At 37.6% G+C, this 72,089-nt stretch overlaps 1 protein-coding gene across 1 annotated transcript; it reads right to left on the bottom strand.

The window, feature by feature from the left end:
* Window positions 1-2,396: 2,396 nt before the first annotated feature.
* On the bottom strand, window positions 2,397-30,035 carry C15H11orf58 (chromosome 15 C11orf58 homolog). Its single transcript, XM_069554310.1, has 5 exons — window positions 29,660-30,035; window positions 21,095-21,178; window positions 7,185-7,245; window positions 5,556-5,665; window positions 2,397-4,837 (listed from the first exon to the last, which is right to left on the bottom strand). The coding sequence occupies exons 1-5, from the start codon at window positions 29,720-29,722 to the stop codon at window positions 4,610-4,612; spliced, it is 546 nt and encodes a 181-aa protein (XP_069410411.1). The 5' UTR covers window positions 29,723-30,035; the 3' UTR covers window positions 2,397-4,609.
* Window positions 30,036-72,089: the final 42,054 nt, after the last annotated feature.

A 72,089-nucleotide genomic window follows, 5' to 3' on the forward strand; every position in this document is an offset into this window, starting at 1 on the left:
TTTTTCTATGCTAAGAAGCAGTGTCTGTCTCTGACATTAGCAGTGATGAAACTCAAAAACCTTCATGGAATTTGACATAAGTCACCTTTTGTTTCAAGGACATAGGGCAAAAGACATGGAGGATTTTCCTGGTCACAAGGTTAAATATTTAAGGTTATAGACTGCATTGCGCTAGTCCTCAATGGCAAATTCTGAGTGACTTAGGCACCCACATGCTGATATGCAGGGCCTTCTAACATGTAGCCCCCAAGGCAGGAGCCTATCTTACCTGGGCCTAAAGGTAGGCAAAGCCCGTGCCAGTTCTTTCTCATTGTTTAGTTACCTGCAAATATTTACTCAGCACCTACTCTGTGCCAGGCACTATTCTAGCTTCTGGAAGGACAGCAGTAAATGAATCAGTCCCTGCTCTAATGAAGCGTACATTCTGGTGAAGGGGAGACAGTACATATATATCACTGCTGTCCTCTCAGGAGCTAGAATAGTGCCTGGCACAGAGTAGGTGCTGAGTAAATATCTGCAGGTAACTAAACAATGAAAAAGAACTGGCACAGGCTTTGCATGAGGATATTAAAATAGAGGAAAAAGGGTCAAGAGAAATAAATGACATGTGAAGAACACTGACCAGAAAAACATTTCCTCAAGAAACAGTTGAAAGCTATGATCAAAGATTTCATGACAACCTTAATATCTTATGATCTCTATAAACTGATACATCAGAAATACAAGAGGATATGAGGAAACAGAAGAAACATGAACTGGCAGAATTCAAGGAAAAAAGTACACAATCATAAAATGAATATAAAATTGGAATGATGAGTACACAGTGCTCAAATCACAATAAGGAGAAAAGAGGGATAAAAATAAAAATGACATGGGGACAGGAAATGAAATATGCACATGTAATTGGAGTTTCTAAAGGAGAAAACTTCTATTTTTATAGATGAAAGCATTGAGAAACCTTGCTCACATGGAGTCACTTAATAGATTTCAGAAACATCATTCTGATGTTATTCAGTCACTAAATGTCTGACTCTTTGCAACTCGACTGCAGTACACCAGGCTCCCCTGTCCTCCACTATCTTCCGGGATTTGCTCAAATTCATGTCCAGAGTCAATGTTATCTAACCATCTCATCCTCTGCTACCCCCTTCTCCTTTTGCCTTCAATCTTTCCCAGCATCAGGATCTTTTCCAATGGGTCAGTTCTTTGCATCAAGTGGCCAAAAAATGTTGTTTAGGAAAGAATCATTGATTTCATTGATCAAAGCAGTTTTCAGTGCAGTTGCGGTGTTAAATAAAGTTGGGTAGAAAGTTGGAGTGGATTGGGGGGAAGGGAATAGCAGTGAAGCAAACAGTAACAGCAGTAAGTTATTAAAACTATTGAAAATGTGGCTTCCCTGGTGGCTCAGTGGTCAAGAATCTGCCTACCAATGCGAGAGAAATGGGTTTGATCTCTGGGTTGGGAAGGTCCCCCAGAGAAGGAAATGGCAACCCACTACAGTATCCTTGCTTAGGAAATCCCATGGACCAGAGGAGCCTGGCTGGCTACAGTTCATGGGGCTGCAAGAGTCACACTCAACTTGGCAGCTGAACAACAATGCATTTTACCTGTTTTAACTAATTCTCATAATAACCATGCAAGGTGGTTGCTATTGATAATCTCATTTTACTGATGAAAGGGTGGAAGGAGACTCAGATCTAGTTATGCCCAAGGTCACTGAGTTCATCACTAAGTTGGTAGAGCTGGGATGACCTAGAAGAGTGGAGCACTTCGCCATGGTTGTCAAATTAGGCTGAAGTTCAGGGAATTTCTGCCTGATAAAACCTATTATTTAACGTAGGCTAGTATGTAAGGACATAAGAGTGAAGGAGGAAAGAGAGGGTCACAAGTTTGAAAATACGGGTTTTCAACAGTTAAGAATGGGAGAAGGGTTGACAAGAGAAAACAGTAAGGATAATATGCAGTGTTGTTAATCAACATTTAGAAATACTGGTTTGTTCAGTTGGTGGGCTTTCTCCAGAAATAATAGGAAACTGGATAATCCAGGGCTGTATTTCTAGGAATGTTATGACATTTAGGGAAGGTTATTTGGGTTACTGACAACAGGGACACTGAAGTGATCACATAAAAAAATCTAGACAGGGCTGATGAAACAGGTGACAACAGTGAAATGATCTGATTTGAATATACATAAAGGAACAGAGCAGTTACGGTCAGAGATAAGATTTCTACATTTGTCATTTTGGAGATAAAGTTGTTTTTGGATACTGAAAGTATCCAAGATGTGGTTATTGTGGAGACAAAGCAATGGAACCACAGCCCTGCAGTGTTCACTGATGCCAACTGGGCAGCTGAAATTTACTACCTCAAAATTTACTCAAAAAATATGACCCACCTTTCTGCTCTCAAACCATTGTTTAATCAGAATAACAATCACATCAGACTTTTTTCTATACCTTGAATTCTTCCAGGTTTAAAAAATTACAGATATGAGAAGACTTTTACCTATTAATACACACAGGAATCTGTGTTCCTGGAAACCTTTACAATAGAAAGATCACTGGAACATCAGTATAATCAACACCTGGGAGAAGTATATTTCAGGTAAGAAAGTACAATAGTAGGAAAAAGTTGCCACTCAACTTTCACCTCACTAGCATATTTCATTGCGCAAAAGCAAATTGTTTTCCCTCCTGGTACTTTAGTAGGGTATCAAAATGGCATTGTATCTGTCTTCCTTTAATCCCCCTCCCCCGCAATTTAATAAAGAAAAAAAAAACCCAATGTTCATGCTTAAAAGACAGCCATGATATTTAATGTGGTGCTGGGCCACTGGGCCACATGGTCCAACAGACCTAAATTTATTCCGACCCTGAATTTTGTTAAATGTCCAATAATAAATGAACTGGAGTAAGAATTTCTTGAAGATGAAGAAAAAAGGTCCTCCAGTATAGTTATTTTAGAACAAGGCTCTTCTATTTATATAAGAATCAAGGCTTATTAATAACCCAGCATATTTAAATAAATTGATGAAAAATACTTTTTAAAATATAACACTGTTAAACATAAATCAGTTTTCACTTCTTAAATTAGTTGTAATAAGCAACCCTACAGGCTAGTTATCTGAAAATCAATGGTCAAACTGAAATCTGAACAAAGCCAAACTTGTTTAAACCAAATGCTATTTGTTAAACATACATTCTGTTTACTACCCACTGACTCAGTATTTTACTATATAGGGTAACACCTATTATAAAACAATGTGAGAAATAAGAAAAAAAATGTTGGGGGTGTGAAATCTAAAAAAAATTTCAGGATGGACTGCATAATCCAAAAATCACCTGTTCTAGTTGCTACATTCCTCGAACACATTCTACACTTCAAAATGACACAGGGACTAAAAAAAAAATAATCCAACACATTAACATACTTAAGCTTCTAGATGTATAACAGTTCAGCAAACAAATAGTTTTAACTCAAGCCTTTGAACACATCACTTAGAAACATTAAGATTTTGAACCCAATTACTCAAACATCATTGACTAGCCCATAATGCAGTTTGTGTTAACCTGCTGTACAAATTAACCACATAATAGTAGTCAGATACTAATCTTACTCCAACAGAAGTAGTGATAAAATCAAAGCAATACTCCTTTTTGTAAGATAATCAGGATAACAGCACTGGGATAAAATGAAGAGAATTTGGTTTCAGATTCTTGTTCAATAAGCCTGTTCCTCATTTTTAGATAATGAGGATAAAGGTATTACAACCAAATATGGGAAGCTGCTTTCTCTTTATTTAAGCATTAGGAAGGAAATTAACTTTGGTCACATATTACCTTTAAAAAAAAAAAGTTCCATTTTACATATTCCTAAATAGATAGGACCAAATGATCAGAGAAAAATTTTCTTCTGTAAAAATTGGCCAATTTTATATTAAAAGAAAAATCTAACATACAATATCATTCAAATTATATAAAGACTACTTGGGATCATAACATTCCAAATACATGACAACTGCAACCCCAGCCTAACAGGTGTGAAAAGTATTTGCTCTCATGTTGCTTTGGTCCAAAAGAGTAGAGCTGAATCAGTAAGAGTAAACTAAGTTCCAAATATTTTGCCAGCATTAATTTAGATTGTTATTGGCAGCAGAAATATCCATGATGAATAGTTCTACTATGAGAAAGTATAATAAAAGAATATTTCCCATGAACACATCACAGTACCAGATAAAAATTTATAAAAGAAAAACATGAAGAAACAAAAAAAGATAAACAGCTACCACACAAAAAATACTGTTTCCCCCATAACTGTATCTGAAGGGGTAAAAAGGTGATATTAGAGATTGTTGATGATGCTAACATGAAAAGAAGTTGAGTATTGTATTTATTTCTTATTTTATACAACTCTTACTCTTTACAAAAATGGTTATAATCATGCCCATAAAAGTGTAACCCATGGCATCTGAAAGCAAACACTCTTTGTAATTATTTAAAAGGGCCTTTTTAAAAATTATAATACAAAGGTCTGTGCTCTATAAGCAGTCCTCCACTGTGCATTATAACAATAAGGCTTACTTTTAATACAAAGACTAAGTGTTTGGGAGTTATGAGCCACTAGATTTAACAAACATCATCTTATAGTTGCTTTTTGCATCTTTTTTGTTTTTGGACTCCTCCACTTCATCAGGGTGCTCAGCAGCTTGGAGCTCTTCAGTAGATTCTTCCTTCTCTGACTCTGAATCACTTTCAGAGTCATCTGGACTTTCAGGATCAGGTGAATCATCATCATCGTCATCTCCAGCCACATCACCTTCTCCATCATGATCATCTACCTACAAATATCAACCAACAGCCTATTAAAATTATCCAGTACAAAAACTGGAAAAGACCCTCATTTTTGTCTCACTCTCTAGCCATTAAAGCAGCAGTTTAAGAACAGAGGCTGCCTAGGGAAGAGCTGAGGGCTCAGGCGTCTCCAGCTGTTTCGTAAACTGGTACTTGAGGAGGATTTTTGCTTAAGAAAGGGCTCTGAAACCACCACCTTTCCTTCCCTCCCTAGTTTGAAATTAACACTGTCTTCCTGATGGAAACAATACTTTTTTTAAGAATAAGGCAAGTTAACCACTGATTCACGGGAATGCTGAAAACAGTTACCAATGTTTTGCATATTACATTATTTTGGAGTAATGAACCAGTAGTTATATGGAACGAGGTGACATAGGAAACAACTGAGATAACTAATGAGTATTTACATGAAATACTTCATCTAACTTGTGAGTACGTTGTTCATGCCTACTTAAAATGTGCCCTAATGATTCTCCAAGCAGAATGTACATTAAGCTAGTATCAAAAAACTCTAGTATTTCAAAAACTCTCAATCTCTCTTCTCATTAACTACAAAGACTTAGTTTGGCATATAAAAATATTTTAAGTAACTATATAAAGAGAGGTTTCTACTTAGGATTCTTGGTTGCTAGAGTAATTTAACAGAAATAAGTGATATCAAATTAGAAGTATCTTTCCACTTAATGAAAATATGTTAATTACTACCTCACTGAAGCCAAGTCCACAATGTCGTCGATATCTTCCTGATAATTTACTGTCCATACTTTGTTGATATTGAGACTCCAGTTCTTCATTAATTTTCTTGTCTTCTTCCCCTGTATGTCCAGTGTACTTTGATTATGTTTCAGTCAAATTAATAAAAATATTTGATTACACAAAAAACCCATAATACAGATGCTATTATATTTAGGGCTGATTTCTCTGAGTAATTTTACAGTGAATTTTGTGAATGGGTTTATATACCATATGTAATTACCTAACAGACAAAGTAACTTACTTCTTTAGTAGCTACTCGAACTAGAAGCTGTTTTATTAAAAATGAAAAATTTTTCCATGTAATAATTTAAAGCAGATAAGGAATTCTCAGAATTGCCTGAAGTTTAGATACTGTAAATATTAATTGCTAAGAACTTTGGGTATCATGTTTTAGTTAATATAGTCTCATAATGGTTCTCCCGAAAGTGAAAGTTTCCTCCTAGTCATAGAAAAACACCTCCAACAAACAACAGCTTCTGTCTTTGAACACAAATAATGAAAAGGCACATAATTCTGTTCAGAAAATGGCTAAATAAAATGACCTTGGAATTGGCTCTCTGTATGCCTTTCTTTGCATATCACTTTACTGAACCGATACAGCAGGTGACATTTGACATATACTTTTAACATATACTCTGTTGCATGTAAGTTATGAAGTGGAATACTAAACAACCATCTATAAACTTACCACCCAAGGACTAAAATATTACCAATACCATTGGAGCTTTCTGTACGTGGCATTTTAATTTGTAAATACAAGAAAATAACTTCATATTTTAAAAGAATAAGTGCAACAGTTAAATACATTTCCATTCTGCCAAAGTTCAGACTCTTTAGCCTTCTGTAGCAATGCAGATTAATTTGAAGTAATTGTTCAACACCAGAAAAATAAAATGCCTATTAATTTCTAAAATATGCTACATAATCTAGGTCAGTATAAAGTTAATTTAAATGATGTAAGTAAAGGTTTTCTTAAATGTATATGGGGTATTGTGCCCTGTTATTAATAATGTCCAAGATCAGGGTTAATATTAAATGAAAAATTTTCAGCAGACTGAATCCAAATTCTAATTCATTTTCAGTTTTTAAATCCCCCCCCCAAATTAAAAGAATTCATTTCTTCAGGTTTTCCAATGAGTTTTGCTCTGAGATCTTTGAAGAGCATAAACTTAGTGAATAAACTAAAAACCAGTATAATATGCCAACTATTAACACTGTATAGTAAATAGTATACAAAATATATGTAAACTCTAGAAACTAGAGTTGGCAAGATGAGGCATAAAACTTCACTACAATTAAAATACTACATGTTGTAAATTAGTAGAAATGGAAACAGAAGCAAGTCAGTTTCTTGGTTAGAATATCGTATTAATGTAAACTCTTTCAAATCCTTCATCAGAGTATATACTGTTACATAATGTATGGAACATGTTTACATACACAACATCTATTTCCAACATGTTAATCATCAGAACTAATCAACAATTATACACAGAAGTTAGAATATCCCAAAATATATGCAAGTATTTCACATTCCAAATTTAGCACCTCCACTTTAATTATATTTTACCTTCTTACCTGTGCGGAAGTGAGATGTGGATTTGTGATCTCCTATAACAAGACGACCAGTATGTTCTTTCTGTAAGAAGGAAATGTATTAGAATTTGAAACCACAGATTTAACCTAATTATTGCCTATGTGCCTGATGCTGAATTTACATTCTTGCATGGATAGGGATGGAGAGGGGAAACAAAATCAATAAGTAAATTATAGTTATGTCTGAAGGCAGTGTCATTACAATAAACCAAGCAGAGGATGGGTATAGAAAGTATGTTGATTTTAAACAAGACAGACAGATAACTAGAAAATTGGATCAATTTAAACATTTTCTTTTCTAAAATGTTTATGTCTCAGGTATATATCCTGAAGAGAAAGCAAATCAGATTATTTAGCTAAATAAAGATAATGAACAAAATGACAGAAATCTAAAATATAAAAAATAAGAATCATTACTACTTAGCAACAGACCACAAACAGCTAGCTCGTTACTTCTGGCTACAAAAAACACTCTTTCACACTATGAAAAAGCACAGAATTTAAAACAATCTAGTTCAAAGTTACCAACTAATTAGCTTATATAATTAGTCTCAATTTATCAGCTCCAATCCATTCTTTATGGTTCATACTTAGTTTTGAAACCAAACAGGAGCCTGTGGGGCTCCTGGGCACAGAAACCTTTCTGTGTCCATTTCTTGCTTGTAGGGAAGAGACTCCAGCCTCCATGACCTTCCTTGAGTTCCAAAGGGCAGATTCAAATAGACTAAACAGAGAAGGGAGGGGATGCAGAGTGGCGTGAGGAGCAGTCAAGAAACAATAGTGTAGCCTTTGGGTAGGGTCTCAGTTCCACCTCAAGAAATACAAATAACAGAATCTCTGAGTTCTTTACAGAACTAAACCCCATAAACAAATGTAAGATGTTAGCATTCCTCATTCCAGATTAAAGGAACCAGAGAAGCTCTCCAAGAGACCACCTGAGGCCAGGTTAAAGGAATCACAGAAACTCACATCACCTGAGGCCAGATTACATCCTGAACACCAACTATAACCCCTACAACAAGGTGATGGCAGCAAGCATACACTGAGGAAAGATGCGGCAATTACCCATACTAAAAACAGCCCTCACACCAAAAATATTAGACTCATGGCCTATACAGGGATATTTCCACAAAAAAACAACCCTTTAAGCCCATAAAAAAAACCTGTTTCTCCTAAAATTATAGAGAAATATAAGTAAAATGAAGAAACCAGAAACCGTTCCCAATTAAAACAAGAGAAATCCCCTGGACGTGCAATGAAACCTCTCTCCAGTATGCTAGACCCCGAGTTCAAAAAGATGATAAAAATAATAAAGGAGTTAAAAAAGGCTATCAACAAAAATGCAGATCATTATAACTAGAAACTGTAAAGAGAAGCCAATTAAAATTAGAAAACACCTGCTGAGACAAAACCTGGGCTAAAGGCAATAAACGGCGAGCTAAACAATGCAGAAGAATAAATAAATGATCTGGAAGACAGAATAATGGAAATCACCCAATCAGAACAGCAGACAAAATGACAAGTGGAAAAAAAAAAAGGAAAGCAATATATGAGATCTGTGGTATAAAACAGAGCAAGTCAGTCTACACGTAACAGAGATCCCAGAAGAAACAGAAGAGGGGGCTGAAAATGCATTTGAAGAAATTATAGCTGAGAACTCTCCAAACCAAAAGGAAACAGATATCCAGGTACAAGAAATGCAAGACAGTCCCACACAAGATGAACCCAACAGACCTATACCGTGACATTATAATTAAAATGGCCAGAGTTAAAGTGAGAATTCTGAAGGCAGCAAGTAGGAGTTCCTGGCAGCCCAGTGGATAGGATTCCATACTTCTACTGCAGGGGGGCAGGGTTTGATTCCTGGTCAGAGAACTAGGATCCCACAAGCTGTGTGGCACAGTCAAAAAAGGCAATCAAAAGAGTTACTTATAAGGAAAAACTCATAAGTCTATCAGCTGACTTCTCTACAGAAATGCTGCAGGACAGAAGGGAGTGGCAAGATAAATGCAAAGTCCTAAAAATCCTACAACCTAGGATACTCTCCACAGCAAGATTATCATTTAGAAGAGAAAGAATTTCGCAGACAAGCAAAAACTAAAAGAATACAGCAATACAAAACCTATTCTAAAAGAAATATTTAAAGGGCTTCTCTAAATAGAAATGCAGCAAAAACCTATAGGAAAGAGAAAATCACAATCAGAAAATGAGTCACTTAAGTAAGCCAGTACCATAGTTTTCTAAAAAAATTTTGTGAAAGCAATGATAATTAACATGAATACCAAAAGGCTTATTTAACAGGAAGATGTAAAAGAAGACAGACATCAAAATCATAAAATATGGGGGAGAGAAGTTAGAAAATGTAGACTCTTACTAGAATGTGCTTGAACCTATGACTACCAGTCCAAAGCAATGAGATATAACAATGGGTTAAAACCATTTAAAAATAGGAAAGACTAACAATACCCATATTTATATCCTTAACTCTGTCCTAGGCAACAAGTTGAGGCTGCTTCAAACTGGCAGTGTTCACAGTATTTTCTTTAAAACTCATGCCGAGGGTACAATCAATGTAACCTAGTACATTTCTTTCTTCATATGCGATTTGGTGTGTAACCTGGCAGAAAGCATTTTCACATTTCTTAAGTATGAAAATGTTTAAACCCATAAATATTAAGGTACTTGTCCAAACTGTTTTAGTTTTTTCACTAATAAATCTGATATATGTAATTTTTGCTATAAGAAATTTTATTAAAAAAACCTTGAAAAACAGGGTAACTACAAAACAAAAACATAACAACAAATTCACATAAACCAAAAAAAAGAGAACTCAAACGTAACACCAACTGTCAAAGCACAACAGGACAAACAAAAAGAAAGGAACAAAGAGAAATACATTCTCAACTGGAAAAGAAGGTTTGAAATGGCAACAAATATCTATCGACAACTACCTTACAAATACAAATAATACAAATGAATACTAAATGATACAATCAAGAGTGCAGAATGGATTAAATCAAGAGGCTACCTACCATAATGCTGCCTACAAGAGACTCTCTTCAGGGTGAAGGACACACAGATTTGAAACTGAGAGGATGGAAAAGATATTTCATGGAAATAGAAATGACAAGAAAGTGGGGGTAGCAATACCCATATCAGAAAAAACAGACTTTAAGACAAAGCCCATAAAGACAAAGGATACTATAAAATAATAACAGGATCAATACAAGAAAAGGCTATTACAGTTGTTAACATATACATACCCAACATAGGAGCACATAAATGAATAAAAATAAAATACTAACAGACATAGGGAAGAATTGATGGGACTACAATAGGAGACTTTAACATCAGTGGACAGATCTTACACAAAATCAAGGCAGCAACAGATCCTAAACAACACAACAGAACAGTTAAGACACAATTGATACTTATAGGCCATAACATCCAAAAACTCAGAATACACATTCTTTCCAAGTGAACATGGAACATTCTTTGGGGTAGACAACATACTAGGAAACAGAATAAGTCGTAACTAATTTACGAGGATAAAAATTATTTCAAGGGTCTTTTCTGACCACAATGGCATGAAACTAGAAATCAATGACAGAAAGAGAAACGAGAAAAAAAAAACAATTATATGGGGACTAAACAACATGGTATTAAAAAAATCAAGGTGTCAATGATGAGATCAAAGAGAAACTTTAAAATATCTTAAGGCAGATGAAAGCATGGCCATACAGAATCTGTGGGATGCAGCAAAAGCAGTCCTAAGTAAGAAGCTGATAGCAATACAGGCCTTCCTCAAAAAGATAAATCTCAAACAAACAAGTTAACCTACCACATAAAATACTTAGAAAAACAAAACCCAAAGTCAGAAGAAGAGGGTAAATAATCGAAGACGAAACAGGGCTTCCCTGGTCCCTCAGATGATAAAGAATCTGCCTGCAATGCAATAAGAGAGAGTGAAGTCACTCAGTCATGTCCGACTCTTTGTGACCCTGTGGACTGTAGGAGCCTACTATGCTCCTCTGTCCATGGGATTTTCCAGGCAAGAGTACTGGAGTGGGTTGCCATTTCCTTCTCTAGAGCATCTTTCTGACCCAGGGATTGAACCCAGGTTTCCCGCATTGTAGGCAGACGCTTTACCTTCTGAGCCACCAGGGAAGTCCTTGCAATAAGACCCAGGTTCAATCCTTGGACTAGGAAGGTCCCCTGGAGAAGGGAATGGTTACCCACTCCAGTTTTCTTGCCTAGAGAATTCCATGGGCAGAGCAGCCTGGTGGGCTACAGTCCATGGGGTTGCAAAGAGACAGACATGACTGAGACTAACAATTTCACTTTTTCACTTTCAAAGAGAAAATAGAGGCTTTTTAAACATTGGGGGGGGGGGGGGGGTGGATGGAAATCAACCAAGAGCCAGGTTTTTTTGAAAGGGTAAACAGAATCAACAAACCTCTGGCCAGGCTCACCAAGAAGAAAAAAGACAACCCAAATAAAATAAGAAATGAAGCAGTAGAAGTAACAACTAATATTGCAGAAATACCAAAAAACCTTGAGAATACTATCAACAATTATATACCAACAAACCTGACAACCTAGAAAAAATGGACAAGTTTTTAGAAACATACATCAAAATTGAATCAAGGAGAAACATAATAAAAATTTCAAAGACTGGACATTGGAAGTGAAATAGAATCTGTAACTTTAAAAACTCACTACAAACAAAAATCCAGGAACTGATGGCTTCTGAGGAATTCTAATAAACATCAAAGAACTTATTCCACTCCTTCTCAAACTCTTCCAAAAGACTAAAGAGGAGGGAAATTTTCAAAGTCATTCCATGAAGCCACCATCACCCTGATACCAAAACCAGACAAAGATAACACACCAACAGAAAATTACTGGCCAATATTACTGATGAACAGATGCAAAAACCCTCAACAAAATACTAGCAAACTGAATACAATAATACACTAAAAAGATCATGCAACATGATCAAACAGGATTTATCCCAACAATGCATGGATTTTTCAATACCTGCAAATCAATCGGTGTGATATGCCACATTAATTGAAGAATAAAAAAACTACACGATCCTCTTGTGAATGAAAGATGTGGCCTGCCACATCAATAAATAAAGGATATTTTGGCCATCAAATTAGCAGCCACCCCCAATTGTGCGCCCTGAGGGGATTTGGGATGGAGAAAACCAGGATACTGGCCCTAGGTATCTCAGGTGTATATCAGAGGAATGATTTCAGTAAGTCCAAACTCTTATATCTTCCCATTAAATCTTCCCTGAAAAGCATTAAATTCATTAATTTGACATGTCTGGTTTTCCTTAGTTTCTTTAACGAACAGTAATCTTTTGATGTTTCATTTATAGTTTTTGTTGCAAAAATGTCTATATATCCCTTTACCTCTTTGGAGCAGTAATTCAGAGCAATATGAGAGGCCGACTTAAGTCCACAGAAAATCTGCCAAATAAAACATAATTTTCAACTTTTAGGTTGTGTATTTTTTCCAGTGGACAGTTTTGGTGACCAGGAAGGGACACAGAGAAGATGCCTCCCTTTTGTCTGAACGCTATGAGGAACTGAGGCCTTGATACTGACAGAGGCCTGTTGTGCTCATCTGTCTCCTCAGAGAGCGCAGACAAATTTGGATGAGTCTCTCCTGGTTCCTGATGATGAGTTATATTTGGTGGTGTCTAACAGGTGCCTGGCTCCCCAGCTGAAAGAGAGTGGCTCCCCCTAGTTTAAAGGTACTCTAAGGGAGCCCAGATGAAAGACCCTGAGAGAAAGTGACCCCTACCTGAAAGACACTGGGAAACTCAATGGGAAGACATTGGGATTTCCTCAACTGAAAACATACTAAGCAGTCTTGGCTGAATGGCTGGGTTAAGAAGCTGACCTGATTGATGTTTTCCTCAAATTGGCTACCTTAGTAAGAATCTGTTGGGATAAAAGTGCAGTAGTAAATTTGAGAGAAATTCAACTTTAAGATAGGAAACAGACTCACTCAGAGAAATGAGGAGTGTCAGAAAGCCAACCTCCGACTAATACTCCAGCCAGATTCATGTACATACAGAACTTATACCCGAAAGTAAACTAAGGAGTCTTGCCCTGAAAACAACTAAATGGAACTCGTTTTTGTATATGCACTTAAGTTAGAAAAAGTCAGCTTGAAAAAAACCAGAATTTTGATGTTCAAATACAAAAGCCCTTCTAGGGGGATTTTCATTCATTTTTTCTTCTGTGTCTTTGAGATATAAATGTTTTACCTGATCTTCGCCTTTTCTTTGGGGGTGTGTGTTTTGAGCACTTGGTCTCTGTCATCCAAAATGTACACATATGGTGTACATTTAGCAGCCAGTCAAATAGACTGAGATTCTGAGCAGCTTTTGTCTGAATTTACCAACTCACAGGGGCTTTTTGCATTCTAAACCTTTACTGCATCAGCTTGTTTAGTGAAGGCCGTTACTTTCTTACTTTCTATGGACTTCCCTGGTGGCTCAGAAGGTAAAGCATCTGTCTACAATGCGAGAGACCTGGGTTTGATCCCTGGGTTGGGAAGATTCCCTGGAGAAGGAAATGGCAACCCATTCCAGTACTCTTGCCTTGAAAATCCCGTGGACAGAGGAGCCTGGTAAGAGTCAGGCACAACTGAGTGACTTCACTTTACTTTCTTAGACTTATTTCTGAGAATAAACTTTCTGGATCTGTTTAGGTGGCATCATTCACACTCTCTTGTGGAGAACTCTCTTGTGTTATTGGTTTAAGTCACTACTATTAAGATACATCTCACTAACAACCAGATGATTGATCCTTTAAATTAGAGAAACTTCTAAATATCTAAATTTTTAGAGGGCTCTTATTATAAACAGGATTCCCTGGTGGCTCAGTGCTAAAGAATCCACCTGCCAATGCAGGAGATGTGGGTTTGATCCCTGGGTTGGAAAGATCCGCTGAAGAAGGAAATGCCAATCCATCCCTGTATTCTTGCCTGGGAAATCGTGTGGACCAAAGAGCTTGGCGGGCTACAGTCCATGGGGTTGCAAAAGAGCCAGACATGACTCAGTGACTAAACAACATTATAAATACGTGTTTTCTTGATACCTATGGGGAAAAAGATTAAAAGATGGGGAAAAAACAGTATATAATGGTTAACTCTAAGAACACCCTCAGTTTGACAAACCCAAAAAACTAGTTTGGGAAATCTTATTTTGGTTTCTGCTTCCCTTTAATGGATCTTATGGATGCTGATAAAAGCAGTAGAATAATTAATATTAATTAGGTTGATTAACAGAAAAAAACCAAAGGGAAAGTCTAGAGACTATTTCCCAACAACGTAAAAATTTTAAAGGAACTTATCCCAAATGGATAAAGAAATGTTTAGATAAATGATTATTTTAAACTGGGATAAATATGCCAAAGGGATTAAAACAAAAGATTCTCAAACATTACCTAAGGTTCAATGTGTCAAAGGGATCCTCGCCTCAAAGTACTGGTCCCCAACAATAAAAGACCTCAAGCAGGCCTGCTCTATTTACCTGTTATATATATATATATATACATATATATATATGTATGTATGTATTTAAAGGGTGGAAGAAAATTGCACTGAGATCCTGATCAACAATTACTTGGGGAGATGGGCAATTTATCAGCTTCAAAGATTGAGAAAAGGGCCTGAGTCACTTGGCTCAACCCCTCACTGAGGACCCCAGAGACTTTTATACAAAACAGATAAAATGGTTGGAGGACAAAAGAAAGGAAAGTTTCTAGGAATCCCTGTAAAACCAAGACTTTCTGACTGAGTCCTAATAAAACTAGAGTCAAAGGTGTTAAAGTTGACAGAATTGAGTTTATAAAAATTGTATTTATCTTCACCTAAGAATCTACAGAATGCTACGTAAAAGACAGTTCATAATCGCTTATTTCTTAGTATTCACTAGAAAAAGTTTTTAAGAGTTAAGAATCCTAATTTAATACAAAATTAAAGTTACTACAAATAATAAAGAAAAACAGTCCAGTATGTTAGAAAAGTAAGATGTGTTAAGAACAAAAGAGGGTCTGATTAGATTTGCATTTTGATAAGAGAAAAGAAAGTAACTCTTTCCTAGAAGTGGTTAGTTGTAGATGAGAAAATAGACAAAATAATATAGAAAGTGACGGAAGGTTTGTGGAAAAGGAACTCTGAGAAAAGAATTTTGTACATGGTCAGGACTGACTAAAATTAGATTGAATTACATAAATGAATTTTGCTGTTAAAAGCAGGCTGGTACATGACTGGATTTGTTTCTTCTCTCTGTTGAAAGAATAAAGTTTTTTTTAGAAAACTGCTTTTGACAACAGATTATATGAGTTTCTTTGCCTTTAGGTGATCTACATTGCTTTGCAATCTTTTGTCACTGTGTTTAAGTACTGTTTCAGAATGATCTATGTATGATCCTATTTGATCAAGTGTTGACAGTATGGACAGACTTCCCAAACATCAAACTCTAAAGTTCTCCTGACCTCCTACTAACTCTGGGATGCTTCAGAGGGACCAAGACACCTCAGCAAGCAATGTCAAACTAATTAGGTTTATCAGGTATGTTAAATTACTTGAAAAGCATTGTCATGTAATTAGAGATGAACCTTATGTTATATTATATGGATGCCATTAATAGATATTCCAAAATTTACATGAAATTACTAAAAATCTGAGATGCCCTGGTACAATGTTATCACTATAATTCTACTTATTGTCTTAAAATGTTTTATGTTCACAGAAATACCCAAGTTCCTTGTCAACTACATTGTAGTCAGTTCTTTAACCATGCCATTTTAAGTCCTGTCATTTATGAACAACCATTGTTTTACTCTAATGATTTTATAAAATGAAGATCTTCAAGAAGATTCATAAAAAGAACTTTTTTAAAAAATGTAAGTTTCTGGTAACTTTTAGATGATATCACTGAAATATGTTAAGAAATGACAAAACTCTCATGTAAAACCTGATGACTTCATCCAGATCAACAGGCATTACATGGGACTGAATGAAATAATAAATATATAACTATGACTTTTGGGGGGAAAATACTAGCTTTTCGTCTTTGTTTTCCAGAAAAACTTTTCCTTATCATTCCATGATCTACAAGTTGATCAAGTATTCTTTATAAACAAAAATAAAACATTAATTGTTTATACTCTGTCTTTCCCTGCCATACTATGACCTTATTAATGTTACCAACTATATTAATTATCCTGTCTAGTTTATAAGATTATCTATTGCATTACCCAACGTGTAACTAGGTCTCCAAAAAATTAATGATGGTGAAGTTATTAATGTTACTAACTATATTAATTATCTTGTCTAGTTTATAAGGTTGTCTCTTGCATTACCCAATGTGTAACCAGGTCTCCAAAAAACTAATGATGGCAAAGGTCTTAAGACAGTTAATCTCACACTCACGCACGAGACTCCCTAACACTGTTGGACAAAATTGGTCACAAAGGGCCTCTCAAATGTTGGTTGAATTTAAGAGGAAAGAAGAACTATGAATGAAAAATGTAGCCATGTCAGTAAACAAAGGGCACTGTAGCCATCAAGCTAGTAGCCACTGCATTCACTACTTTGCTCCTGGTAGAGATTCAGAATGTAGAAAAGCAGGATACTGGCCCTAAACACTTAAGATGCCTATCAAAAGAATGATTTCAATGAGTCTAGACTCTTGTACTTTCCCACATGAAGTGTTAAATTCACTAACTTAACATATTGGATTTTCCCTAGTTAACAGTAATCTTTTGATGTTCCAACTTATCTGGTTTTAGGCTCCTCCCTTACCTCTTTGGAGCAGTTGCTCAGAGCAATCTGAGAGGCTGCCTTCTGGGTTTAAGTACTCAGAAAATCTGCTGAATAAAATAATTTTCAACTGTTATGTTGTGCATTTTTTCAACTGACAATCTCAGTAGATGAAGAAAAACTTTTGCTAAAACTCAACATACATTTATGATAAAAACTCTTCAGAAAGTGGGCACAGAGGGAATCTGCCTCAACATAATAAAGGCCATATACGACAAACCTACAGCTAACATGACACTCAAAGGTGAAAACTTGAAATCATTCCCCCTAAGATCAGGAACAAGACAAGGATACCCACTTTTACCACTTTTATTCAGCATAGTATTGGGAATCCTAGCCACAGCAATCAGACAATAAAAAGAAATAAAAGGAATCCAAATTAGAAAGGAAGAAGTAAAACTGTCACTGTTTGCAGATAACATGATACCATATACAGGAAATCCTAAAGACACCAGCAGAAAACTACTAGAGTTCATCAATGAACTGGGTCAAGTTGCAGACTACAAAATTAATACATAGAAATTGGCTGCATTTCTATACATTAACAATGAACTATCAGAAAGAGAAATTAAGGAAACAATTCCACTTACCATCACATCAGAAAGAATAAAATACCAAGGAATAAACCTACCTAAACAAGCAAAAGAACTGTATTGAGAAGCCTAAAAGATGCTAACAGAAGAAACTGAAGACAACAGAAACAGACGGAAAGTATTCTTAAATTGGAAGAATCCATACTGTTAGTGACCATACTTCCCAAAGCCATCTATCAATTTAATGCAATCCCTATCAAATCACCAATGGCATTTTTCAAAGAACTAGAACAAATAATTTTAAAATTTCTGTGGCCCCAAAGAGCCAAAACAATTTTGAGGAAGAATAGTCAGAGGAATCACACCCTCATTTCAGACTATTCTACAAAGTTACAGTAATCAAAACTGTATGGAACTGGCACAAAAACATACATAGATCGATGGAACAGGATCAAAAGCCCAGAAATAATCCCATATACTTATAGTCAATTAATCTATGATAAAAGAGGCAAGAATATACAACAGAGAAACAGTCTCTTCAATAAGTGGTGCTTGGAAAACTGGACAGCTACATGTATATGAATGAAATTAGAACATTCTCTAACACTGTATTCAAATATAAACTTGAACAGGATTAAAGATACAAGTAAATTGCAGCACTATTTATTTCACTTGTCTCTTAGAGTAATGGAAATAAAACAAAAATAAACAAATGGGACCTAAAAAAACTTGAACTTAAAAGCTTTTGCACAATAAAGGAAACCATAAGCAAAATGAAAAAACAATCTATGGAATGGGAAAAAATGTTTACAAATGATGACACCACCAACACATTAATTTCCAAAATGTACAAATAGCTCCTATAGGTCAATATCAAAAGAAAATCCTCACCCAATCAAAATATAGGCAGAAGATCTAAACAGACCTTTTTCCAAGACATACAGATGGCCAAAAGACACATGAAACAATGCTCAACATCATGAATTATTACAGAAACTCCAATCAAAACTACAAGGGGGTATCACCTCACACTGGTCACAAAGGTCATCATCAAAAGATCTATAGACAATAAATGCTGGAGGGGATGAAGAGAAAAAGGATCCCTCCTATGGTGTTGGTAGGAATGTAAATGGAGAACAGTATGGAAGTTCCTTAAAAAACTAGAAATAGTTACCATATGATTCATAAATCCCATTCCTGGGCATATATACAAAGACAACTACCTCAAAAAGATATAAACACTCCAACGTTCATAGCAGCAGCATTTACAAAGCCAAGTCATGGAAGCAACCTAAATGTCCATCATTTAGGTAAATGGATAAAGAAGATGCAGTGTGTATACATACATACATATATAATGGAATTATATATATATATATACACAATAGAATACTGCTCAGCAATAAAAGAAAGAATGAATAATGCCATTTGCAGCAACATGGATGGATCTAGATATTATAATAAATGAAACCAGACAAAAACAAATATTATATCACATGTAAAATCTAAAAAAATATACGATGAACTTATTTACAAAACAGAAACCAGACTTACAGACATAGAAAACAAACTTACAGTTACCAAAGGGCAAGACGGGTGGGAGGGATAAATTTGGAATTTTAGACACAAAATCTTATATACAAAATAGACAAACAGTAAGGTCCTACTATACATATATACAGCACAGGGAACTATACTCAGGATCTTATAATAAACTATAATGAAAAAGAATCTGAAAAACAGATATAGATGCATAACTGAATCACTCTGCTGTATATTTGAAACTAATACAAAACTGTAAATCAATTATACTTCAATTAAAAAAAAAGAATACCAAATGAAAAAAATATTGTTCACCAAAATTAGTGGCTCTGTGATAAAGAGTTTGCGCGCCCTTTCAAGAGACTTGGGTTCAATCCCTAGGTCAGGAAGATCCCCTGGAAAAGGGAATGGAAACCCACTCCAGTATTCTTGCCTGCAAAATCCCATGGACAGAGGAGCCTGGAGGGCTACAGTCCATGAGGTTGCAAAAGAGTCAGACACGACTTAGCAACTCAACAATAACAGCAAAACTGTTCATTAAAATTTGACTCTGCAAAGCAATCTTAACCAATCAAGTGTGAAGATATACAGTAGCTAACAAATCATCCTATTGTGAAATCATGCCACATTCTCCATACCCAGACGATACTCCTGAAAAGCTTCAAGCATTAATGCTTATTGCCCTAGATATTATTAGCACAAAAGCAAATCAACAATTAAGTAGATTGCTCCTTTAGATTGCAGAAAATATGTAACAAGATTTGAATATATACAATGACATTGAGTTATTCTAAGATGATAGCACCCTCTGACTAAAAGATCAGTTATAATCTTTGCTATCAAAGAATTTAATGTATGCTATACCCATTTATCAGTACCCAATTTTTTTTTTTTAATTGTTCAATCTGTCCTCCACCTTACTCGCTCCCTCCTGTTTTACTGAGATATAACTGACCACTGGTGATTAACTTCCATATATTTTATGTTAGGATGTTATTTCAAGGTACTTAAATTTAATTCTACTAGATTAAGTATACTTCCTAAACTATTACTTCATATATCCTTAGAAAATCTATTTACATGAAGCAAGAGAAACTTCAGACTACTTTCTATGACAAATAACAAATTATTGGAAATAATGTAGTATTATACAATGCTTCCTTTGTATAGGTCCTAACATCTTACATGATCTTTCCATATGCCCAACTCCACTATTCTAGTCTGGCTAACTCTTAATCCTCTCAGATTCAGATCAATTCTGTTTCTGGGAAGCTTTCTTGTGCTGCTAAACAAGAGTTAGCTTCCCTTGTCTGCTGATTTTGCAGCATGTGCATAGCTCTTCCATAGTAATTATAATTCTATATTGTCATTATCTGGTATCCTCCAGCACATGATGACTCCAAACATGTGTCACTAATCTGTGTGATCTCACCCTGCTCCTCCAGGACCTAGGACAGTGCTTGAAATGTATTAAGACAGTCAACAGTCATTGGTAAAATGCATGAATGCATTCTCATATGAATAAAAAAAACAAAGGCAGAGGACAGAATTCAAGTTTTTGATAAAGGCTATTCCCCTGGCCACTACGTAAAGAGCTGGACAAACTATAAAATATGAAAGATTATTCTTTGTAAGATCTACCAAATGGTCTGCCCAAAAGTATCAAATTATTAGGCTAATAGATGGCAAATCACAACTTTTGCCTTTTCTTTCTTCCATAGGAGTCTGCTCAAACCAATTTTTTCCCTCTATATAGTTTCTAAACACTATCACCCAGTGGCACAGAGAATCTTAGAAGCAGCTCAATTAGGTCAGTTATAGCTACAAAAAACTAAAGTAATCAGGCAGACCTTAAAATGTAAAGTAAAATGGAATTTGACTGTATTCATTCTTTGTCACTTAACATACACAAAAAGGGCATTATTTTCACAGAAAAGATAAAAATGTATTCTGTCTGATGCTTACCTTTCCTGCTCCCATAAGTCTCAAGAACTTTTGTTTTCTTTCTTCATTACCTAAGTCTGCTGCCTCCCAATTGCTAGATCCAAGCTGGAAAAGAAATAGACCAGTTAATCTTTTCTGTATAATAATAAATATTAAGAAAACTTAGAAAGAGTCTACTAGTAAATCTCAAGTTTCTTCCTCCCTCCCACTCCCATCAGTTTTCACTATAAACTAGACTCATTCTTGATTAGGAAGTTAACCATATGTATTATATTTGATTTAAAAAAATACTTATTTTCTGTTAGCATAAGGCAAACTCCTTTAGTCTTTTTGAAACCAGAGATCTGGGTTTCAAAAGTTTACACCTCTAAGAATTACCTTGAGGGCTGGTTAAAACACAGACTGCTGGGCTGTACCTCAGGAATTTCATATTTAGTACATCTAGGGTGGAGCTCAAGGATTTACTGCACTTCCAACAAATTCTTAAGAGATGGTGATGTTGACCACACTGTGAGAGCTACTTAGAGCCTTACAGGGCCCAAGGGTATCTAATACTTTGAACCTAGAAGGCTGCCACAGCTGTTAACTGAAGTTAAAAACTGGCTATAGTAATATTCTAAAGAACAGTATAACTTCAGAGTCAACTGGACCCATTTTTAGTTTCTTTTTTGAACAGTTTCTGTTACTTCTAAGGACTAGTATGTTAGGACTTTTATTCTTTCTTTAAGGTCTTCCAAAGAACAAAGAGAATATTTACTATTTTTTTTTTTAAAAAAGAATAGAGCAAAACTCATCCTATCTTGTAATTATCAAATGGGTCTAGTGAACCTTTTTATAAATCTAGCAAGTATTATGGAATCCAAGCAATATTTTTCCCTACAACTTGAAACAAATGTAAGAATTATTTCATTATAATTCATTAATCATTCCCAATTATGCTAAAAATGACTAAAATAATAAGAAAAGTTATCCCATTGTGTTGTCGAAAGAATTGCATCATCTTTCAAGAAGACATCACCTCTCTGTTGTATGCTTTAGCTTTCTTTGGACACAGTTGAAAATTTTTACATTTCTACCCATAATGGCAACTGAGTAAAAAAACCTAGACAGACAGGAGGTATTTCACAACTATTACATGAATTAGAAGATGAATTGGAGAAGACAACGGCAACCCACTCCAGTACTCTTGCCTGGAAAATCCCATGGATGGAGGAGCCTGGTAGGTTGCAGTCCATGGGGTCGCTAAGAGTCGGACATGACTGAGCAACTTCACTTTCACAGATTGGAGAAGGAAATGGCAACCTACTCCAGTGTTCTTGCCTGGAGAATCCCAGGGATGGGGGAGCCTGGTGGGCTGCCATCTATGAGGTCGCACAGAGTCAGACATGACTGAAGCGACATAGCAGCAGCAGATGAATGCAAAATGACAAGTAGGGTACACACTCTAACAATAATGGCAAACTTAACTGCAAAAATCTAAAACTATGAGTTTTTGGATGATGAAATACTAGATTTCCCCAACCCAGAAGTCAATGAGAGAGATAATTTTTCTCCAATGTGGAAGTCAATGCGAGACAAAGAAAAAAGACAAAAAAAGAAATGATACTTTCATCTAGAAAGCCATTCAACAGGCTTCATTTTGCATTACTGCAACAACAGCCTGGACCACCCCATTTTTTCTAGAGAGATATGTAACAATTTCCTCTTTTATGATATTTGTACACCAAAACTTATTTCATATAGTTTTTAAGTGGACAAATATTAAGGGCTGGTGACTAGAAGGAATACAGAAATGAAAGCATTCACTGAATTGATCCCTTCAGTTGACTTTATAATCTGAAAATGAAAATGCTGTGTAATTATAGAGCAAAGAAGCCAACCCCCCTTTCTACACAAAACTATGAGAAATGAAAGCGTTTCAAAAAAATTCTTCAGGTATCATATTTTGATGATGCAAATGCAAGAATAAACATAAAGCTAAGATCTATTATAAATAGATCTGAAATATGAAATTACGTTTCAGTTTCACACACGACAACTGATAAGCAGTTAGCTATATTCAGTTCAGTTGCTCAGTTGTGCCCGACTCTTTGCAACCCTATGAATCACAGCACACCAGGCCTCCCTGTCCATCACCAACTCCTGGAGTTCACTCAAACTAATGTCCATCAAGTCAGTGATGCCATCCAGCCATCTCGTCCTCTGTCATCCCCTTCTCCTCCTGCCCCCAATCCCTCCCAGCATCAGGGTCTTTTCCAGTGAGTCAACTCTTCGCATGAGGTGGCCAAAGTACTGGAGTTTCAGCTTCAGCAGCAGTCCTTCCAATGAACACCCAGGACTGAACTCCTTTAGGATGGACTGGTTGGGTCTCCTTGCAGTCCAAGGGACTTTCAAGAAGTCTTCTCCAACACCACCCTTCAAAAGCATCAATTCTTCAGTGCTCAGCTTTCTTCACAGTTCAACTCTCACATCCATACATGACCACTGGAAAAACCATAGCCTTGAATAGACAGACCTTAGCTGGCAAAGTAATATCTCTGCTTTTTAATATGCTATCTAGGTTGGTCATAACTTCCTTCCAAGGAGTAAGCGTCCTTTAATTTCATGGCTGCAATCACCATCTGCAGTGATTTTGGAGCCCCCCATAATAAACTCTGACACTGTTTCCACTGTTTCCCCATCTAATTCCCAGGAAGTGATGGGACCAGATGCCATGATCTTCGTTTTCTGAATGTTGAGCTTTAAGCCAACTTTTCCACTCTCCTCTTTCACTTTCATCAAGAGGCTCTTTAGTTCCTCTTCATTTTCTGCCATAAGGGTGGTGTCATCTGCATATCTGAGGTTTTGATATTTCTCCCAGCAATCTTGATTCCAGCTTGTGCTTCTTCCAGCCCAGCGTTTCTCATGATGTACTCTGCATATAAGTTAAATAAGCAGGGTGACAATATACAGCCTTGATGTACTCCTTTTCCTATTTGGAACCAGTCTGTTGTTCCATGTCCAGTTCTAACTATTGCTTCTTGACCTGCATATAGGTTTCTCAAGAGGCAGATCAGGTGGTCTGGTATTCCCATCTCTTTCAGAATTTTCCACAGTTTATTGTGATCCACACAGTCAAAGGCTTTGGCATAGTCAATAAAGCAGAAATAGATGTTTTTCTGAAACTCTTGCTTTTTCCATGATCCAGCGGATGTTGGCAATTTGATCTCTGGTTCCTCTGCCTTTTCTACAACCAGCTTGAACATCTGGAAGTTCATGGTTCACATACTGCTGAAGCCTGGCTTGGAGAATTTTGAGCATTACTTTACTAGCATGTGAGATGAATGCAATTGAGCGGTAGTTTGAACATTCTTTGGCATTGCTTTTCTTTGGGATTGGAATCAAAACTGACCTTTTCCAGTCCTGTGGCCACTGCTGTTTTCCAAATTTGCTGGCATATTGAGTGCAGCACTTTCACAGCATCATCTTTCAGGATCTGAAATAGCTCAACTGGAATTCCATCATCTCCACTAGCTTTGTTCTTAGTGATGCTTTCTAACACCCACTTGACTTCACATTTCAGGATGTCTGGCTCTAGGTGAGTGATCACATCATCATGATTATCTAGGTCGTGAAGCTCCTTTTTGTACAGTTCTTCTGTATATTCTTGCCACCTCCTCTTAATATCTTCTGCTTCTGTTAGGTCCATAGCATTTCTGTCCTTTATCGAGTCCATCTTTGCATGAAATGTTCCCTTGGTATCTCTAATTTTCTTGAAGAGATCTCTAGTCTTTCCCATTCTGTTGTTTTCCTCTATTTCTTTGCATTGATCACTGAGGAAGGCTTTCTTATCTCTCCTTGCTATTCTTTGGAACTCTGCATCAGAGGGCACACACACTGAACCATAATCACAGAAAACTAGCCAATCTAATCACACGGACCAAAGCCTTGTCTAATTCAATGAATCTAAGCCATGTCCTGTGGGGCCACCCAAGACAGGAGGGTCATGGTGGAGAGGTCTGACAGAATGTGGTCCACTGGAGAAGGGAATGGCATACCACTTCAGTATTCTTCTCTTGAGAACCCCATGAACAGTATGAAAAGGCAAAATGATAGGATACTGAAAGAGGAACTCCCCGGGTCAGTAGATGCCCAATATGCTACTGGAGATCAGTGGAGAAATAACTCCAGAAAGAATGAAGGGATGGAGCCAAAGCAAAAACAATACCCAGCTGTGGATGTGACTGGTGATAGAAGCAAGGTCTGACACTGTAAAGAGCAATATTGCATAGGAACCTAGAATGTCAGGTCCATGAATCAAGGCAAAGTGGAAGTGGTCAAACAGGAGATGGCAAGAGTGAACATCGACATTCTAGGAATCAGTGAACTAAAATAAACTAAAATGGGTGAATTTAACTCAGATGACCATTATATCTACTACTGTGGCAGTAATCCCTTAGAAGAAATGAAGCAGCCATCATGGTCAACAAGAGAGTCCAAAATGCAGTACTTGGATGCAATCTCAAAAACATCAGAATGATCTCTGTTCATCTCCAAGGCAAACCATTCAATATCACGGTAATCCAACCTATGCCCAAACCAGTAACGCTGAAAAGCTGAAGTTGAACGGTTCTAAGAAGACCTACAAGACCTCTTAGAACTAATATCCCCCAAAGATGTCCTTTTCATTATAGGGGACTGGAATGCAAAAGTAGGAAGTCAAGAAACACCTGGAGTAACAGGCAAATTTGGCTTTGGAGTACAGAATGAAGCAGGGCAAAGGCTAAGAGAGTTTTGCCAAGAGAACGCACTGGTCATGGCAAACACCCTCTTCCAACAACACAAGAGAAGACTCTACACGTGGACATCACCAGATGGTCAACACCGAAATCAGACTGATTATATTCTCTGCAGCCAAAGATGGAGAAGCTCTATACAGTCAGCAAAAAACAAGACCGGGAGCTGACTGTGGCTCAGATCATGAACTCCTTATTGCCAAATTCAGACTTAAATTGAAGAAAGTGGGGAAAACCACTAGGCAATTCAGGTATGACCTAAATCAAATACCTTATTATTATACAGTCGAAGTGAGAAATAGATTTAAGGGACTAGATCTGATAGAATGCCTGATGAACTATGGACGGAGGTTTGTGACACTGTACAGGAGACAGGGATCAAGACCATCCCCATGGAAAATAAATGCAAAAAAGCAAAATGGCTGTCTGGGGAGGCCTTACAAATAGCTGTGAAAAGAGAAGTGAAAAGCAAAAGCTATATTCAGAGAATGCTAAATATTTTGGGTATGCACTGTGTAGATACATATATGGTGAAAAAAATCAAGAAAATTTGGTTTGTTATGGTTAAGTTCTAGAATTTAAGTTATTAGAATTTCTAATAAAATTACTTTTACAATCTTTTCTTCTGAAAATTATTCATAAAAGACCACTAGAATAATGCATATGTAAAACAATGATGGTCATCCTTCCTGGGCATATAAGAGTTGAAATATTTGTCCCATATTGGACACCCACTTATGGTTCTTCTCAATTCCTTTTGGTGGCATGCTCTTCTGATTCTGGCCATCTAAGTTCCCAATCTTTAATTCTTCCCACCTGACATCTCATATGTTTTTATAGACTAGTTAGTTCTTAACTATTTCTGGCTCAATATAGTTAAGAAAAAGAAACCCAAAACAAAAAAGCAAAGTATTAGTGAAGCTTAAGTTCTGATTCTCACTAAACAATTGTTCCTTGGACCTGATATTTAACTTTTAAGTTTTAATTCTCCATCTGCCCTAAGAGTCTTTTCTGAAAAGCTGTCTTAAGAATACCAACACCTTTCCCAGGCCTGGCCAAGGGGCATCGCGCAGAGGTGGCGGCGGCGCACCGAGGCAGCGACCGTGCTGCTCCCGGGGTCCGCAGCCCGGCCCCGCGCTCCCGCGGGCCAAAGAAACTTTGGGAGCAGTGGAAAATTAAAAAAAAAAAAAAAGAATACCAACACCTAAGAATTGCATAGTGTTTCACAACTTACAAATCACTTTTTATTTACATTCTCTCAAGAGTCCATTTAATAAATAAGGACACTGAGGCAAAGAGGCTAAATGACTTGCTTCCATCCTCTGCTCTTTCCACATAATACTCTGTACATGATCAAATGAGACAGGATACACACAAGTAGTTTATGAACTACAGTCAAATATATAGAATTTAAAATAATTGTCTAAAAAAGCAAAACTTCCCCAAATTTCCTATTAAAAGAGCAAATATCTTCAATGCCTTACATAAACAACCCTATCATCTATAATTTATAATTCTAATTAAAAAAAATTATGAAGTCCTTCCAGTTCTTCTTTCCAGGTCTTCCCATATAGTAGAAAGTACCTTGCTCAAGTGCTGTACTCTGAAAAGCACATGGGTGCCCATACATTCTTAGAGATTCTCCACCAGTTACTAAAGAAAACGTCCGTATTCATCCTACTTCCTAAAAGACAGCTTTCATTTCTCCACTCCAATCAAACCAACGAAACTATTTTTAAGTTGGTTTCATCCTTAATACACTTATTATAGAACTGCAGTCAATTTACCTCCTCTTCAGTACACACTGTAGTAACTCTTAGAATTTATTTCTACAATTGTCAGCATTTTCCTAGAGTTGGATTCCATGATTTGTTACCCCCAATAAACATGAGGTGAGTGGACAAAGAAAACTGATAATCTTTTAGGTGCAGAGGCACATTAGAAACTGCTGACCACTTACATTTGATTTTCTAAACAGACATGTATTTTAAAAATTTAAGTATGTATTATTCTTAAAATATTAAAAACACAAGCACTTAAAGATAACTCCCAATTACCAACAAAAATTAAAATATTAAAGAAACTGACTCAAAAATCACTGTCAAAGGACAAGTTACTACGGTATTGCACTAAAATATGGAATTCAGTTCAATCGCTCAGTCGCCTCCGACTCTTTGCGACCCCATGAACTGCAGCACGCATTAGCAACATTCATAGATACTGTGTTAAGGTCCGAGGACCTAATTTTGAACTGCAACTGTAACCATCTCTGTTAAAAGGAATGCTTATAGGATTGGAAAAGGTCTTAAAGGTCATGTAGTTTAACCTGACCTCATCAAAAACTGTAGAGATTTAATTATTTAATCATTTCAACTTTGTTAAATTACCTAATAGCGCCAAGAGTTTTCTGTCAAAATAAAAGATTATTTCTTTGATTCTAGCAAAACAGGTGCCTGACATTCTAGCAATCAAATCACAGTTAAATACCAGGAGGAAAACAGCGTAATGGTTTTTAAAACGGCACCCAGGTCACTCAAAAAGCCTAGATAAATTCCTGATTAAGTACTGGCTTACCATATTAACATGAAAATATCTCAAAGCCAGTTATAGGGAGGAACAGCGGGCACGAATAAATCTCACTATATAACTATTCATCCTTAAATCTTTACTGATTACTTATCTTTCTGCAGAGCTAAAATTAATTTCCGTAAAGAGCCTTACTATTCTGGACCTAATTCCACCATTTACCTAATGAGGGATGGGTCTTAACGTCATCTCATTTATTACAACTGACGCACCAACAGAGTTCAATGAGTCTTTTATGCTTCGAAAAGTAAAATATTACCAAAGGCACTGAACCGCACTTTAGAAAACAAAGACCTCTACACATTCAGAAATTGACAGCGCTTTAAATAATCGAAAGTAAACTAGTTATCCTCCCTTCATCATCCTTATCAATAACCTCTCCACCTTCCCCCGCTCCCCAATTTCCCCGTCTACGTTTCCATGGCATTCATCCATTGTATGAAGGACCTAGTTTTACGTTTACTGGTTACTGCAGTGTCCATGACACCGCGCTAGGAGCTAGTACAAATACACAAAAGGCCCAGCATAAACACCATAGTTATTCATCTTTGAATTCCCAACATCTGGCACAGCAGTGAATATTTAATGGTTTACTTCAAGGAATGAATGGCCTGCTATTTAAACTGACAACTGTTGGGGGGAGGGAGAAGAGAAGTACTTGACATCAAAACTGGATTCTACATCTCAACGTCTCAGGCCTCAGTACTGTGCGCCACTTCTCCCGGTACAGTTTTTCCGTTCAATACTTTGGTTTACTCTTAATAATACAGTTAATTTTAACTGTTACCATTACGTTGCAAAAATAATCCCGGCCAGAATAATCTGTCCAAATCTGCACGAACATCTCGACTATCACAGCAGGATTTTAAGCCTAAAACCAGCAGGATCTTGCCATTTCCTAGTAGAAGCACCCATAAAGAAGCTTCAACAGCCCCCAAATGGGTAAACACGCACACCTGACTAAGCTCTTTCACTTCTCGACCATCCAGAATTTCCTTCCTCGATTCCCCTTCCTAGGCAGGTCTCTGGCTCTTAGCGGGTAGAACTCTACAAACAGTTCAAGCCTAATTAAGAAAAGAGTATATTTCCCTTTCTTCTGGGCCCTCCCCGCGGCCCTCCCCATTCAGGTCACCTCAAGCGCTTCCTCCGTCTTCATCCACCCTTCCCCGCCTATCCCAATCTTTGGTAGGCCTCAACCCTCCACCACTCCGCCATTGTTATTTACATCGTCGTCTGGGGAGGCTGAACGCTTCACCCCGTGCGGATGGGACTCCCTGGCAGCACTCATCGTTGCGGACACCACAACGGGAAAGGTCGAACCCACTCGCCCGTTCTCCTCAGCCGCGACGCCAGCAGCCTGCAGCCTGCCACCGGCCCAAGCAGCAGCGCCACTCCACAAGGCAGAGTCCCTTCGGGCCTTGTCCGCCACAGTCGTCACTGCCGCGGGCGCTCGCTACCTTGGCGCACTCTGGGAGTTGTAGTTTCCTGGTTCACAACATACCGCCTGAACAAAGGAGATGGATGGGTGACTAAAACTACAACTCTCAGGAAGCCCAGCGGCGCCGCCAGCGCTGTGTGGCGGGAGTGCCCTTCGAGGCTCCGCCTTCCTCGGCTAGTGGAGGTAGCTTTCCCGCGGATTGGTATGGCGGTGAGCGGCGTAGTGAAGATTCGTTGCTACAGAGAGACCTAGCCTTGGTTTTGGCATTTTACTGTGGGACGCTGCCCCCTTTACAAATTCATTCGTTACAGTTAAGCACCTGGGTTTAAATGTAATGTTTCAGGGTTTATAGAACCTCACGAGTAGCCTCACCCCAAAACAAAAACCTTTCAGGGAAAAAATATGGCTCCTACCATTTCCCCTGTGGTGTTCTCTATCGCTCGTAGACAATTTCTAAACCGGCGGGGCTGCTTTTAGAAAATTCTAGATAAACATTTTCCCGCTTTCTCATTCTCACTGGAATGAGTTCAGTATTGGTGTTAAATGCCAGTTAATTGGCCAGTATTGAAACTAGGGTCCACCTGAGGAAAATCTGTAAGCTTTTAACGCTGCTTTATGTGAAGCAGGAGTGACCCTCTCCAACCTCGCTTCTGGTATGTAGGTTTTGTACTTTGAGGGCCTTCAGAAAGTGAAGTCCATCTCTGCAAGAAAGCCCTGTAGCTTTTCCTTTTAAGAAATAATTTACTTTAAAAAAAAAATTGAGGTGAAATTCACACTATATAGAATCAACCATTTTAGAGTGTTCAGTTGCCTGCCTGTGTGCTAAGTCGCTTCAGTGGTGTCTGACTCTCTGTAGTGGACTGTACCCCTCCAGGCTCCTCAGTCCATGGAATTCTCCAGGCAAGAATGCTGGAGTGGGTTGCCATTTCCTTCTCCAGGAGATCTTCCTGACTTAGAGATCAAACCTGCGCCTCCTGCATTGCAGGCGGATTCTTTACTGCAGAGCCAACAGGGAAGCCTAAAGTATACAATTAAGTATCATGTAATACATAAACAATGTTGTGCAACCGTCACCTCTACCTAGTTCTAAGACATTTGTATCACCGCAAAATGATTAAGCACCTCAATATCCATTAAGAAGCCCTTCCCTCTTCTTCCTCTCCCACCAACTGCTAGTTGAGTAAGAAAGAAAGCACTGAATCTAAAGTATTAATTGGGTATTGGAGTTTATTTTTTAAAATTTATTTTAATTGGAGGCTAATTACAATATTGTATTGGTTTTGCCATACATCAACATGAATCCACCACGGGTGTACACATGTTCCCCATCCTGGACCCCCCTCCCAATTCCCTCCTCATACCATCCCTCTGGGTCATCCCAGTGCACCAGCCCTGAGCATCCTGTATCATGCATCAAACCTGGACTGGTGATTCGTTTCACATATGATATTATATATGTTTCAATGCCATTCTCCCAAATCATCTCACCCTCGCCCTCTCCCATAGAGTCCAAAAGACTATTCTATACATCTGTATCTCTTTTGCTGTCTCGCATGCAGGGTTATCATTACCATCTTTCTAAATTCCATACATATGTGTTAGTATACTGTATTGGTATTTTTCTTTCTGGCTTATTTCACTCTGTATAATAGGCTCCAGTTTCATCCAACTCATTAGAACTGATTCAAATGTATTCTTTTTAATGGCAGAGTAAAATTCTGAAAGAGATGGGCATACCAGACAACCTGACCTGCCTCTTGAGAAACTTATATGCAGGTCAGGAAGCAACAGTTAGAACTGGACATGGAACAACAGACTGGTTCCAAATAGGAAAAGGAGTACGTCAAGGCTGTATATTGTCACCCTGCTTATTTAACTTATATGCAGAGTACATCATGAGAAACACTGGGCTGGAAGAAGCACAAGCTGGAATCAAGATTGCTGGGAGAAATATCAAAACCTCAGATATGCAGATGACACCACCCTTATGGCAGAAAATGAAGAGGAACTAAAGAGCCTCTTGATGAAAGTGAAAGAGGAGAGTGGAAAAGTTGGCTTAAAGCTCAACATTCAGAAAACGAAGATCATGGCATCTGGTCCCATCACTTCCTGGGAATTAGATGGGGAAACAGTGGAAACAGTGTCAGAGTTTATTATGGGGGGCTCCAAAATCACTGCAGATGGTGATTGCAGCCATGAAATTAAAAGACACTTACTCCTTGGAAGGAAAGTTATGACCAACCTAGATAGCATATTGAAAAGCAGAGACATTACTTTGCCAACAAAGGTCTGTCTATTCAAGGCTATGGTTTTTCCAGTGGTCATGTATGGATGTCAGTTGGACTGTGAGAAAGCTGAGTGCCGAAGAATTGATGCTTTTGAAGTGTGGTGTTGAAGACTCTTGAGAGTCCCTTGGACTGCAAGGAGATCCAACCAGTCCATCCTAAAGGAGATCAGTCCTGAGTATTTTTTGGAAGGACTGATGCTAAAGCTGAAACTCCAGTACTTTGTCCACCTCATGCGAAGAGTTGACTCATTGGAAAAGACTCTGATGCTGGGAGGGATTGGGGGCAGGAGGAGAAGGGGATGACAGAGGACGAGATGGCTGGATGGCATCACTGACTTGATGGACATTAGTTTGAGTGAACTCCGGGGGTTGGTGATGGACAGGGAGGCCTGGCATGCTGCAATTCATGGGGTCGCAAAGAGTCAAACACGACTGAGCGACTGAACTGAACTGAATACTCCATTGTGTATATGTACCACAGCTTTCTTATCCATTCGTCTGCTGATGGGCATCTAGGTTGCTTCCGTGTCCTGGCTATTATAAACAGTGCTGAGATGAACATTGGGGTACACGTGTACCTTTCAATTCTGTTTTCCTCAGTGTGTATGCCCAGCAGTGTGATTGCTGGGTCATATGGCAGTTCTATTTCCAGTTTTTTAAGGAATCTCCACACTGTTCTCCATAGTGGCTGTACTAGTTTGCATCCTCATCAACAGTGTAAGAGGATTCCCTTTTCTCCGCACCCTCTCCAGCATTTATTGCTTGTAGACTTTTGGATAGCAGTCATTCTGATTGGTGTGAAATGGTACCTCATTGTGGTTTTGATTTGCATTTCTCTGATAATGAGTGATGTTGAGCAATTTTCATGTGTTCATTAGCCATCTGTATGTCTTCTTTGGAGAAATGTCTGTTTAGTTCTTTGGCCCATATTTTGGGTCATTTATTTTTCTGGAGTTGAGCTGCAGGAGTTGCTTGTATATTTTTGAGATTAATTCTTTGTCAGTTGCTTCATTTGCTATTATTTTCTCCCATTCTGAAGGCTGTCTTTTCACCTTGCTTATAGTTTTCTTTGTTGTGCAGAAGCTTTAAATTTTAATTAGATCCCATTAGTTTATTTTTGCTTTTATTTACAATATTCTGGGAGGTGGGTCATAGAGGATACTGCTGTGATTTATGTCAGAGAGTGTTTTGCCTATGTTCTCCTCTAGGAGTTTTGTAGTTTCTGGTCTTACGTTTAGATCTTTAATCCATTTTGAGTTTATTTTTGTGTATGGTCTTAGAAAGTGTTCTAGTTTCATTGTTTTACAAGTGGTTGACCAGTTTTCCCAGCACCACTTGTTAGACTGTCTTTAATCCATTGTATATTCTTGCCTCCTTTATCGAAGATAAGGTGTCCATAGGTGTATGGATTTACCTCTGGGCTTTCTATTTTGTTCCACTGGTCTATGTTTCTGTCTTTGTGCCAGTACCATACTGTCTTGATGACTGTGGCCTTGTAGTAGAGCCTGAAGTCAGGCAGCTTGATTCCTCCAGTTCCATTCTTCTTTCTCAAGATTGCTTTGGCTATTGAGGTTTTTTGTATTTCCATACAAATTGTGAAATTATTTGTTCTAGCTCTGTGAAAAATACTGTTGGTAGCTTGATAAGGATTGCATTGAATCTATAGATTGCTTTGGGTAGTATACTCATTTCCACTATATTGATTCTTCCAATCCATGAACACGGTATAATTCTCCATCTATTAGGGTCCTCTTTGATTTCTTTCACCAGTGTTTTATAGTTTTCTATATATAGGTCTTTTGTTTCTTTAGGTAGATATATTCCTAAGTATTTTATTCTTTTCTTTGCAATGGTGAATGGAATTGTTTCCTTAATTTCTCTATTTTCTCATTATTAGTGTATAGAAATGCAAGGGATTTCTCTGTGTTGATTTTATATCCTGTAAATTTACTGTATTCATTGATTAGCTTTAGTAACTTTCTGGTGGAATCTTTAGGGTTTTCTACATAGATGATCATGTCATCTGCAAACACTGAGAGTTTCCTTCTGTTTTTCCAATTTGGATTCTTTTTATTTCTTTTTCTGCTCTGATTGCTGTGGCCAAAACTTCCAAAACTATATTGAATCGTCGTGGTGAAAGTGGGAACCCTTGTCTTGTTCCTGACTTTAGGGAAAATGCTTTCAATTTTTCACCATTGAGGATAATGTTTGCTGTGTGTTGGTCATATATAGCTTTTATTATGTGTAGGTATGTTCCTTCTATTCCCACTTTCTGGAGAGTTTTTTTTTTTTTTTAATTATAAATGGATGTTCAATATTGTCGAAGGCTTTCTCTGCATCTATTGAGATAATCATATGGCTTTTATTTTCCAATTTGTTAATGAGGTGTATTACATTGATTGATTTGCAGATATTGAAGAATCCTTGCATCCCTGGGATAAAGCCCACTTGGTCATGATATATGATCTTTTTAATGTGTTGTTGGAATCTGATTGCTAGAATTTTTTTTAAGGGTTTTTGCATCTATGTTCACCAGTGATATTGGCCTGCAGTTTTCTTTTTTGTGGCATCGTTGTCAGGTTTTGTTATTAGGGCGATTGTGGCCTCATAGAATGAGTTTGGAAGTTTACCTTCCTCTGAAATTTTCTGAAAGAGTATGACTAGAATAGGTGTTAGCTCATCTCTAATTTTTTGGTAGAATTCAACCGTGAAGCTCTCTGGACCTGGGCTTTTGTTCGCTGGAAGATTTCTGATTACTGTTTCAATTTCTGTGTTTGTGATGGGTCTGGTAAGATTTTCTATTTCTTCCTGGATCAGTTTTGGAAAGTTGTACTTTTCTTAGAATTTGTCCATTTGTTCCAAGTTGTCCATTTTATTGGCATATAATTGCTGATAGTAGTCTCTTATGAGCCTTTGTATTTCTGTGTTGTCTGTTGTGATCTTTCCATTTTCATTTCTAATTTTATTGATTTGATTTTTCTCCCCTTGTTTCTTGATGAGTCTGGCTAATGGTTTGTCAATTTTATTTATCCTCTCAAAGAACCAGCTTTTGGCTTTGTTGGTTTTGCTATGGTCTCTTTCGTTTCTTTTGAATTTATTTCTGCCCTAATTTTTAAGATTTCTTTCCTTCTACTAACCCTGGGGTTCTTCATTTCTTCCTTTTCTAGTTGCTTTAGGTGTAGAGTTAGGTTATTTATTTGACTTTTTTTCTTGTTTCTTGAGGTATGCATATATTGCTATGAACCTTCCCCTTAGCACTGCTTTTACAGTGTCCCACAGGTTTTGGGTTGTTGTGTTTTCATTTTCATTCATTTCTATGCATATTTTGATTTCTTTTTTGATTTCTTCTGTGATTTGTTGGTTATTCAGCAGCGTGTTGTTCAGCCTCCATATATTGGAATTTTTAATAGTTTTTCTCCTGTAATTGAGGTCTAGTCTAACTGTATTGTGGTCAGAAAAGATGCTTGGAATGATTTCAATTTTTTTGAATTTACCAAGGCTAGATTTATGGCCCAGGATGTGATCTATCCTGGAGAAGGTTCAATGTGCGCTTGAGAAAAAGGTGAAATTCATTGTTTTACAGATATCAATTAGGTCTAACTGGTCTATTATATCATTTAGAGTTTGTGTTTCCTTGTTAATTTTCTGTTTAGTTGATCTATCCATAGGTGTGAGTGGGGCATTAAAGTCTCCCACTATTATTGTGTTATTGTTAATTTCCCCTTTCATACTTGTTAGCATTTGTCTTACATATTGCAGTGCTCCTATGCTGGGTGCATATATATTTATAATTGTTATATCTTCTTCTTAGATTGATCATTTGATCATTATGTAGTGTCCTTCTTTGTCTCCTTTCACAGCCTTTGCTTTAAAGTCTATTTTATCTGATATGAGTATTGCTACTCCTGCTTTCTTTTGGTCTCTATTTGCGTGGAATATCTTTTCCTAGCCCTTCACTTTCAGTCTGTACGTGTCCCTTGTTTTGAGGTGGGTCTCTTGCACACAACATATATAGGGGTCTTGTTTTTGTATCCATTCAGCCAGTCTTTGTCTTTTGGTTGCGGCAGTCAACCCATTTACGTTTAAGGTTATTATTGATAAGTATGATCCCGTTGCCATTTACTTTATTGTTTTGGGTTCGAGTTTATACGCCTTTTTTGTGTTTTCTGTCTAGAGAAGATCCTTTAGCATTTGTTGGAGAGCTGGTTTGGTGGTGCTGAATTCTCTCAGCTTTTGCTTGTCTGTAAAGCTTTTGATTTCTCCTTCATATTTGAATGAGATCCTTGCTTGGTACAGTAATCTGGGTACAGTTCCACCATCCAGAACACACAAAGAGATTCAGAGTTGGGTAGAGAAGAGAAGGAGGAGGGAGGAGACAGAGGCGACCTGATGGAGAAAAAGGAGAGTCCAAAGGGGGAGAGAGTAGTCAAGCCAGTAATTTCGCTCCCAAGTAAAAACGGGTACTGAAGATTGGGTTCTTTATGGTACAAAATTGATAACAAATACCAAAAAGCAAAGATTAAAAATCTAGAGTAGAGGTTGGATTTTCAAAAAACACAGTATTAGAGAAAAAAAAAACCCAAAGATACAAAAATTATAAAATATATATATATGAAGTTTGCTTTAAAAAATAGGGCTTCTGTTTTTTTGCAAAGTAATAGTAGGTTATAAACATGAAAATTAAAAGAGTAATAGAGGACTTAAAAATTGAAAAAAAATAAAGAATGATAGTAAAAATAGTAAAAATATATCTAGGACTTTCTCTGGTGTTGTTGTGGCCAGTGTGGGGTCAGTTCATTTTCAGATAGTTCCTTGATCCAGCTTATATTTCTCAAGATCTATAGGCCCCTTCCTATGTAGTCGGTACTAACTACAGGGTTTTAATCTATTGCACCTGTCACTTCTGAGGAGGTTCCCTCTGTTTTAGCTTTTTCTGTTTGCTGGTCTCTTCAGTGTCTAATTTCCACCCTGATACAAGGGGGCGGTGGTGGACACTTTTTTTAGGCTCACTTGTTCAGTCGTACTTAGGGAGGGAGGGACGATGCAAACAAATAACACTGGTGTGTGCTTGCAGTGTCTCAGCCACACTGGGTTTGCCCCCCCCCCCCCCCCCCCCCCCCCGCTCACGGTGTGTGTGCTTTCCCTGTCTACACTGCTTAGGTTGCTCTGCCAGGAACTGTCTGAGGCCCGCCCTGGGTTGTATGCACTTCCCAGGTCTAAGCCACTCAGGTTCAGGTACTTGGGTAGTCCTCAGAGGTGTAGACTCGGTTGGGCCTGCGTTTTGTGCCCTTCCAGGTCTGATCAGCTCAGGTGACCAGGTGTTTGGTGAGTGCAGTCGCTGTGACTTATTGCCTCCCTGGACCCGCTGCTCGGTTTTCTGGGTATACAACTGGAGTACCTTCTCAGGCAGATGTTGACCGTCCAGAATCCCAAGAAGTCTTAGCAATGAAGCCTGCTTGCAGTTTGGTAGATAATGCCTGTCTGGGGCCGCGATTGCCCCCTTCCGGCTCTGGCTGCCTGTCACCAGAGGGGAATGGTCTGCAACTGGCTAGCTCTCCTCAGTCCTGTGTTCTGTGAGTGGGCCTGATGGTGTCTTAGATTAGGGCTTTTCGAGTAGCCCTAGTCAGTGCTTTGTTCTGTGAGCGGGCCTGGCGGTGTCTTAGGTTAGGGCTTTTTGCGTGGTAGCTATCCCACAGTCTGCTTTGCTAGCCCAAGTTAGTTCCCTCAGATTGCCCTCAGGGCATTTAGGCCTGGTCCTTATTCTAAGCAATGCAGCCCGTGCCTCCCTGCCCAGCCCCTGCTTGATAGTGGCGGATGCAGACGTCTGCGCTGCTTCTCTGCTGGGGGGAGGTTACTGCTGGGCACATAATCTATGGGTTTTCATTATTTATATTTTTCCTCCTGGTTATGTTGCCCTCTGTGGTTCCAAGGCTCTCCACAGACTCAGCAGTGAGTGTTTCCTGGTATTTGGAAACTTCTCTCTTTTTTAAGACTCCCTTCCCCGGACAGAGGTCCGTCCCTACCTCTTTCATCTCTCTTTTTGTCTTTTATATTTTTTCCTACCTCCTGTCGAAGACAACGGGCTGCTTTTCTGGGTGCCTGATGTCCTCTGCCAGCATTCAGAAGTTGTTTTTTGGAATTTACTCAGTGTTCCAATGTTCTTTTGATGAATTTGCGGGGGAAAAAGTGATCTCCCCATCCTATTCCTCCACCATCTTGTGACCACCTCGGGTATTGGAGTTTAATTCATGGAGTAGCAAGGTATCTGAATTTTTAACTAGGCCAGAACCTGGCTGAATCTGAACTTCTTTTTCCTTACTTATTCTGAAGCTTTCTTACCTTGTTCAGAATTTTAATTTTGTTTGAAAACCAAAGTCAATAAGTACAGTCTGTACAGACAATGCAGACTGAAAATGCAGTTTGGTATTGAGCACAGCCTATGAAGCTGCTTAGCTATTAGCTTCTGAACGCAGCAAATTACTCTAATTTGACTGCCTGTGTAGTCCTATTACTTTCCTAAATTTCTGATGATCACTGAACCTTTTATAGAACTGTGACTAGTAGAAGACAGTTCTTTAATTTATGCAGTATTCAAATTTTACTCCTTTATTTTGGAAGCAAGGGAGTAACAAATATAATTAGGAAATATTTTAAAAATCTAATTGTGACATCCTATTTTATAACCAAGCAAGGGCGTCTTTATCAATTAGTTCTGTGGTAAAAATAAACCTTAAATCAAGGAGAAGAGTAAACTCAAGAGGAGGAAAGGTATTTTGGGGAAGTGGTTGCTTGCTCTCAACTATGAAATTATTTATAACATTTTGTCTAACTCTATGATTCTATAAAATGTTTATAAGTTTAACTACAATGAAATACAATTAAATTAGAGAATTTTCTAGGATGGGCTACAGTTCACACTCAAAGGTTTTAACAGACTTTAGTATATATAATTTAAAACCTTTAGTTTTGTTATTAGTAAATAGGATGGCTGAGTCAGTAATTTAGATTGCTAAAAGAATTCTGAAGTAAAAAAAGAACTAGCAGTAATGTTGGTGAAAATCCAGAAAAGGTTAATCATCTAATGACATGTCTTTTATTTCATCCCCAGAATTGTTGGTTCATGGATGGCTAAATCTTCAAGTTACCATAACACAAGATTAAAAGCCAACAAACAACATAGGAGATAGTAAAGACTGGATCATTTTATCAGATTCTACTCAGTTTCATCTACAGAAGGCTATAGGTAAGGATGAAATTACGCAGTGTAATAGAGATGCATATGTGGTAGAAAAACTTAGGAATATTCTTCTTCCTTGTTTTTAAAAACAAAAAGAAGATGCTCCGAAATACCTTCTTCAAGACTGGGGCTGTTCTGTTTTTTTTTTTTTTTTTTTTCTGTATCTTCTAGAACAATGCCTGCCACAGGATAGTTAGTAAGTTTTTTTCAATTAATATAGGAAATGTGAAATTATACAATGCAACAGAGTGACTTCTCATATAAGGCCCAGAAACTCTGCAATGTCCTTCTTTCTTGGGTAGTAAAGACAAGGAGAGGAGATCCTGTTACTAAAAGGGTTTTGAAATAATTGTCCTAATTATAGAGACCATGCTTTCCTCATTTTTATATACTCAATGCTTAACATGTAGTAGGCATTCAAAAATGTTTGTTGAGTGCATACATTCATATCCCTCAACAAAGAAGAGTCATAACTGAGTGTAGATAACAAAAAAAATACAAGAGATCCGCTTTTTTACCTGAGACTAAAAAAAATTTCTGGAGCCGTTATTTTGACTATTATTCATTGACTATCCATTATGCACTGTATACTTCACTAGGTACTGATCCCAAAGCTTCACAACAATTTGCAAGAAGTTTTATTTTATAGATAAGAAAAGTTAAATACCTACTCACAATCATATAGCCAATGAGTGAGTGGCTAAGCTGTGATTGAGTCCTTAAGTCTGTCTAACTCCCAAAACCCATGCACTTTCCACTGTGCCAGTATAATTCAACAATTTATATAGAGTGCTTAGTATGTGTCAGGCAGTGTACTGAATTTCTGGAAAACCAGGATAAATAATGAGTAATGCTTTACCTAGAGGAGTTTACAGCTTGGTGGGGGGAGAATGATTAAATAGTTACAGATAAAATGCTCTGGAAGCAGTTCATTTTAGCTGAGGGAAATGGAGGAAATTCTTTCCCCAAAGTTTTTGAGCTAGGCCTTGGAAAACAGTGGAGCAGGGTGGAGCATGTATTTGGGAATAGACTGAGCAACTTCACTTTCACTTTTCACTTTCATGCATTGGAGAAGGAAATGGCAACCCACTCCAGTGTTCTTGCCTGGAGAATCCCAGGGATGGGGGAGCCTGGTGGGCTGCCGTCTATGGGGTTGCACAGAGTCGGACAAGAATGAAGCGACTTAGCAGCAGCAGCAGCAACAGTGTGAAGAAAGCTGAACACTGAAGAACTGATGCTTTTGAACTGTGGTGTTGGAGAAGACTCTTGCAAGTCCCTTGGACTGCAAGGAGATCCAACCAGTCCATCCTAAAGGAGACCAGTCCGGGGTGTTCATTGGAAGGACTAATGCTGAGGCTGAAACTCCAATACTTTGGCCACCTCATGCGAAGAGTTGACTCATTGGAAAAGACTCTGATGCTTGGAGGGATGGGGGGCAGGAGGAGAAGGGGACAACAGAGGATGAGATGGCTGGGTGGCATCACTGACTCGATGCACATGAGTTTGGGTGAACTCCGGGAGTAGGTGATGGACAGGGAGGGCTGGTGTGCTGCAATTCATAGGGTCGCAAAGAGTTGGACACGACTGAGCCACTGAACTGAACTAAACTGAGTGTCCTATGTGAATGAAACCAGACAAGCATGAAAGTATTATATTCTGAGAGAAAACTCGGTAGGCTGATCAAAGACAACCTGATCAAAGTCTTAATTTAGGCCTGTTCAGGTTTCCATCATCTCTTTAATAGATACGTTCTCCCATCCTTGAATAGGTCCCCAGGTAAATACTTTTTCTACATCACAGCCATATCTATCAACTGAAAATGGAATGTAGAGACTCCCGTACTCAAAAAATTTCGGGAGCTTCCCATTTTATACAGATTTTAAGTTGATATAATTAAGCCTATAATTAAAGGTCTATATTCTGACCTCTATCATCTGTTCCAATACTACTTTGTACTGGTGCTGTGTGCTTAGTCACTTCAATCGTGTCTGACTTTTTGCGACCCCATGGGCTCTATCCTGTCAGGCTCCTCTGTCCATGGGATTTTCCCAGCAGGAATACTGGAGTGGGTTCCAGGGGATCTTCCCAACCCAGAGATCGAACCTCTATCTCCTGACTCTCCTGCACTGCAGATGGATTCTTTATCCCTGAGCCACTACCTTTTATTTATCTTTATTAATCTGTCATCACTATTTATAGCAAAAGTATATATGCTATCACAGAGGTATGAATAAAGATACATGTCTTACTGGCTGTTCTAGACTGTAAGATTCTTTTGGATAGAATCTAAGCTTAGTACCATATCTTATAGATAAACCATGACTCAATACATTTTTGTGAGGAAGAGCCTGAGATTCAAAGATAGTTTTCCCTCTATAATCTCTTTGCTGTTCTTGCCAATTATAAAAGTGATATGTTTTATATGAGGCTAAATTATTATTAAAAGCAAAATGGTTGTCTGAGGAAGCCTTACAAATAGCTGTGAAAAGAAGAGAAGTGAAAAGCAAAGGAGAAAAAGAAAGATATAAGCATCTGAATGCAGAGTTCCAAAGAATACCAAGGAGAGATAAGAAAGCCTTCCTCAGTGATCAATACAAAGAAATAGAGGAAAACAACAGAATGGGAAAGACTAGAGATCTCTTCAAGAAAATTAGAGATACCAAGGGAACATTTCATGCAAAGATGGACTCAATAAAGGACAGAAATGCTATGGACCTAACAGAAGCAGAAGATATTAAGAAGAGGTGGCAAGAAAACACAGAAGAACTGTACAAAAAAGAGCTTCAAGACGCAGATAAGCACGATGGTGTGATCACTCACCTAGAGCCAGACATCCTGAAATGTGAAGTCAAGTGGGCGTTAGAAAGCATCACTACGAACAAAGCTAGTGGAGGTGATGGAATTCCAGTTGAGCTATTTCAAATCCTGAAAGATGATGCTGTGAAAGTGCTGCACTCAATATGCCAGCAAATTTGGAAAACTCAGCAGTAGGCACAGGACTGGAAAAGGTCAGTTTCCATTCCAATCCCCAAGAAAGGCAATGCCAAAGAATGCTCAAACTACCACACAATTGCACTCATCTCAATGCTAGTAAAGTAATGCTCAAAATTCTCCAAGCCAGGCTTCAGCAGTATGTGAACCATGAACTTCCAGATGTTCAAGCTGGTTTTAGAAAAGGCAGAGGAACCAGAGATCAAATTGCCAACATCCCCCGGATCATGGAAAAAGCAAGAGAGTTTCAGAAAAACATCTATTTCTGCTTTATTGACTATGCCAAAGCCTTTTACTCTGTGGATCACAATAAACTGTGGAAAATTCTTTAAGAGATTGGAATACCAGACCACCTGACCTGCCTCTTGAGAAACCTATATGCAGGTCAAGAAGCAATAGTTAGAACTGGACATGGAACAGACTGGTTCCAAATAGGAAAAGGAGTATGTCGAGGCTGTATATTGTCACCTTGCTTATTTAACTTCTATGCAGAGTACATCATGAGAAACGCTGGGCTGGAAGAAGCACAAGCTGGAATCAAGATTGCTGGGAGAAATATCAAAACCTCAGATATGCAGATGACACCACCCTTATGGCAGAAAATGAAGAGGAACTAAAGAGCCTCTTGATGAAAGTGAAAGAGGAGATTGAAAAAGTTGGCTTAAAGCTCAACATTCAGAAAACAAAGATCATGGCATCTGGTCCCATCACTTCATGGGAAATAGATGGTGAAACAGTGGAAACAGTGTCAGAGTTTATTATGGGGGGCTCCAAAATCACTGCAGATGGTGACTGCAGCCATGAAATTAAAAGACGCTTACTCCTTGGAAGGAAAGTTATGACCAACCTAGACAGCATTTTGAAAAGCAGTGATATTACTTTGCCAACAAAGGTCTGTCTATTCAAGGCTATGGCTTTTCCAGTGGTCATGTATGGATGTGAGAGTTGGACTGTGAAGAAAGCTGAGTGTCAAAGAATTGATGCTTTTGAAGGGTGGTGTTGGAGAAGACTCTTGAGAGTCCCTTGGACTGCAAGGAGATCAACCAGTCCATCCTAAAGGAGATCAGTCCTGGGTATTCTTTGGAAGGACTGATGTTGAAGCTGAAACTTCAATACTTTGGCCACCTCATGCGAAGAGCTGACTCATTGGAAAAGACTCTGATGCTGGGAGGGATTGGGGGCAGGAGGAGAAGGGGATGACAGAGGATGAGATGGCGGGATGGCATCACCGACTCGATGGACATGAGTTTGAGTGAACTCTGAGAGTTGGTGATGGACAGGGAGGCATGGCGTGCTGCAATTCATGGGGTCACAAAGAGTCAGACACGGCTGAGTGACTGAACTGAACTGAACTGAAATAAATTATGGTAATGCATATAGTGGGCTACCATATATCTATTAAAAAGAAAAAGGAAGTTCTACACATACTAATATGAGACAATCTTTAAGATACATTGTTGAATAAAAACAGGAAAGTACGCAACAGTGTGTATGTTACCCTGTATTTGTATTAAAAAGACAGAAAAGAATTAATATATATGCATCTAGTATTTTCACAAGGATACCCAGGATGTAACTGATAATATTTGTAGCCTCCATGCTTGTGGTGGTGGCTGGGGGACTGAGTACACTGGTAGCAGCGAGTCTTTTCACCATACTTTCTGTATCTTTTGAATTTTAAATTATTTAAATCTATTAACATTAAAATTAACCATAAATGAATACATAAGTAAATGAAATTCTATTTAAAAAAAGTTAAGGTCACAAAGGTAAGCAGGCTTACACAAAGATAAAACAAACCTTTGTAGAAAAAGTGGAAAATAAAGAGGAAATAAAAATCACTCATAGTGCCAGAGTTGTGAAATAACTAGTGAGTTTCATGGCTTGGACCTCCCCAGATGGCTCAGTGGTAAAGAATTTGCCAGCCAATGCAGGAGATGTGGGTTCCATTTCTGGGTCAGGAAGATCCCCTGGGGGAGGAAATGGCAATCCACTCTAGTATTCTTGGCTGCAAAATCCTATGGACAGAGGAGCCTGGCAGGCAACAGTTCATAGGATTGCAAAGAATCAGCCACAAGTGAACACACACATGCATCAAAAAATAAAAATCACTTATAAAGTCATAGTTGTGGGGTAACTAGTTAACATCCAAGTGTAATCCCTTCTTGTTTCTATTTTCTTTCCATTTGGAGGATATATATTTTATTTTTAGTATTATTAATGGTTATATTTTAGTTTTGCTCCAATCAAGGTTATAACTATCTCAGTGTCTCCTGATTTCCATTAGATGTATAAAGAATTTAACACTTTCCCTTTCGCCTTGTTCTACCCTCATTCACTTTCAGGATAATATAATTTAGAATTTAAGTACAAATGTTTGTTATTGTATCAATTTTTATATTACAAATATTTTCCATCAATAATATTTTGGCATATGCCTTAGGCTTTTTACATAGCAGGCTTATTGAGATATAATTCACATACCACTTAATTCACATAATAAGGTATACATTTTTCATTCATAAAGTACACAATTATTTTTTAATATAGTCACAGAGTTATACAGTTATCACCACAGTCAATTTTATCATTCCCAAAAGAAACCATGTATTTCTTAGCAGTTTTTCCTTCCACTTCCCCCAACCCTGTTACTGCTAAGCTGCTTCAGTCGTGTCCGACTCTGTGGGACCCCATAGATGGCAGCCCACCAGACTCCCCTGTCCCAGGGATTCTCCAGGCAAGAATACTGGAGTGGGTTGCCATTTCCTTCTCCAAGCCTTTGTTTCCTCATCTTGATAATGGAAATACTAATCAGTACCTAACTTGTAGGCATATTTTATTATCTAATATAATTTGAGCATAGATCTTGCAAAGTACCTAGCCTGTAGTGACCACTCAGTACAGGTTTATGATGATCATTTTCTTTTTTATGGCTATGATTAGTATTTTTGTAGTCAAGGAGATACAACCAGTCCATTCTGAAGGAGATCAGTCCTGGGATTTCTTTGGAGGGAATGATGCTGAAGCTGAAACTCCAGTACTTTGGCCACCTCATGCAAAGAGCTGACTCATTGGAAAAGACTCTGATGCTGGGAGGGATTGGGGGCAGGAGGAGAAGGGGACGACAGAGGATGAGATGGCTGGATGGCATCACTGACCTGATGGACGTGAGTCTGAGTGAACTCTGGGAGTTGGTGATGGACAGGGAGGCCTGGCATGCTGCGATTCATGGGGTCGCAAAGAGTTAGACACGACTGAGTGACTGAACTGAACTGAACTGAGTCATCAAAGATTGTGAAAGTGAAAATGAAGTCACTCCGTCGTGTCCGACTCTTTGTGACCCCATGGACTGTAGCCTACCAGGCTCCTCTGTTCATGGGATTTTCCAGGCAATAGTACTGGAGTGGATTGCCATTTCCTTCTCCAGGGGATCTTCCTGACCCAGGGATCAAACCCTGGTCTCCCACATTGTAGACAGACGCTTTACCGTCTGAGCCACCAGGGAAGTCCCCCAACCCTAGGTAACCACTAATCTACTTTCTACATCTGTAGATTTACCTATTTCATATAAATGAAATCGTGCAATATGTGGTCTCTGAGGATTGGTTTGACTTAGCATAATGTTTTCAAGTTTCATTCATAGTGTAGCATGTATCAATGCTTTTATTCCTTTTTATTGTAGAATAAGATTCCATCATGCGGATATACCATATTTGTTTATTCATTCACCACTTCATGTGCATTTGGATTGTTTCCATTATTTGGCTCTTATGAATAATGCTGTTATGAACATTTATGTGCAAGTTTTTGTGTGAACATGTTTTCGTTCTCATGTGTTTATGTCTAGGAAAGAAATTGCTGTGTCATGAGGTTACTCAGTGGTTATCTTTTTGAAGAATTGTCAGATTGCTTTCCAAAGTGACTGCACCATTTTACATTCTCACCAGCAATGTTTGAAGGTCCAATTTCTTCACAGCCTGGCCAGTACTTGTTATTATGTGTTTTTCTTTCTTTTTTTTTAATTATAGCTATCCTAGTGGATATGAAGTTACTTTCAGCTCTGAAACCAAATCTTTTAGTTGTTTTGCAGTAAAAGATGATGTCTTTATGCTTGGGGCAAAACGCCAAGTATACTAATGGCTGTGTATACTAAAGGACTTTATATTAACGTACAGAAGCAAAGAGATAACATCTTATTAATTTGTACCAATAGCTCTCAAACTTCAGTGTGCATTGGAATCATCTGGAAGATTTTTTGTGAAAGTTTATATTGTTGGGCTCTACCTGAGTTTCTGAATTAGTAAGACTGTGATGTGTCAAAAGATTTTGTAGCAAGTTTTTATATGCTGTTGGTCTGAGGACCACATTTTTAGAACCAGTGATTTGACAAACGTGTTGGTAATGCTTTCTTTGTCCTCAGTTTCTTCCTTAAGTGTTTCATATGCGTTAGTTAATATATCATTTTACAGATGAGGAAATTGAGGCACACACAGATTAAGTAACTAGACAGGGAAATTGAGGCCTATAAAGGTTAATAACATGTTCAAAAGCACAAATCTAAAAATAGCAGGGGCTTCCCTTGTGGCTCAGTTGGTAGAGAATCTGCCTGCAATGTGGGCAACCTAGGTTTGATCCCTGGGTTGAGAAGATCCCCTGGAGAAGGGAAAGACTACCCACTCCAGTTGGAGTGGCAGCTGCATGGTACTGAAGCAGCTGTGAGGAGATACCCCACCTCCAAGGGCAGAGAAGCCCCAGCAAGACAGTAGGCACTGGAGTGGCAGCTGTGTGGCACTGGAGTGGCAGCTGTGTGGTGCTGGAGCAACTTTGAGGAGATACCCCATGGCCAAGGGCAAAGGAGAAGCCCCAGCAAGACTGTAGGAGGGGCAAAATCACATTTCAGATCAAACCTCATACCCGCCAGAGACACTCAGAGGGCTCAAACAAACCTTGTGTACACCAGAACCCAGAGACCCCACAGAGACTGAGACAGAACTGTGTTTCAGTGTCTCCTGAGGAGGTACGGTCAGCAGTGGACTCCTGCAAGGGCAGGGGCTATCGGTGCAGCAGACCTGGGTATGCCATAAGCCCTCTTGGAAAAGGTCACCATTAACCCCACTATAGAGCTGCCAGAACTTACACAGAACTTTGTTTGTTTGGGGAAACAAACTCTTGGAGGGCACAAACAGAACCTTGTGTGCACCAGGACCCAGGAGAAAGGAGCAGTGACCCCACAAGAGACTGATCCAGACTTGCCTATGAGTGTACAGGAGTTTCCTGTGGAGTCATGGGTCGGCAGTGGCCTGCTGCAGGGTTGGGGGCACTGTGTGCATGGGACCTTTTGAAAGAGGTCTCCATTATCTTCATTACCTCCACCATAGTTTGGCCCCAGGTAAAAACCAGGAAGGGAACATAGCCCCACCCATCAGCAGAAAATTGGATTAAAGATTTACTGGGCATAGCCCCTCCCATCAGAACAAGACCCAGTTTCCCCCTCAGTCAGTCTCTCCCATCAGGAAGCTTCCATAAGCCTCTTATCCTTCTTTATCAGAAGGCAAAGCAAAAAAGCAAAGTGAAGTTACTCAATCGTTTGCGACCCCATGGACTGTAGCCTACCAGGCTCCTCCATCCATGGGATTTTCCAGGCAAGAGTACTGGAACGGGTTGCAATTTCCTTCTCCAGGGGATCTTCCCAACCCAATGATTGAACCCAGGTCTCCCCATTGTAGGCAGACACTTTTACCGTCTGAGCCAACAGGGGAGACTCATCAGAGGGCAGACAGACTCAAAACCACAATCACAGAAAACTAACCAATCTGATCCCATGGACCACAGCCTTGTCTAAATGAAACTACGAGCCATGCCATGTAAAGCCACGGGTCATGGTGGAGACGAACGGGTCATGGTGGAGAGTTCTGACAAAACATGTTCCAGTGGAGGAGGGATTGGCAAACCACTTCAGTATTCTTGCTTTGAGAACCCCATGAACAGTATGAAAGGGCAAAAAAATAGGACACTGAAAGATGAACTCCCCCGGTCGGTAAGTGCCCAATATGCTACTGGAGATCAGTGGAGAAATAACTCCAAAAAGAATGAAGGGAGATGGAGCCAAAGCAAAAACAACATCTAGTTGTGGATGTGACTGGTGATGGAAGTAAAGTCCGATGCTGTAAAGAGCAATATGGCATAGGAACCTGGAATGTTGGGTCCATGAATCAAAGGCAAATTGAAAGTGGTCAAACAGGAGATGGCAAGAGTGACCATCGACATTTTAGGAATCAGTGAACTAAAATGGACTGGTATGAGCAAATTTAACTTAGATTACCATTATATCTACTACTGTGGACAAGAATCCCTTAGAAGAAATAGTCAACAAAAGACTCTGAAATGCAGTACTTGGATGCAGTCTCAAAAACAAAAGAATGATCGCTGTTTGTTTCCAAGGCAAACCATTCAATATCATAGTAATCCAAGTCTATACCCCAACCAGTAATGCTGAAGAAACTGAAATTGAATGGTTCAGTGAAGATCTACATGACGTTCTATAACTAACACCCAAAAATGATGTCCTTTTTGGGGGGGAATGGAATGCAAAAGTAGGAAGTCAAGAAATGCCTGGAGTAACAGGCAAATTTGAGCTTGGAGTACAGAATGAAGCAGGGCAAAGGCTAAGAGAGTTTTGCCAAGAGAGCACACTGGTAATAGCAAACACCCTCTTCGAACAACACAAGAGAAGACTCTATACATAGACATCATCAAATGGTCAATACTGAAATCAGATTGATTATATACTTTGCAGCCAAAGATGGAGAGGCTCTAGACAGTCAGCAAAAATAAGACTGGGAGCTGACTGGCTCAGATAATGGACTCCTTATTGCCAAATTCAGACTTAAATTGAAGAAAGTCGGGAAAACCACTAAACTAGTCAGGTATGACCTAAATCAAATTCCTTATGCTTATACAGTAGAAGTGAGACATAGATTCAAGGAATTAGATCTGATAGGATATCTGAAGAACTATGGATGGAGATTCGTGACATTGTACAGGAGGCAGGGATCAAGACCATCCCCAAGAAAAAGAAATGCAAAAAGGCAAAATGGTTGTCTGAGGAGGCCTTACAAATAGCTGAGAAAAGAAGAGAAACTAAAGGCAAGGGATAAAAGGAATGATATACTCATTTCAATGCAGAGTTCCGAAAAATAGCAAGGAGTGATAAGAAAACCTTCCTTGGTGATCAATGCAAAGACATAGAGGAAAACAATAGAATGTGAAAGACTAGAGATCTCTTCAAGAAAATTAGAGATACCAAGGGAACATTTCATGCAAAGATGGGCTTGATAAAGGACAGAAATTGTATGGTCTTAACAGAAGCAGAAGATATTAAGAAAAAGTGTCAAGAATACACAGAAGAACTATACAAAAAAGATCTTCATGACCCAGATAATCACTCATCTAGAGCCAGACATCCTGGAATGCAAAGCCAAGTGGGCCTTAGGAAGCATCATTGCGAACAAAGCTAGTGGAGGTGATGGAATTCCAGTTGAGCTATTTCAAATGCTAAGAGATAATGCTGTGAAAGTGCTGCACTCAATATGCCAGCAAATTTGGAAAACTCAGTGGTGGCCACTGGACTGGAAAAGGTCAGTTTTCATTCTAATCCTAAGGAAAGGCAATGCCAAAAAATGCTCAAACTACCACACAATTGCACTCATCTCAATGCTAGTAAAGTAATGCTGAAAATTCTCCAGGCCAGGCTTCAACAGTACGTGAACTGTGAGCTTCCAGATGTTCAAGCTGGACTTGGAAAAGGCTGAGGAACCAGAGATCAAATTGCCAACATCTGTTGGATCATTGAAAAAGCAAGAGAGTTCCAGAAAAACATCTACTTATGCTTTATTGACTATGCCAAAGCCTTTGACTGTGTGGATCACAACAAACTGTGGAAAATTCTTAAAGAGATGGGAATACCAGACCACTTGACCTGCCTCTTGAGAAATCTGTGTGCAGATCAGGAAGCAACAGTTAGAACTGGACATGGAACAACAGACTGATTCCAAATAGGGAAAAGAGTACATCAGGGCTATATATTGTCACCTTGCTTATTTAAGTTAAATGCAGAGTACATCACGAGAAACACTGGACAGGATGAGGTGCAAGCTGGAATCAAGATTGCTGGGAGAAATATCAATAACCTCAGATATGCAGATGATACCACCCTTAAGGTAGAAAGTAAAGAAGAACTAAAGAGCCTCTTGATGAAGATGAAAGAGCAGAGTGAAAATGTTGGCTTAAAGCTCAACATTCAGAAAACTAAGATCATGGTGTCTGTTCCCATCACTTCTCAGCAAATAGATGGGGAAACTGTGGAAACAGTGGCAGACTTTATATTCTTGGGCTTTAAAATCATGGCAGATGATGACTGCAGCCATGAAATTAAAAGACGCATGCTCCTTGGAAGAAAAGTTAAGACTAACCTAGACAGCATTTTAAAAAGCAGAGAGATTACTTTGCCAACAAACGTCCGTCTAGTCAAAGCTATGGATTTTCGAGTAGTCATGCATGGATGTGAGAGTTGGACAGTAAAGAAAGCTAAGCGCTGAAGAATTGATGCTTTTGAACTGTGGTGTTGAAGACTCTTGAGAGTCCCTTGGACTGCAAGGAGATTCAGTCCATCCTAAAGGAAATCAGTCCTGAATATTCATTGGAAGGACTGATGCTGAAGCTGAAAGTCTAATACTTTGGCCACGTGATGTGAAGAACTGACTCATTGGAAAAGACCCTGATACTGGGAAAGATTGAAGGCAGGAGGAGAAGGGGGTGACAGAGGATGAGATGGTTGGACGGCATCACCGACTCAATGGACATGAGTTTGAGTAAACTCTGACAGTTGGTGGTGGACAGGGAGGCCTGGCATGCTACAGTCCATCGGTTCGCAGAGTCGTACATGACTTAGCTATTGAACTGTATTGAACTGAAAAATAGCAGAGCTGATGGTTTGCTCTGGCTCTAGTTCTTAGGTTCTTAACTACATGTTAGCTGCTTTGTGTTTAGTTAAGTCACACATTTACTGAATGAATACTTGCAAACAATCAATTTCCTACAAATTTGAGATACTTAGTTCCAAGAAAGACTTGTCCTCTTTCAAGGCAATTTAAAAAATCAAGTATTCCCATGTTCTTGTGTCTAGTAGTTAATTCATTCATTGCTGTGTCCAGTAATAAAATATTTTTATATTTATGATATTTTATGTTTTATATGAGATAGGACTACTGTGAATTATACTTTTATAATAGTGAGTATTGTTGAATATCTAAGTAGTATTGTGACCTTGGAGTATCATTGAAATTTTTTGGGTTTCAGTTTCTTCATCAAACTGTGCTTCTGTGATTTGGACTTAGTTGTTTCATTGTAATAGTCAGATGATGACAATCATTTTTCAGCTGAGAAGGGAAATTTAATTCAACAGATGGAGTATTCTCAGTTTTAAGATTTTTCCCCTGTAAAATTTTCTCAATGTTAGAAAAGTTATGGATGGAAAAACAGTCGATCGTGCTTTGTTTGACAGCTTGTTTCTCTGTGGATATTTGTGTGTGTGTGTGTATTTTGGAGGGGGCTGTGTCAGTTCTTAATTGTGGCATGTGAACTTTTCTCTAGTTGTGGCACAAGGAATCCAAAGTGCATGGGCTCAGTAGTTGCAGCATAGGGGCTTAGTTGTCCTGCAACATGTGGGATCTTTGTTTCCTGCCCAGGGATTGAACCTACATCTCCTACATTGGAAGGTGTATTCTTAACCACTGGACCACCAGGAAAGTCCCTGGACATTGTTTTTGTGATTATGATTTTTATATTGAATTAGTAATTTCTTTGTATATTTTTTCTATTTTGTATATCAGTATTTCATGGTGTTTTATAATTTATTAATGTTTTATCTCTTTGACTGATCTGAAGTTTCTAAAGTGTGTACTACCTCAAATACTTTGTGTTATACCTTGGTTATATACACATTAAATTCAGAAAACTTTACTAAGCATTTCTAGAGGATGCATAAGAAAGAATTAAAGGAATTTAAATTTTACTTGTAGTAGTTTTCATTCAGTTTTTGTTTTTGTTGTTGTTGTTGTTGTTGAGTCGCTCAGTTGTGCCCAACTCTTCATGACCCCATGGACTGTATCACTCCAGGCTTCCCTGTCCTTCACCACCTCCCAGAGCTTGCTCAAACTCATGTCCATTGAGTCGGTGATGCCATCCAACCATCTCATCCTCTGTCATCCCCTTCTCTTCCTGCCTTCAATCTTTCACAGTATCAGGGTCTTTTCTCATGAACTGGCTTTTTGTATCAGGCGCCCTAAGTACTGGAGCTGTGACAACCTAGGGAGATAAGATGAGGTGGGAGGTAGGAGGGAGGTTCAAGAGGGAGGGGACATATATGTGTCTATGGCTGATTCATGCTGATATAATGGCAGAAATCAACACAATATTATAAGCTGATATATGGCAGAAATCAACATAATATTATAAAGCAATTATCCTTCAATTAAAAATAAATAAAAAAAAGACAAACCTCTAGATCAGAACCTCTGGAAAGAAGGCCTAAGAATCTCCCATTTAACATATGCCCTAGATCCTTAAGCAGTCTAAGACTGAAAACAATTTTTTTAAGATTAATAAGAAACTGTACAGTTGCTAAGTTGTGTCCAACTCTTTGTGACTCCATGAACTGCAGCATGCCAGCCTTCCCTGTCCTTCACTATCTCCCTGAGTTTGCTCAAACTCATGTCCATTGAGTCAGTGATGCCATCCAACCATCTCATCCTCTGTCACCCCCTTCTCCTCTTGCCTTCAATCTTTTCCAGCATCAGGGTATTTTCCAATAAGTCGGTTCTTCTCATCAGGTGGCTAAAGTATTGGAGCTTCAGCTTTAGCATCAGTCTTTCCAATGAATATTCAGGACTGATTTCCTTTAGGATTGATTGGTTTGGTCTCCCTGAAGTTCAAGGGACTCTGAAGAGTCTTCTCCAATACCACAGTTCAAAAGCATCAATTCTTTGGCACTCAGCCTTCTTTACAGTCCAACTCTCACATCCATACATGACTATTGGAAAAACCATAGCATTGACTAGATGGATCTTTGTTGGCAAAGTAATGTCTCTGCTTTGTAACACCCTCTCTAGGTTGGTCATAGCTTTTCTTCCAAGCTGCAAGCATCTTTTAATTTCATGGCTGCAGTCACCATCTGCAGTGATTTTGGAGCCCAAGAAAAAGTCTATCACTGTTTCCATTGTTTCCCCATCTATTTGCCATGAAGTGATTCCGTTTACCAATTAGTAAAATATATCAGGGAAATTGGTCAAAACCTTGGAAAAAAAATCACTGGATTTCTGTCCAAGGGAATGCTGAATACTTAGGGGCATTCTATGGAGAAGGCAATGGCACTCCAGTCCAGTACTCTTGCCTGGAAAATCCCATGGATGGAGGAACCTGGTGGGCTGCAGTCCATGGGGTCGCACAGAGTTGGACACGACTGAGCGACTTCACTTTCACTTTCCACTTTCATGCATTGGAGAAGGAAATGGCAACCCACTCCAGTGTTCTTGCCTGGAGAATCCCAGGGACAGGGGAGCCTGGTGGGCTGCCGTCCATGGGGTCGCACAGAGTTGGACATGACTGAAGCGACTTAGCAGCAGCAGCAGCAGCAGCAGCAGCAGCAGCAGCAGCAGCAGCAGCAGCAGCAGCAGCAGCAGCAGCAGCAGGGGCATTCTAAAGGAGATCAGTCCTGGGTGTTCTTTGGAAGGACTGATGCTAAAGCTGAAACCCCAATACTTTGGCCACCTGATGTGAAGAGCTGACTCATTGGAAAAGACTCTGATGCTGGGAGGGATTGGAGGCAGGAGGAGAAAGGGACGACAGAGAATGAGATGGCTGGATGGCATCAACAACTTGATGGACATGAGTTTGAGTGAACTCCGGGAGTTGGTGATGGATAGGGAGGCCTGCTGCTGCTGATAAGTCGCTTCAGTCGTGTCCGACTCTGTGAGACCCGGCATGCTGCAATTCATGGGGTCGGACACGACTGAGCAACTGAACTGAACTGAACTGAACTGAAGGGGCACTAGAGGGTTCATCTGATTCTAACTGAGTGTGTATTTTTTGTCATCTTTTATTGATGAGGCTATTTTACAGCTCTTTAGAGATAAAAGTTAAAGTTTAGAAAATAGAAAACATAAAGATTCCATTAAAAAAAGAGAAAATAGAAAACAATACCTTCTGCCCATAACAATGTAAATGATTCCTTTTCTCGGCAATGCAGAACAACTTTTTCCAGTACAGAATATAAATTTCTGTAAGTTAAATTCTATTATGAATAGATTTTTCACTTCTTGCTAGATTCCTCATTAATTAATACATTAAATGAAATCCCTGACACTTAACATTTTGACTCATGGTTATTGTTGTTTATATGAGTCATGATTTTACCATTTTGGAAATTAAACACTAAGACTTTTAAATACTTATAAAATGTACATATAAATAGATAAGTACAAGCATATATGTGGGCTCCCGGTGGCTCAGTAGTAAGGAATCCACCTGTCAATGCAAGAGATGTACGTTAGATCTCTGGGTCTGGAAGAATCCCTGGAGAAGGAAATGGCAACCCACTCCAATATTCTTGCCTGGGAAATCCCATGGATAGAGGATCCTGGCAGGCTACAGTCTATGGGGTTGCAAAGAGTTGGACACGATTGAGAATGCACACACACCCAGAAGCACATATGTATATGAAATTTAAAGAAATATGCATATGATGTGCTGAAAAGTAATAAAACAATAATTATTTAAACCAAGTAACATTTTTGCTTATTACAATGTATGTACACTTAAGATAAAATATATTCATAAGCAAGAAGAAAATTAAAAAATAAAAACTTTTATGTTTGCTGACTAAGGTTCGTCTAGTCAAGCTTATGGTTTTTCCTGTGGTCATGTATGGATGTGAGAGTTGGACTGTGAAGAAGGCTGAGTGCCGAAGAATTGATGCTTTTGAACTGTGGTGTTGGAGAAGACTCTTCAGAGTCCCTTGGACTGCAAGGAGATCCAACCAGCCCATTCTGAAGGAGATCAGCCCTGGAATTTCTTTGGAAGGAATGATGCTAAAGCTGAAACTCCAGTACTTTGGTCACCTCATGCGAAGAGTTGACTCATTGGAAAAGACTTTGATGCTGGGAGGGATTGGGGGCAGGAGGAGAAGGGGACGACAGAGGATGAGATGGCTGGATGGCATCACTGACCCGATGGACGTGAGTCTGAGTGAACTCCGGGAGTTGGTGATGGACAGGGAAGCCTGGTGTGCTGAGATTCATGGGATCGCAAAGAGACGGACACGACTGAGCGACTGAACTGAACTGATGATCTTACCATCTAGAAATAATATGACCTTGGAATAAGGTGTTTCAGACTTACATTTTGTGTTTATTTAATTTTTTTCTAACATAAGATAACAATGTATCCCATATTGATTTAAACGATTTAGATCTTTGTTTTTTTAAACATAAGAGTATATCAATGAGCACTTTTTTGACATTTAGTTTTTAAAGATTGTGTTTCAGCATTTCTTAAGACGAGGGAACTAACAAAGCTTCCTGCTAGCTAATTTAGTTCTAGTAACTTTGCAAGTGCCATGTCATTATTTTAAAAATGAAAGAATGTTAAGAAGGCATATAAAATCACCAAATTCAGAAGCAATTAAAGCAAAAGTATTTTAATACTCTGTATTCCAGAGATGGTTGCCCTGTGTGGGATCTTAGAGGTCTGTCTATACACATTACCATGATGAATGAAATCTTTTTTTCAATTGTTTTTGTTTAAAAAAGAAGCTGGCGTGGAGGTTATTGGGGGATTAAGGGTGGGGAAGAACCTAAGACTACAAAGGCAATGAAGCCTGGAAAATCAGTTTAGGATAGCGATCCTGTCCTAGCTGTTAACATTTAAAAAGCCCTTTCAAGGACCATAGAAATAAAGGCTACAAATGTCTGGAGCTTGAAATGGCTTTTATACTTTTGAACCTGTTATGAAAGCTTTTCTTAGAACTCTCCTTCTTTCCCCTCCTGCAAAACAAAATAGTTAAGCAAAAAAAAAAAAAAAAAAGAGAGAGAGAGAGAGAGAGAGAGAGATTAAACAGGAAAAGACCAGATATAAAGGATGTTACCATAGCTTATTTTAAATTTCTGAGCCCGAAGAACAGTTTCTTCTTAAAAAAAAAAAAAAAGGAACAAAGAGGAAGAACTGCCATATTTCAAAGTCTGAAGGAAACAAAGAGAATAAGTGGTTATATCCTTGAATCTTGTGAATTGCTGGTAGCTTCAGTGTAGCTGCATTTCCAGCAGGAGTCGACACTTTTTGATTTCGTTGCTACTGAACTGGTTTATGAACAAGTTATAAAAGTAAAGAGAAAGAGGCAATGTGCATTGAGACTATTGTGTTTTTAATGCAGTATTTGGTTGAACACCAATGTTCTCTATGTTTTCATAAAGAGAAAGTTTAAAAAAAAAATAGTGAAAGGACATGGATTGCTAATTCTTATAAAGTTCCTCACCAGAGACCAAGTAAGACTTTCCTTCCTTGTTTTATTATTTCCTTGTTATTTTGTTATAATGGAAATGGAAGAATGAATGACCGACATGTAATTTTTGTTCTTTAGTACCAACAAGATTATTAAGGGATTTTAGTCCTGTCACTGGCATAAATCATGTCCTTGTCACCTAACCTCTCTTAAAGCCAAACTAGTTTGTTGTTTCTTACATCTGCAAAGCTCTATAATTCTGTGAATTTAAAAAATGTGACAGTAATGCTAAAGGATAAAATCCTCTTTAAAAAGCAGGTGTCAATTAAAAAAAAAGATTCCTAAGTTTCAAATGATAAAACTAGTAATATAAAAACAAAATTTTAGTGTGACCACAGAATTTAATTTTTTGAATAAATATTTTTAATTGAAATACAGCAAATATACAGAAAAGTGCACCAATTGTAAGTATTATAGTTCAGTTGTCACAAAATGAACATATCTATGTGACCTCTGCTCAGGTCAAGAAATAAAACATTTTAAGTACCTCTTTAATCTTCCTTCTGTTTCAGTTACTACCTTCTCTTCCTTTCTAAACATAGCTATCTTGACTTTAAAAAAATTTTCCCTGATTTTGAGTTTTGTTTAAATAGAGCCACACAGCATATATAATTTTATATCTAGTTTCTTTTATATAATGTTGTATTTGAAAGTATATCGTAAAATTTAAGGTATTATCATGATCATGATCATTATCACCATAAGGAGAATTTATTTTTTTGTAAGAGGAGGAGAGATGAACAGTTTAGGTACAGCAGAACTCTACTTATTACTGGGGCCAGTTCTGTACCATAGAAATATAAAGTGAGTCACAGATGTGAGTCTTGTGCTGTGCTTAGTTGCTCAGTTGTGTCCAACTCTTTGCGACCCCACGGACTGTAGCCCGCCAGGCTCCTCTGTCCATGGGATTCTCCAGGTGAAGAATAATGGAGTGGGTAGCCATGCCCTAGGGGACCTTCCCAACCTAGGGGATCTTCCCAACCTAGGGATCAAACCCGGGTCTCCCAAATTGTAGGCAGATTCTTTACCTTCTGAGACACCAGGAAAGCCCAAGAGTGAGTCATGTATGCAATTTAAAATCTTTACTAGTCACACTAAAAAAAAAATTAGAAGAAACAGGCAAAATTAATGTTAATAACGTATTTTATGAAAACCAATATATCCAAACAGCTATTGTTTCAGCATGAACTCAATTTTAAAACTATTGAAATATTTGACACTAATTATTTATACAAAGTCTTCAAAAATCCAGTGTGAATTTTTGTATCACAACACATTTCAATTAAGGGTAGTCACATTTCCAGTAGCCCAATAAGCCACAGCTTGCTACTGGCTACTGTGTTGAAAGCTACAGATTTGAGGCTTTTCATGATAAAATGGGAGCATGATCAGTGCTGTAAATTTGCTGTGATTTACTCATGCTTTTAGCAATATTATACTGTATAGTATTATACTGTATAGTAATAGTGGGTTGGTAGTCTATGTTGGTGGCTCAGATGGTAACGAGCCTGCCTGTAATGCACGAGACCCAGGTTTTTATCCCAGGATGTGGAAGATCCCCTGGAGAAAGGAATGGCAAACTACTTCAGTGTTCTTGCCTGGGAAGTTCCATGGACAGAGGAACATGGTGGGCGTCCATGGGGTCACAAAGAGCCGGACACGACTGAGTGACTAACACACACACGCATACACACACACTGTAATGTATACTGATAGTGGGTTGTTAATTTATGTTTGAGATATAGGATTTTGAGTATTTTATATGAATAAGAACTCTGAACTCTACCACTGAAACTTATATTTTGAAACTTTTCCAACAGGAAAAAGACTCTATTTTGTCAGAGTTTAACTTGGCAACTTTAAAATCAGAACCTTGAACCTATAGGAGTCCAGCATATTCTGAAGTAATTTGCATACTAATGAGGAGCAGCAAGAGAGATATTTGGTGGCCTAAAAAGACCTAATGGTAATTAAGAAACACAATGTTCAGAGCAACTGGTAGGTAAATAACAAAGGTATATATAATAACTGAAATTTTTATAAGGGAAAACAGTGGATATGCTATTTAAAAATAACTTTGCTATTAACTGAATGTTTATGTCCTTCCAAATTCATATGCTGAAACCTAATCTCCAAAGTGATGGCATTTGGAGGTAGGGCCTTTGGGAGATGAATAGGTCATGTGGGCAGAGCTCTCATGAATGAGATTAGTGCCCTTTTAAAAGAGACCACAAGAGCTCCCTTGATCCTTCCACCAGGGAGGATACAGCAAAAAGATAGCCATTTATGAGTAAGTGGATGAGGAAGTGGGTTCTTACCAGACACCAACCTGCCAGGGCCTTTATCTTGGACTTCTCAGCCTCCAAAACTGGTAGCTATAAATGTTTGTTGTTTAAGCTACCCCATCTATGTTATTTTTGTTATAGCAGTCCAAGTGGACTAAGATAAACTTTGGAAGTTTAGCATAGTAACTTTAGGGAAGTTGGAAATCAAACAAAAGTTCCATAGAAGTAGATTTTTTTTCCTGGAGAACAATGCTATAAATAATGTCTTGTTCACCAGGATGATCTTCCCTGATGGCTTAGATGGTAATCAAATCTGAGACCTGGGTTCAATCCCTGCATTGAGAAGATCCCCTGGAGAAGGGAATGGCTACCCACTCCAGTATTCTGGCCTGGAGAATTTCATGAACAGAGGAGCCTGGCAGGCTACAGTCCATGGTGTCACAAAGAGTCAGACACAGCTAAGCAACTTTCACTGTCTCTTTTCACTAGGATAAGCCTACATAAATCTATTTGAACTATAATATAGTTGAAATATTTATCATTTGCAGTAACAAATACTATTATAACATTAAAAGTAAAAGAAAATAATTTATATTTTATAGTTTTTCATGCTTTTGAAAAATGATGTAGAATTCTTTAGATGAGAAAGGAGGTAGATGATGATATTGCTGTTTTTAAGGACTAAATGTTTAATAATAGAAATTAATTTTTATAACTTTTTATCATAGAAATTTAAATGTATATACACAGGTAGACAAAATAGTATTGATACTGTACTCTGTTTAACAGGAATATAAAAATTTTTGGCAGAGAAAAGTTCAATCAAAGTTTTCTCCATCAGTCACCAGCTTGACAGTCCAGCTTGGGGTGGTTTAATAGCTATTTGATTTGGGTTCTGAAGAAGTGGAAGGAACTGAAGATAGTATGCAGTTATGATAATGCAGATTGCATCGATTCATGAACGGAATAGATAGACATATGGCTAAATGTTTAACAGACCAGAAATTAGATTCTAAGAGGAAGATGATATAGGATCCCTGGGTTCAAGTATTTCTTTTTTGATCTGCGGTTATTATTAACTCTTTTTGCTTAGTTTCTTTTTTAGTTTCAAAGTTACATGATCTTTATATTTTATATTGCATGAATTTTAGAGAGTTACTTGTTTTTGGGAAAACTTAGAGTAAATTTTTAGGGACAAAGAATGATTCCCTAAGAAAGTTTATTATAAATGTATTAGCCATATGAAATAAAACTTTTTGTTTATATTGTAAAGTGAATTATGTAGTGTAAAATAGAGAATCATTTGTCTATATTTTCACATTTTTCTTTAAAAAACAAAAGCAAATATGTAAAAAATTTTGACAATGCTTTGTATACCACTTTTATATATAAAAATATGTATGTATTTATATATATACATCTGTATTTATATTCTTTTCTTGTATAATCTGAGGTTGTAAATGGTTGTAAAAATTTTTGCCAGTATTTTTGACCACGTTGTGGAAAACTTCTTAGGCATATTTTTGGATGGGGCTATTAGCACAAAGCAATGTGGTCTAAAAGACAAAGCCTGAATCAGAAGAAAGAAAGCCTGGAATCATTGTGGTTCTGACACTTATTATGGTATGATCTTGAGTAAATAACTTATCTTTCTGGATCTCAGTTTTTATATGAGTAAAAAGAGAACTTTGAACTAGATAATTTCTAAGATCCGTTAAGATGGCAGCATGATATAATGAAAATAATACTGTTTTTAGAATCAGATACATCTAGTTTTCATTCATTCAGCAAGTATTTATTGAGAGAAGTATTGTGCCAAGGACTGGAAATACTAATAAGCGATGTAAACAAATTAACTGATTAGTCTCTATCTTTATGGAGCTTATGTTCTATTTTGGTAGACAACAAAAAGACAAATACATAAAACAATTTTAAAATTTAGTAAGTGCCATACGGAACTTCCCTGGTGGTTGAAAGTCCACCTGCCAATGCCGGGGACATGGGTTTGATCCCTGGCCTGGGAAGATTCCACATGCCTGGGGGCAACTAAACCCATGCGTTACAACTATTAAAACCTTGCTCTAGAGCCTGTGTCCTGCCACAAAAGTCAGCACAATGAGAAACCCACCCACCTCAACTCGAGAAACCCTATGCATAGCAATGAAGACCTAGCACAGCCAAAAATAAATAAATACATAATTTAAAAAATAAGTGCCATAAGGAAACAAGCAAGTGATTCTTGACAGTGTGGTTTAGGACTGTTTCTCTGAGGTTGTAACTCAGGATGAGAAGGAGCTAGCTAGATAATTAATAGGGAAGTGCTTTAGATAGAAGGAACAGCATCTAGAAAGGCCTTGAAGATGGAAAGAAGTTCTGGGAGCTGAAAGAAGAGCATTGTGCGTTAGAGTGTAGTGAAAAGATGGGAGAATGGCAAAGATGAGGTTGGAAAGATAAGCAGGGTTTTGTAGATCATGCTATGGAGTTTGGATTTTAGCTTAAGTACAATAGTAGGCCTTTGTAGAGCTTTTAGCAGAAGAGTGTTTGATTTGATGTTTTAAGAAGGTAATTCTGATTGCAACATAAATAATGAATTAAAGGAGGTTTAACAGTAGAAGTGAAGCTTTTGCACAGTCCAGCTGAGGAACAATGAGGACCTGAGTTACAGTGGTATGGTGGAGATGGAGAGATGTGGAACAATTTAAGACATATTTTAGAATTAGAAACAGCAACTTTCTGATGAATTGGATATCATGTATGATAGAAAGGAAGGAATAAAAGATGATTCTTAGGTTTCTGACTTGAGCAACCAATAGACAGAATTTCTCTTTGCTCAGATAAGGGAAGATGAACAGATTTGGGTGGGTAGGTATCATGATTTCTTTTTCCTTTTCTTCATTGGACACACATTGATTACTTCAATCTTTTTGACATTTTTAGGTGATGATATCAAGAAATGGAGTAGGTAATTAAATATTCAAGCCTGAAATTCTTATCAGTCAGGGCTAGGGGTACATATGTGAAAGTCATCGGCGTAAGGATAGTATATAAATCCATGGGAATAGATGAGCTATTCCAAGAAAAGAGACAAACCTCAGAGGACTTTGGCCTGAGTCTGAGGAACCCTGGAACTTACAAGTCAGGTTAGAAGAGGTAGATTCAGCAGTGGAAGCTAGGAGACAATGGCTAGTGAGGATGAAATAAATCAAGAGTATGATATTCATAGAAGAGGTCAGTGTTTCAAGAAGGAAACAGGTTATTGAGTGTGTTGAATGCTGATGAGAAATGCAAATTAAAATGAGCACAGAGAAATAACGGTTGTATTTGGCAACATTTGATTTGAATTCTGGCTCTGCTACTTTTTAGCTGTGTGACCTTGAATACTTCATTTTACATTGTTGTCATTTAGTTGCTAGGTCATGTCTGACTTTTTGTGATCCCATAGACTGTATCTGGCTAGGCTCCTCTGTCCATGGGATTTTCCAGGCAGGAATACTGAAGTGAGTTGGCATTTTCTTCTCCAGGGGATCTTCTGGACCCAAAGATCAAACCCATGTCTCTTGCATTGTCAGGCAGATTCTTTGCCACTGAGACATTTCACATTATCGAAGCTCAATTTTCTCATCTTCAGAAAAGGAGATAACAATATTTCTCTCTCATAATTATTATGAAGTATATGATGACCTAACATGTCTTTATCTGAAACTGTGCCTGAAAAATTTGGGATGCTCAGTTAATATTAATTTCTTTTTTCTCTAGATGTGTAATGCCTTCTTAAATTTTAAATAGAGTACACATATCATTGCTTAAGGATGTTAATTTGTTTCTGAAAATTCTGCTGTTTATTTAAAAGCCATAAAATAAAAAGATTTTCCATTAATTTTAATTGTAAATTATGATATATTTCATCCCAACCCAAGATATTCAGACTCCTCACAGATTAAAAAAATATAATATTTAAGGAGCAATGAAATTAAGTTTATATAAATGATAAACATTTGAAAGCAAATAAATATAAATTATACATAAGCTATAAAATTATAAAGTTATATTGTATTTGCTGAAGGAGGAAATGAAGAATGGGTAATGGATGGTGGCTTTTGGAAGAGGTGGTATTCATTCTTTGGAAGGTATGTTCTTTCTGTACCATTTTTCCATAAATATTTTAGACTTTTAGGGGTCATAATTATCTTGTCTTCACATGAATTTGATATGAACTTATGGCACACTTCTAGAGTTTTACAAGTTACTACCTCTTCATTCTTTATTGGCAAAGCTGAACATTTTGGGTCATGGTACACAATGCAAAATTTTCCAGATGATATTCTCTGACTAGAAATTGTTAAGTTTAATAAACCAGTGAGTATTTTTGCCTAAAAGTGTAATATCAAAATATCACATCTTATGGTATATTTTGTGTAGTGTGTTTTTGGGTAAAAAAGTTATTCTAGGGAAAAGAAGATGTCATCTGAAAAGCGACACTTTTTAAGAGCTGTTTAAAACTAATAACTTGCTATCTGATTTAAGTACTGATTTATTGCTGCACGCAAGACTATGTTGACTCTGTGAGGATAACTAAAAAAATTATAATATAATGAATAGCTTTTAGCAGACAGAATTTTAAGGTAATTCTTTATTTTAAAGGAAAAATTGTGAAAAAGCAAAGCCACTTCTTAATGTCATCTCTCTCTAGTAATGTGAAATGCTCCCTCAACTGAATAAAATTTGAAACTCTAGTTTATATTAACTGGAAATGAGAGAAAGTCATTACAAAATAACATGTTTAAAAAATTTTTTCTTTTAGTTGAGATCTAAACCCCTAACCGGCAAACGACCTTGTGGAGAATCATAAAGCCACTCTGGGTAGGTTTATGCATGTACTAGAGAACCACTGTCCAGGCAGGTTGAATTTCCACTGCATACTGAACTTATACATCTAAGGCAATGTATTTCTTGGCAAAAATCTGAATTTCCTGCCTGAAGTCTTGGCATAGACAAGCACAAGATCAATGAGTTCCAAGATAGGGCTCTGTGCCTTAAATATCCATGTGTAACTTCTATTGGCATGATGCTTTCAAAGGAAATACATTTGGTAAATTATTCATTTCCTCCTCCAAACTATAAATTTGATATATGGTGGCTTTAATAATCTTTTGTGCAACTGTTATTACTGGTTTTTGTTGTTTAGACCTTGATCCCAGAGCAATAGCATGTGCAAATTGAAAATTAACCCAAAAGACTTCCTTATGTGAATATTACAAACTGAAACTTAAATCTATTTCTCTCTGACCATTTTCTTTTCTTTTCTTTTTTTGTATGATAATAGATTTAGTGTCCAGGTTAGTAGCCCATCCAATGTTGGGGTTTATAGGCATCCCTAAACCTGAAAAAATGGTTGAAATAAACTCAGGGGCTTTTTTTTTTTTTTTTACTTTGCTGTAAGTAATTCTGTATGGTTTATTTCAATTTATTTACTTTTTTCTCCAGAATTACTGTAAAGATTTTCTGTTTCACTCATTATAGCACAGTGTTTTTCACATTTGAATAGACTGCATCAACATGAATTCTTTATAAGGACCTTAAAAACAAACTTTGCCAAGTCCCAGAATACAGAAGTGAATTCACATCCCAATACTCAGCTGCCTCATGAATAAAGGAGAGCCTGTGCCTGACACTTTGAAGCTGTAGCTGTTAAACCATACAGAATATTTACCTCAATAAATCATTATAAGAAACTAAGGTACAATTATACCCACAGAGAAAAAGAATTCAAAACACTGATTTATGTGTTTCAGTGCCTATTCCCTTTTCCCACTATGTTTTGAATTTTATGCATGTTTGTCATCTTTGGCTGCTCCTATGTATCTTTAAACTAATGGGTTCTGATTTTTTTTAACATTCCTCATTAAGTTTGTTATTTTTCTTACACACACAGGCATGATTTGCATAGTGTACAACATTTTGCATTTAAAATTAACTATATCTCATTTCTTAGGGCAGAATAAAAAATGGAAAAAGTGACTTATTTTAAATAAAACACTGACTTGTGCAATTTGTGACCATTTAAATTGAAATTCCAAATTAAGGATTTTGTTTAGCATTTATTTTGAGGTACTAAGAGAGAGTAAGGAACTGGAATATAAACAGGAAGTAGATATATCACTACCTTTAAGAACCATTTTCTATTGAACTATTTTGTTAAAGTGGTAGCAGTATTATGGAAAGATACATTTGTTCACCGATGTGTATTTTTTCGTTTTTATGAAAGTAAAAAATCTCAAAGCAAAATAAATCAGTAATGTGAAGAAAGGATAGTGAGACTGACAGAGTTGATGCACAGATAGGAGGATTTTTGCCTAGAATAATTAATTATGGTCATCCAGATGTAGTAGGAAAAAATGGCTTTGTAATGGCATGTTATAAATTGAAAGAATAGGAAAGGTATTTTAAAACAGTTAAATAATTCATCGAAAGAGTAAAACATTGTTTCATTGGTTTAACTTATAACAATTTAATCTTTATAATTGTAGAAAATCAAAGTGCATACTATCTCTGAGCCCTATCTATAGTAATCAGGGTCTGAATTTAGTTGATTCAAGTTATGTGATCAGTTTGAATCACAGAGTTGTACTTTTAAACAAAGTAATGTTATCTTATATGTTACCCCCTTTTTCAATCCATGTGAAATTGAGGATGTTATTTGGATTAGAGCCAGAGTTCTCTTATTTTACCTTTTCAGATAGGAAGAATATAAGAATACATATAGATTGTAGGTTTGGGACTTCCCTGGTGGCTCACACGGTAAAGCATCCGCTTACAGTGTGGGAGACCTGGGTTCGATCCTTGGGTCAGGAAGATCCTCTGGAGAAGGAAACGGCAACCCACTCCAGTACTCTTGCCTGGAAAATCCCATGGATGGAGGAGCGTGGTAGGCTACAGTCCATGGGGTTGCAAAGAGTCGGACACGACTGAGCGACTTCACTACAGATTGTAGGTTACCTGAGATTCTGGTCTTCCCCCATTCTCTAGTGTTGTGTGTGTGTATGTGTGTGTGTGCTCGGTTGTGTCCGACTCTGCAACCCTGTGGACTGTAGCCCACCAGGCTGTCCCTCATTTCAAGATCTTTTATTTTTAGAGAAGGCTTTAAGAGAAGGCAGAGTTCAACACAAAGATATTAATAATGAGATTTAGACATCTTATTAGAAAGTTTGACTTTTTTTTTCTACAATGTTAATTTTTTTTTTATCACACTCTGTTAGGCAACTGTCTGCTTCTTTATGAATAGGAACAGAAGGAATTGAAAGCTAGTTGATGATTTCTAGTTTCTTTCAGTTTGCTTTGTGCCAAATAGATTTTCTTCTGTTAAGTGATGTTTAAACAGTTTCTAAGACAGTATTTAGATATTCTTGGTGGAACAGTCTTTAAATTTCCTTTACTTTTCCCCAAGTTCCCTATAATTTTGCGCATAAGAAGAGTTGAGTCCTGAACTATGTCTCATAGTGAACGACTTTAAATTTGGGAGAATTCATCTAAATTTATTGACCTCTGAACTGCCAACATTGGTATTTTGTAGGAAACTCAAGTTAAATATGATGTTCTACCCTTTTTTAAACTTTTTACCTGCATAATTAGAGCACTTCACTAGGCTTTATTCATCCAATGAGTTATTTATTGAATACTTACTGTGTGTCAAGTCCTGTGCCAAGAGTCTCAATTTCCTCACTTAATACAAGTCCTTTGCAGAGTTGTTGGGGTGGTGTATGTAAGCTATCTACAAAGTGCTAATACAAAGATGCTTAATACATGGTTACTTTTTTTTTTTAAAGGTTTGCCTCTGCTTAGCTTTTGTCATTCCACTACCCATGTTTTATTCATTACAATATTTTACAAATAATAGGTTTTCATATGTTAATACTTCTAGGAAGGGAACTCATTGCAATTCTTGAAACAAAATAATAAGGTGGAGGAGATCATTTTAGCTCAATTGAGTACAACATTTGGTTTTAGGCTTCTTGGCAACCCAGAGTAACTGAAAATTATAATATTGTTATCTAACAAAAAGGAAATATACCTGTTCCTCAAATGATACAAATGTTTCTCTAGCATTCAATTACAAGAGGACTTTATTGCATTGATTTTTATATAATGGATTCTGAGTAAAATTGATGGCTCCTTCAGTAGCAAATTAGACTTACTGGTTTGCCATGGAAACTGTTTAAAGGTGAGAGGTTAAAGTGGAAGTTTTGTAATTGGCAAGATAAATTAATTCAGCGAACTTTATTCATTAATTCAACAAGTGTTCTTTTGAGTACCTGCTGATACTCAATGTACTCAATGAGAGAAAAACAGAATGTACTCAATGTACTCAATGAGAGAAAAAGAGAAAAATTATAGTTGTATGACAGCTATTTGCAAGGTGAATCAAAGAGTGATACATTTGAGAGAAATAAAAATTCCTCTGTGTCGTAATTCACAAGACGCTTCATGGGTAAAATTTTAAAATGTAAGCTATCATATATGAGCATGTTGTAAAAAAGATGAAATAAACAAGTAAGCACAAATACATTTTTTAAAGTAAGTTTGTTTTTGATGGGAGAAGTAAAAGCCAAAGATATATCAGATATCTAAGATATTTGTTTTATAGCAGTCAAGCTTTCCATTAGCATTCCCCTCTACTTTCCAGCTTATATTTCTAGTTTAAATTATTATGAAACACTTTGAGAGACTCAAAAGTGAAAAAGACCTTTGTAATTTAAATAAGTCTTTGTAATTAAAAATTCCTCTGAGTTGGAACCTGGCACAGAGGTCCCTTTCTATCTTGAATAGTCTTTTTCATAAAAATATTCATCAGTTTTTAATCAAACAAAATTTAAAAGAATGTTTTTGGCAGTTATAAAATAATTAAATGATTCATTACCAGGTGTTCAGAGAATCTTACAATGACCAGTCTACAAGTGTAATTTAATCATTTAACATTAGCATATGAAACATTTTGTGATGCCCTCGTAGTCATTAATCTATATTTGTGAGCTATATATTTTTTATGTATTAAATTACATCGATCAGTGTGATTTGATCATGTAGTAACACACATTCTATGGACACACTCTGTAAGTTATTAAAATATAAGCAAAGGTAAATTTTTAATATTGCAGGAAAGTGAATTCAAGTTTCATGTCATTTGTGAGCTTGTAACAATTGTTTTTATTAATTATTTATTTATTTGCTAAATGTTCAAGGGAAATCTATTCCTTCAACAGATGTATGAAGAAGGATTTTATGTATATGTTTATTGCATAGGTAGTTTCTTTGACATGGCCTATTTCAGTTGAGTTGTAAAATACAATATTCAGGATTTTTCTTTCCTTGTTCATAAAATATTACAGTGTAACACAGGCTTTCTGAAGGTGTCTGGGACATCAAACACCTTCAGAAGATTGGGGACTCAGGAAAACAAGAAGGCTGGCCATTGGGCTTGGTATAGGGAATCTTCCAAATTTTCCATGCCTAGAGTGAATGAAGGATACTAGTGAAAATAGTGACTGAACTTCAGAACTAACCAGTATCCTCAGGCTGGAAAAAGGTCTGTAAGAGGAGCGTTCTAATGTTGATAGCAGTGGTTTCCAATGGCCTGACTCAGAAAATCATATAGAATAAATTTAACAATTTACATAGTCACTGTGTTTCCCCTAAGTAGCATACTCATTAATTGCTGGTACAGAGATGTAGGCTGTATTTCGTAGAAGGGTTTAAAGCATTTCAGAGAAATTATCTCTTCTGATAAACACCAGCATAACATTTAGAAAAAAAACACATGGGAGCTATAAAGTCTTAGATAACAAGGATTTGGGAATTTGTTTTGAATATGTACAGTGGCTAGCAAAATTGCATGAACATTAGTATAAATAATTGATATTTTATAATAAAAATACAATTAGATAATTCTATATTTTATTAGTTTATAAGTTATTTGTGAATTTTCTCAGATTATTAATAAAAGGTTTCCTCTATATCATAAACACTTTAAAATAATTAAATGAAATTCTTTAATATTTAAATTTAGACTAACTCCAGGAACCAGATAATGAAGTATGTTTTAGGGTCAATAATAGGGAAAAAATGTATATCACATTTGCAAAATTTATTCTCTATTTAGAATTTATAATATAGGAGATAATAACACAGTGTGATACAGTTTGAAGTGCACTGAAATTGTAATAGAAGACCTAGGTTTTTGTTTTTGCTCTACATTTGGAAAGTAACTCACTAGGTCTCAGGTTTAGTTGATTAGTCTTCAAGGAATGCTATGTTCTTAAAGTAAGCTTCACACTAAAAACTATAGCGTAATGAGTAATTAATTAAAATGAATAATAGTATACAAAGTTAGAAAACTCATAAACAAGTTTATGAAAAAGTCAAAATTTATTTCAAGGAAACCAAAGCATCTATGTATATGCTGTCCAATTTGGTTGCCGCTAACCACATTTGGCTGTTTAAATTTCTATTTAAATTAACTAAGTATTAAGTAAAATTCAGAATTTAGCATTTTAAGCTCACTTAACCATGTTTCAAATTATCAATAGTTACAAGTGGCTAGTGGGTAGACGGAGAAGGTAATGGCACCCCACTCCAGTACTCTTGCCTGGAAAATCCCATGGATGGAGGAGGCTGGTAGGCTGTAGTCCATGGGGTCGCCAAGAGTCAGACACGACTGAGCGACTTCCCTTTCACTTTTCACTTTCATGCATTGGAGAAGGAAATGGCAACCCACTCCAGTGTTCTTGCCTGGAGAATCCCAGGGACGGGGGAGCCTGGTGGGCTGCCGTCTATGGGGTCGCACGGAGTCGGACACGAAACTGAAGCGACTTAGCAGTAGCAGCAGTGAGTAGACAGATATAGAACTTTTCCAACATGGCAGAAAATTCTATTTATATGTATAGCACTAACCTAGCTGCTCAAATGGTCTTGATTTTTGTAGTGGTCAAGGGGCACTATAGTTTAGGTTTCCTACTGTATATCATTATATAATGGACATGTAAGCTGACATCTGCTTTGGTCAGATGGATTAGTTTTGGACTTCGGGCTGGTGCTACCTCCCAACCCAGAGAACTCCCAGTATTTATTAGTTTGGGGGGAATCCCTTGCATCCTCATATGCTAAGGAAAGACTACTGTTTGGATGGATCTGAGAAATTCAGATCAAACTAGACTTCCTTTTGAAGTATATGTATACTATATTTTTATGTATGTATTTCATTTTATTTTAAATTTATATATACTCCTACTTTGTTCTAATAATGATTTAGGACAACTTCTCCTTAGAATAGTTTTCTGTTATTTTCTCCAGAGTGACTCAGTTGGGTCTATTCAACATATATTTATTAGGCACAATTGATCAGCTAGCTATAAAAACTCTGGGAAATGTTCAGATCTTTGAAGAACAGTTTTTGCTATTAAGGAGTTTGTAATATAAAGGGGATTGGGGGCAGGAGGAGAAGGGGATGACAGAGGATGAGATGGCTGGATGGCATCACTGACTCGATGGACTTGAGTCTGGGTGAATTCTGGGAGTTGGTGATGGACAGGGAGGCCTGGCGTGCTGCGATTCATGGGGTGGCAAAGAGTCAGACATGACTGAGCAACTGAACTGAACTGAACTGAATATAAAGAAGAAAAAGCTATTTTTACATGAAAAGCTTAAAAATGGAAGATAATTTTAATTAGGTCCCATTTGCTCATTTTTGCTTTTGTTTCCTTTAGGAGACAGATCCAAGAAAATACTGCTGTGATTTATGTCAAAGAGTGGCATGCCTATGTTTTCTTCTAGGAGTTTCATCGTATCCAGTCTTACATTTAGATCTTTAATCCATTTTGAGTCTATTTTTGTATATGGTATTAGAGAGTGATCTAATTTCATTCTTTTACATGTACCTTCCCAGTTTTCCCAGCACCACTTATTGAAGAGAATGTATTTTTTAAATCATATTTTCTTGTCTCCTTGTCATAGATTAATTGACCATAAGTGTATGGGTTTATTGGAGAAGGTAATGGCAACCCACTCCAGTTTTCTTGCCTGGAGAATCCCAGAGATGGGGGAGCCTGGTGGGCTGCCGTCTATGGGGTCGCACAGAGTCGGACATGACTGAAGTGACTTAGCAGCAGCAGCAGCAGCAGCAGTATGGGTTTAATTCTGGGTTCTCCATTCTGTTCCATTGATGGGTGTCTCTGTTTGTGACAGTGCCATACTGTTTTGATTACTGTAACTTTGAAGTATAGACTGAAGTCAGGGAGCATGGTTCTTTTAGTTCTGTTCTTCTTTCTCAAGATTGTTTTGGCTATTTGGGGTCTTTTGTGTTTTCATACAAATTTTAAGATTATTTGTTCTAGTCCTGAGAAAAATGCCATTGGTATTTTGATAGGGATTGAATTGAATCTGTATATGGCCTTGAAAAGTATGACCATTTTAGCAATATTAATTCTTCCAATCCAGAATCACAATGTATCTTTCAATCTGCTTCTGTTGTCTTCAGTTTCTTTCATCAGTTTCTTAACAGTTTTCTGAGTATAAGTCTTTTACCCCCTTGGGTAGGTTTATGCCTAGATATCTTATTTTTTTTGATGTGATGATAAATGAGATTGTTTTCTCAATTTTGCTTCTGATAGTTCTTTATTAGTTCATGTATAGACATGCAACAGATTTATGTGCTTTACCTTTGTATCCTTCAACTTCATCATACTCATTGATTAATTCTAGTAGTTTGGTATGTCATTTACAGTGACAGTATTACTTCCTCCTTTCCAATCTGG

The sequence above is a fragment of the Ovis canadensis genome, chromosome 15, assembly GCF_042477335.2.
Source record: "Ovis canadensis isolate MfBH-ARS-UI-01 breed Bighorn chromosome 15, ARS-UI_OviCan_v2, whole genome shotgun sequence".
Lineage (NCBI taxonomy): Eukaryota > Metazoa > Chordata > Mammalia > Artiodactyla > Bovidae > Ovis > Ovis canadensis.

What these genes read in the sequence shown, in the direction of transcription:
- C15H11orf58 (XM_069554310.1), bottom strand. Translation starts at nt 29,722, where the DNA reads ATGAGTGCTGCCAGGGAGTCCCATCCGCACGGGGTGAAGCGTTCAGCC. An exon ending in CAGCCTCCCCAGACGACGAT is followed by an intron (nt 21,179 to 29,659) that starts GTAAATAACAAT and finishes TTTCTTTTCCAG; the next exon opens with CTTGGATCTAGCAATTGGGA. An exon ending in GTGGACTTGGCTTCAGTGAG is followed by an intron (nt 4,838 to 5,555) that starts GTAGTAATTAAC and finishes TGATATTTGTAG; the next exon opens with GTAGATGATCATGATGGAGA.